The 72,089-nt window shown below is 39.4% G+C and overlaps 2 protein-coding genes, 1 long non-coding RNA gene and 1 other non-coding gene across 12 annotated transcripts; 2 read left to right on the forward strand and 2 right to left on the reverse strand.

The window, feature by feature from the left end:
• Window positions 1-14,102: 14,102 nt before the first annotated feature.
• On the reverse strand, window positions 14,103-14,896 carry LOC110940855. Its single transcript, XR_002593587.2, has 2 exons — window positions 14,496-14,896; window positions 14,103-14,405 (listed from the first exon to the last, which is right to left on the reverse strand). It is a non-coding gene; the product is annotated as an uncharacterized LOC110940855 (long non-coding RNA).
• Window positions 14,897-17,927: 3,031 nt separating this feature from the next.
• LOC110940856 (outer envelope pore protein 21A, chloroplastic) lies at window positions 17,928-24,416 on the reverse strand. The gene is made up of 5 exons (XM_022182426.2): window positions 24,166-24,416; window positions 18,990-19,064; window positions 18,739-18,891; window positions 18,528-18,626; window positions 17,928-18,279 (listed from the first exon to the last, which is right to left on the reverse strand). Exons 1-5 carry the CDS (start codon window positions 24,340-24,342, stop codon window positions 18,196-18,198), a joined length of 588 nt encoding a protein of 195 aa, XP_022038118.1. The 5' UTR covers window positions 24,343-24,416; the 3' UTR covers window positions 17,928-18,195.
• Window positions 24,417-24,606: 190 nt separating this feature from the next.
• LOC110940857 lies at window positions 24,607-29,126 on the forward strand. Of its 9 annotated transcripts, XR_002593588.2 has the most exons (9): window positions 24,612-24,999; window positions 25,203-25,372; window positions 25,662-25,757; window positions 26,224-26,417; window positions 26,725-26,989; window positions 27,184-27,824; window positions 27,971-28,019; window positions 28,208-28,796; window positions 28,868-29,126. It is a non-coding gene; the product is annotated as an uncharacterized LOC110940857 (transcript). The 9 variants fall into 9 exon arrangements; XR_004892638.1 differs by having other exon boundaries at window positions 24,611-24,999; window positions 27,184-28,249; window positions 28,599-28,796; XR_004892637.1 differs by having other exon boundaries at window positions 24,611-24,999; window positions 27,184-28,019.
• A 20,103-nt stretch (window positions 29,127-49,229) lies between these two features.
• LOC110943354 (pollen-specific leucine-rich repeat extensin-like protein 3) lies at window positions 49,230-50,663 on the forward strand. Its single transcript, XM_022185106.1, has one exon. The coding sequence runs from the start codon at window positions 49,230-49,232 to the stop codon at window positions 50,661-50,663; it is 1,434 nt and encodes a 477-aa protein (XP_022040798.1).
• The last annotated feature ends 21,426 nt before the right edge of the window (window positions 50,664-72,089 follow it).

Raw genomic sequence — 72,089 nt, forward strand, 5'->3', positions numbered from 1 at the left:
TTTTCAAAGCTCTATGAGTTTGTACAAAAGGTTTTCCCAAGACTAAGGGAGCGTCATCTAGGATGACGAAGTCGGTTGGGATTACCATTTGATTTGTTTGAACCAACACATCTTCAACTACACCGATTGATTTTATTACTTTCCGATTGGATAGAAAAATGGGTATTTGAAGTGGAGTAAAATCACTAACACTTAATTTTTCAAAAATATAGTTAGGCATTATGTTAACGCAAAGATCCTTATCGATGGTGATATTACTAATAAATGAATTTTGAAAGAAACATGGAACCGGTGTAATGTTAATTTCAAAAGGGTCTTCTTTTATTAGCGAGGTTTGATCATTAGTTAACTTAACACTTACTAAGTCTTTGATTTTAGCACTAGTGTTTAACTCTTTTAAAAACTTAGCATGAGGGGTTATTAAACAATGGTTTTCGAAAGTAGGTGACAAGAGGTTAATTTCTTCAAAATTAGACTCTTCTTGAATTTTAACATTATCGGACTCACCATTTTCGTTGTTTAACTCATGTGTCGGTTTTTCACTTTCTTGTTCTTCCATTTTTACACTTTCAACTATCTCTACGTTATTATCATTTTTTAGCTCTTCTCTTGCGCGAGATTCTTTTATGCAACGTTCGATAGTTTTAATGTGTTCTAATATCCTATTGGTCACTTCGGTGAGATTGAAAGAATTTGGCTCCTCAAAGCTTGAATCCGGTTGTTCGATCCTTGGCTCCTCATAGTACTCATATGAAGTAGATGGTTCACACCATTGTTCTTCATTGTAAGTATATGATGGATAAGGGTCGAAACTTTGTTCTTCATAGTACTCATATGAGGTGGGTTGTTCACGCCATGATTCCTCATAATAAGAGTATGAAGGTGGTGGCTCATATGTTGAATCTTCAAAGTATGAGTATGAAGGCTCATACCTTGGTTCATCAAAATATGAGTATGAGGGAGGAGGTTCATACCTTTGGTCTTCATAGGATGTGTATGAAGTTGATGGCTCGTACCTGGGCTCCTCATAGTAGTTGTATGAATTGGATGGTTGATATGAAGTATTATATTGAACCGAGCGTGTGTTACGACAACTAGTACAATAATTACCCCTATAATCATCCTCATCATAGGTGTAGTTGTAACCTCTTGAGTATTGATCCATAAGAATCACTCAACAGACCACAACTGAGTCTCGGGACCAGAAAACAAAAATAAGACGGAAACAGAAGCTGGACACGGCCCCGTGTTGGGTGAACACGGCCCCGTGTTCAGGGACTGTATCTGGGCGTTTTAATTAAAGTTACTGGTCACGTTGAGCACGGGGGCGTGTTCAGCGAGCACGGCCCCGTGTTCAGACTCTGTATCTGGGTATCTAACTAAAAATATGCAGCACGGGGGCGTGTTCAGTGAGCACGGCCCCATGTTCAGGCTACTGTAAATGCAAAACTAAACTAAAATGCAGAAAAATGCGCGCGTTTTGAAAAGGTTTTGAAAAACTGATTAGGCCGTCGATTTTAAGCTTTCTTAAAATCCTTGTGTCCCCGGCAACGGCGCCAAAAACTTGATGCGTGTTAGTGTGTATATATTTTTGATGTATATTTAAGCCCTTTTTACACTTTTAGCCAAGTTTTAAATTTATAAAACACGATATTCACTAACACTAAACACACATATGGGCAAGTGCACCCATCGTAGACGTAGTATAGTGTTGGTAAGATACCGAGGTCGTCCAAGGACACAAGATCTTTTAGTACCGGTTTATCCTCAACGTCTAATCAAATCAAAAAGTTAGAAAAATGTTTTAAACTAAGAAAAATAAAAACTAACTAAATGCTGAAAATAAAAATAAAATAAAAACAGATAGACAAGATGAATCACTTGGATCCGACACGTGTATTAGTATAACCTTTGATTATTTTCGCACTTTTGCACTTGTTTAAGAGATTATCTTAGTTATTGTAGTAGGCCCCTCTTTTGAAGGCGACGTTACCCTCAACCCAGTAGTTTGAGTCAGCAAGGATACAATCCTAAAGGGTCGGATTATTGAAAGATAATGAATTAAGTTATTAATGCAAATTGTGGTAGGCCCCGCTTCTGGCGGTGACGTTACCCTCGGCTAAGTAGTCTGAGTCAGCAGGGATACAGTCCTAAATAGCCGGGTTATAGTATTAATAGTAGTTAACTTATGAGGGGGTCAAAGAGTTTGGATCCCCGCCATCCAATACCTATGGGCATTGAAGGAGATCCTACTAAATTTGACCCAGGTCCCAAGCAGGACCTCTAAACGCTGAACAAGGGCAAGACCCTTACCAAACCGTTCCCTTAACCCCCGACCAGGTAGCCAACATACCTCCATATAGACCGTGGAGATATGAATGGTGAAAATCTTTTATTTTATATAGACAGTAAAATAACGCCAAGACACCACGGACAAACGATAAGGAAAGATCACCTTCAACATAAGTAACTAGTTATTAAAGTCATTAATACAAAACCAAATAAAAAGTGCAAAAGATTAAAAATAAAAAGTATTATACTAAACACTTGTCTTCACCAAGTGATGTAAGAGACTTAGGCAAACATGGCCTTAATTGTCAAGAACTCTTACGATCAATCTTGGATCCCGAGACGACTCACACACTCTACGATGGACAATGGATGATGGTGGTGGATGATGGTGTTATGGTGGTGGTGGGTGGTGGATGAGGTGTGAGAGAGGTGGTGTGCCAAGGGATGAGAGAGAATGAAGCCAAGCTCCTCTATTTATAGGCTGAACAGAAGGCTGGACACGGCCCCGTGTCCGCTGGACACGGCCCCGTGCCCGCCTGACACCCTCTCTCTTCATTAATTGTAATTGCGAATTACAATTAATGCGCCTGCTGTACTTTCACCACGCCCCCGTGCTCGCTGGACACGGCCCCGTGGTGGGCAATGGAAGCTTCTACTGGTTTGTCTTTTCTGCTGCTTCCTGGGCACGCCCCCGTGTTCGCTGGACACGGGGCGTGTTCAGACTCTGTTTCTTCCTTTTTGCTTTGGGAGGTACCGTTGAGGGTCCGGGCAGTCTACTTTTGTTCCTTTTCTTGTATTTATGGTAGAATTAGTGGTCTTTTTGCTTCTTTTGTGATTTTGAGCTCATTTCATCCTGTAAATACAAAAGGAAGACAAAAACACTCTTTTTCCAACATTAGTACTAAAAAAGGGTTAGTTTTATGCCTTAATTGATGTGTTTTATATGTTGCATTTTACACACATCAACTCTAACATGAAAATAATACGTCACATGTGTATTTTTCAACATAATTTGATTTTTGAAGATTCTCTTGAGTGCTATAAGGCTTTTGTGTTGGCAAGTCCCAATAGGTTGGAGTGGACCGTGGTGAATTTGTTAGCTCGATGGTTAAACTGATAATCCAGTGAACTGTTGTATCTCTTAATCATGGTTAAAACACTAAGTAGATACAAAGAATGCATTTCTACACATACTATCCATAAGATGATGTACATGCACCAACCAATGGGCTTCTATAACTCCTCACTTCTGAATCATGTTTGCCTACTAAAGTGTGTCGATATAGTATAAAACATGCATCGTGGGTTTGATATCAAAGATTTGTCGATTGTGTTACTCACCTAGTCTGTGTTCACAACCAATGTAACCATTCTCTATTCATTTATAAACACAAGAGAGAAACAACATACCTTCTTCTTTATGTTGAAAACACTCATACTCACCACCTCTACAAATAGTCTTCAAAAACATCTCATATCGCATCTCAACCGTGAGTTTGTTATGAAGGATCTCGGAACATTGAGTTATATATTGAGAACTTCAGTCACTTGCAATGCCACTACCATATTTTTATCTCAAAATAAATGAGCAAGTCATATTCTTGAGCGAGCTGACATGCTTTCATGCAACCGTGTTGCCATACCCGTAGATACAAACACAAAGCTAAGTGCTACCCCTAATACATTAGTTAAAGATTCTACTTTATACTAAAGCTTAATCGGGGAACTACAATACTTAACCTTTACTCAACCAGATTTTACTTATGGGTCCAACAAATATGCACGTACATGCATGAACCCCGGTCAAATAATTAGAACACCTTGGAGTGAATTCTGTGCTACATCAAAGGCACTCTCTCTCTCATGGCCTTTATTTATCTCCCACATCTGCCACCACTCTCATCACTTACGTTCATGTCAATCAGGCTTGATGCCCAGATACCCGATGATCAACTTTCGGCTATTGTGTTTACTTGGGTGACAACCTTATTTGTTGGTCATCCGCAAACACCAAATGACCATTTCGAGATCATGCGCTGAAGCTGGATACCAAGGTGTTGCAAATGTGGTGGCAGAAATTTGTTGGCTTTGCAATCTACTCTTGGAGTTATCTCAACCGCCATCAATGCACCAAACACATCGAACTGGTGTTCTTCACATTCCTTCACGTTATGAAAGCAAATTGTTTAAGTTTGCATGTTATGAGTCTGACAATTCGCATGTGATGTTAATTCTAAATGCTGATTTTGCATGTTATGATATCATAAACCGCATGTATAAAACATATTATCAAAATGGTCATTTTTGCATGTTATGAGTCCAACAATTTGCATGTTTCGTTGTTTTTATGATGAAATTTTGGAGTTTTAATATATCGTATGTTATGAGTCCGATAAATCACATGTGCTGTCTCTTCTTTATTTGATTATGTAGATGAAAGGCTTTATATTCCGGAGGTTGAAGCATCAGCTACACCAATGGTTGGAATGCAATTTACTTCTCTTGAACAAGCATACATGTTTTACAAAACATATGCTAAGTTAGCTGGTTTTTCTACTCGGAAAGGTGGTGAAGTACACAGTGGTGGTATAACCAAAACTAAGTATTTTGTTTGTTCTAAAGAGGGACATAAGCCATTGTTTATTGACGATGCTTATTCGAAGTCAAACAAAGCCATTCAAATCAAGGAACAAAGGGACCATTAGAACTGGGTGCAATGCTCAACTTATAATTTTTTCGGTGGATGGTAGATCATATACAGTCAAGAAATTCGTTGATGGCCATAATCATAAGTTTGTATGTCCACACGATATTCATATGCTGTCAGCTTACAGGCAATTGTCAGATGTCTAGGAGGAAATGATATGGGAACTAGGCACTCTAAACCTTGGCCCTGTCAAAGTTTTTCATATAATGAGGAAACGATATGGTGGTTTCGAGAATGTTGGCGCCACGGTCGATGATTGCAAAAACTTTAAAACTCGAATTAACAGCTATATAGGAGAATATGACGCTGACATGGTGATCAATAGGTTGACCGAAAAAAACAATATTTAGTTGATCTTTCATTTGAATATTCTGTTGATGAGGACAAACGGTTAACTGGTTTGTTCTAAGCCGATGGGTTATGCAAGCGTAACTTTATGGAGTTCAGGGATGTGATATCGTTTGATGCTACTTTCAAAACAAACAAGTAAGTGTTACATAAATGTTTTTTAATATTTTCGCATGTTATATGATTGGCAATATCGCATGTTAATATACATTGAAATTTAGGTGTTGAATATATCGCATGTTTTAATGACTAATTCGCATGTTTATAATGTTTATTTTCTCATGTTACAATGTGTACTTCGCACGTATTAAATCTTTGAATTATTTTTTATTTTCAGGTATAAGATGGTGTTTTTGTTCCGTTCACTGAAATTGACAACCACTGTCGAAATGTAACCCTTGGAGTTGGGTTGTCGGCATCAAAGAGCATTGACTCTTATAAATGGCTTCTCAAATCATTTGTAAATTCATTTGGACGTCAGCAAAAGGTTGTAGTGACGGACCAAGACCCTGCGATGAAACAGGTTTTCGAGGGTTTTTTTACTACCAGCAGACACAGATTGTGCATGTGGCACGTAATGAAAAAAGTTGCAGATAAGGTATACTATGCTATATTGTCTTTCATTAGCATTTTATTAAACTATGTATCAATTACATGCTGATATGAAAACCATTTATCGGTGTAGATTAGACACGAGTTGCGCAACAATGATGACTTTAAAAGGAAGATGTGTGATATCATATGTACTGATTCCATTGAGCTCGAAGTTTTTGAGAGACAGTGGAAGTTGGTAATGATTGAGTACGGTCTTACATAAAATAAATGGATTGATGATATGTTTGTGATGAGATCCATGTGGAGTCCGACTTTTTGCCGGAACGAGCCAATGTCTAGACTTATGAGAACAACTTCGAGATCAGAGAGTGAGAACCATTTTTTTGCCAGGTGGCTAATTCACAACTCACTCTCGTAGAGTTTATGAATCATTTTGACGGTTCAATGGATGTCCAAAGGTTCAATCACAGAAAGAATGATCATATTTTAAGATATACTAAACCTGATGATTGGAGCAAAACTACTTTGGAAAAAGATGTTGCTAAGATATACACCAGGTCTATATTCTTCGATCAGCAGACAGAGATATATGGAACTATTACAGAATGTCTGCCAATGGACACCAAAATTGAGGGTGCCCAGATATCGTTGAAAGACTTTAAAGCTCATGAAGATGGGTTTTTAGAGGTAATATATTTTAAAATATGCGATTTTTGAAACCCCCCATGTGAATTTAACACAAAACATGATTTACAATATGCGATTTTGAGGAACATATGCGATTTTAAATTATTTTCAAAAAAATGACTTTTTTTAGACATGCGATTTTGTTCACATACACATGCGATTTTAATTTTTTTATTTTTTTTGTTTATGTAGGTGTGTTTCAAGAATCTTGAAGAAGATGTAACTGCACAATGTAGCTGTCTACGTTTTGAACAGTATGGACTGCTATGTAAACACATTTATTTTCTTTTCAAGATGTTTGGTGTTAAAGAAATACCAAACAAATATATTATGAAGAGATGGACAAAAGATTTGGTTTCGAATGAATTAAATGCCACGTTTGATGTAAAGGTGGATGCTAAGGATGAGCAATACAAGGCTAAACAGATTGCTCGTGAAATTATGTACACAGGGGAGTATTTGGTTAGCAATTTGATTACCGATCTTGATCAACTTGTTTTAGTCAGGGATCAAATGAAGTAGATTAAAGAAAAATTTGATTAGAGTCGTATAACCAAGCAGCTTGATCCAAAGTTTGAACGGTTTTCAAAGTTGATTGGTTATCAACAACCAGTAACTAATGCACCTCCTACTGTCCGTGTGCCAGCTGGTATAAGAAACAAAGGTCGTGGCTCACATAAAAGGATTAAATCGAAGAAGGAACAAATGATCAGCCGCAAAGGAAAGAGGACAAGGACATGTAGTGCATGTAATGAAAAAAGTCATGATATTCGGACTTGCGAGATACTCAAAGGCAAACAACAAAAGAAGATGAAGGGAGTCTAGATTGAAAAAGATCCCAGCCACAAAGTCAATGAGGTCGAAGACGAAGACGAAGACGATGAAGAGGAAGATGAGTTCGAAGATTAGAGTGGAGGGAGTGATGATGGCAGTGAAGAAGATATTTGGGAAGAGGTTTCAGAGGATGAAGATTAAATTTTTTAATTGTACATGCGATTTTACACGATAAACATGCGATTTAATATACATGAGGTTTTATTATACAAACATGCGATTTCATATACATCAGTTTATAAGTGGTTTAACATGAGATTTTATTGTGTTTTCATTTTATGACATGCGATTTGTGTTATCTTGTATTTGTTACAAACATGCGATATATATGTAATTCATTCATGCGATATATAATAACTAACCATCATATGTTTTCAAAACATGTATACAAAAACATAAACATAAAGTTATTGTTATTGTTTAACACAACTAAAGACTATAAAATGATAAAGAGAAATCTAGTTACATGAAGCAAAGATTTTGCACGTTCTGCCGAGCTGAACTCCATCTTCTCTTTCACTGTAGTCAGAGCATCATTCAAGAAAGAGAAGACTAAGTCATCAGCTCGAGACTGTTCCTTGATGTGCTCCAATGCGGCGTCTTTGAAGCTCGATGGTGGTTCTTCAAGGAGTCTCTCCCATATGCCTTGATTTTTCTTGATTTATGCAAGAATCTTCCCCTGCACATCAAGAATCAAGTGAGAAGAGTTGACATCGGTGCTTATTTCTGTCAACGTGCGAGTTGACAATAGTTCCTTTATTGCAATGTTCTTTAATTATTCTGAATCTTCAGAAGACATTTTTGTGTGTGTTTTGTGTGTGTTTGTGTTTGGTGTCTTAATATGGAAGGTTGTTATCCCTGGGTATTATATATTAAAATAGTAAATTTATTATGTAGGTAGGGTGGTAAGTTCAAGAGTATTTATGTTAAAAGTGATCGTTACAAGTCACATTACAGTCACATTGGTATTAAATTCATTTTTTTATATAAAATAGTAAATTTATATTTATTTTAATATCAATTCATAATTTCTTATTGTGCATTTTAATCAACGTGGAAATAGTTACATGAAATCATCAGCATCATTTTTTTAAAATCGCATGTGGCTAGAATAAGAATTCGCAAACTATAACAAACCACAAACAATATCCCTTTTTTTTAAAATCGCATGTGTCTTGAAACAGAATTCGCACACTATAACAAACCACAAACAATATCACCTTTTTAAAATCGCATGTGGCTGGATATAGATATCGCACATTATAACAAACCACAAACAATTCTTTTCGCATATTTTTAAAAATCAACAACCTTTCTTTTGCTTTTCAAATGTTTTTCGCATGTTCAAAATGCATTTCGCATATTATAATGATCCTGGATTCGCATATTATAATGATCATCCTGGATCATCTTCTTCAATAGATGGTCAATCGATGTTATTGTAGTTCAGAACTTCCATATCAGCAGCTATGAAATCGCAGCTATGAATCTTACGTTGTTGTATTTGATTCAGGGTTCGATTTTTTATTCAGGGTTCAATTATGAATATAAGATTTGAATCTTCGTCAGTTACAAAGATTAAGATCTCGTAATGACGATTTTAACCTTTTTTATAAGATTTGAATATATTAGTATGATTAATTTAATGAGAGTTTGATGGATTGAAGATCCTACGGTGTGTGTATATATATATATATATATATATATAGGGAGCCGCTAAAATGAAAACCACCCCCAGTTGTAAGAACCATGAGAACCACTCTCCACCAATCAGATTATGCCAACTTAAAGGGTAATTTGGTCATTTACCCCAAATGTCAAATCTGATCTCTCTCTCTTCATTTAAATCAACTGACTTTTTAAATACATCTCTCCTCTCTCATCTTTCCTCTTTCATCTGTCATCTACATTCATCTATTCCTTTTCTCTATTCAAATAACATTCTTCAAAGATCCATTCAAAATCCATTCTTCATATCCATTCAAATCCTTTTGTCTCTTATCATATGTCTCCACTCGAGCCCTCACCCTCCCCCTCTTTGTTGAAGACGAACAGCCGGACTCCGGCCAGTCACGGCGGAGCCGGCGACGGCGGTGGGTCCCAGCTGCGGCTCCCTCTCCGGTGAAACCGTTTCGGCACCGGTAACCAGCCGACAACCCCCTCCCTGAACCTCCCTTCTTATCCCCATGTAACACCCTCATCGCACAAGTTAGAACCGATCTCGAAGAGATAGAGAGAGAGATGAGGAGCGAGAGAGAGAGAGGAGTCAGAGAAGACGGTGGTCGACGGTAGCGCCGCGGGTCACGGTGGTCGAGGAACCAACAAGCATAAACTTCTCGAAACATCTGTTCTTCTTTATCACTTCTTCCGTCACGATTTGATTTCGAAGAAACCTGATTGTTCATTCGGAGCAAGATTATGGAAGTTTATTGTTATTTTACGAAAGGAGTTCAATGGAGTTGTTTGATTTTTGAAGAAAGGAACTGAAATTGTTATTTCACGGTACTGAGATTTTGCTTTAGTTTTTGTATGCTTTGTTTTTATTTTCTTAGATTGTCTTTTGTTTTATGTAGATATTCTTTTGTTTGTAGGCTTTGCCAAATAATTACTTTAGCTTTAAGCATGTGCTAATGTTGACGTTTTTGAATTCTTTATGGGTCTTGAATCTGGGTTTGAATGTTGAATCTGGGTCTTGAATCTGGGTTTGAATGTTGAATCTGGGTTTTTAATTTTGTTGAATCTGGGTTTAAATCGGCTGTGATGATGCAAAAAAAAAAAGCTGACGATGGCGCGGCAAGGATGGCGGAGGGTAGGGTTTTGAACCTGCAACCCCACTTTGAAGCCTCTGATTATCGAAAAATCTGAGCCAAAACTTCGTTTTTTTTTTTCAAGAATCCTCTCATTCTTTTGATTTTTTTGAGGCGTCGATGATGATAACAAAGTATCTGAGACACATCCCGATTGTGCGATTTTCTGAGTGCGTTCGTTTTTGTGTAAAAACGTTTTTATAAAAAAAAGTTAAAACATAAACTTTTTAACGTAAACCGTAAACTTTTTATCATAAAACGTAAAATCGTAAAAGTTTTACGTAAAGCGTAAAAAGTGTTATGTAAAACGTTTTACGTAAAACGTAACTCGTAAAAAGTTTTACGTAAAACGTAAAAATTTTAACGTAAAACGTAAAAACTTTTACGTAAAACGTAAAACGTAAAAAGTTTAAAATTTTTAACGTAAAACGTAAAAAGTGTACAAAAAGGGGCGCGTTAAAAAAAGTGAAAAAACGGCGCGTTAAAACGGCGTGTAAAAAATTTGGCGCGTTAAAAAACCGTAAACCACCACTATAAACTTGAAAAAAAGGGTGCGTAAAAAAGTTTTTGTAAAAACAAAGTTAAACCGTAAACCGTAAACTTTTTAACGTAAAAACGTAAAACGTAAAAAGTTTTACGTAAAACGTAAAAACTTTTACGTAAAACTTAAAACGTAAAAAGAGCGCGTAAAAACGGGACATGAAAACGGGACGTAAAAAAATCCGGTCGCAAAAACGGCGTGAAAAAAACGGGGCGTAAAAAAACGGCGCGTAAAACGGGCCGTAAAAAAACGGCGCGTAAAACGGGCCATATGAACGGCGCGTAAAAACGGGACATGAAAACGGGACGCTAAAACGGCGTGGTAAAAAAACGGCGTTAAAAAACGGCGCGTAAAAACGACGGTTGAAAAAACCCGGTGTGCAAAAACTGGCCCGCAAAAAAAATTATCTTTGTTAAAAAAATTTGAATTTAAAAATGTTTTTACTAAAAGAAACTTTTAAAATAATAAAAAGTAATATAATAAAACTAAAAAGTAATATAATAAAACAAAAAAGTAATAAAAAATAATAAAGGCAAAAAGACAAAAAAGAGTTATTTTACTTAAATACCCTTTTGGATTAAAATAATAAAGATATAATAAGACAAAATCTATTTAATATTAATTTTTGTTACTTTTAATCTCATCCATTTATCTTGTTGATCCAAAGACTAGAAAGTGGTTCCCATGGTTTTTACAACTAGAGGTGGTTTTCATTTTAGCGATCCCCTATATATATATATATATATATATATATATATATATATATATATATATATATATATATATATAGGGAGAAGATCATGCGAGAACCACCTCTTATTGTGAGAACCGCGAGAACCAATGTGAACACACCAAAAATGCCTAAAAATAGCTAAAAATCACACAAAAAATTTTTTTTTGAATTTTTAAATATTTTTTATAAAAAAATCGCTACTTTTCGAAACAAAAAAAAATTAATTTTTTTTAAAAAAAAAATTTTTTTTTGCTTCTAAAAGTAGCGATTTTAACATAAAAAATTCAAAAAAAATTTATTAGATTTTTTTTAGATTTTGTTAGGTTTTTTGGGGGTTTAGTTTTTAGCATTTTAGCTTAGGGTGGGGGGGGGGGTTTAGGTTTTTGGGGAGTGGGGGAGGGGGGTTTAGGTTTTTTTTTGGGGGGGGGGGGGGTGAGGTTAGGTTTTTTTTTAGGTTTTTTTTAGCATTTAGCTTGAGAGGGGGGGGGTTTGGGGGGGGGGTGGGGGGGTTTAGGTTTTTTTTTTGGGGGGATGGGGGTTAGGTTTTTTTTTAGCTATTTTAGGTTGTGTTCACATTGGTTCTCAATGTTCTCACAATAAGGGTGGTTCTCGCATGAGCCCCTCCCTATATATATATATATATATATATATATATATATATATATATATATATATATATATATATATATATATATATATATATAAGGGATCGCTAAAATGAAAACCATCTCTAGTTGTAAAAACCATGAGAACCACTTTATGACCCTTAGATCAACTAGATGGATGGATGTGATTAAAAGTAGTTAATATTAATATTAAAAGCTTTTTGTCTTATTATGTTTTTAATATTATAATACAAAAGGGTATTTAAGTAAAATAACTCTATTTTGTCTTTTTATATATATTAATTTTAAATTACCTTTTTTGTCCTATTCATTAATTACTTTTTATTACTTTTATTTTTTAAACATAATTTCTTTACTAAAAACATTTTTAAATTCAGATTTTTTTTTAAAAGATTTTTATACTTTTTACAATTTAAGTTTTACGTTAAACTTTTTACGTTTTTTTGACGCGCCGTTTTTAACGCCGTTTTTTAACGCGCCGTTTTAACGCTGTTTTTTAACGCCGTTTTTTAACGCGCCGTTTTTAACGCCGTTTTTTACGCGCCGTTTTTACGCGCCGTTTTTTTTAAGGCGTCGTTTTTCTCAATCGGCGTTTTTCTCAATCGCCGTTTTTTACGCGCCAATTTTTTAACGCCGTTTTTTACGCGCCGTTTTTAACGCCGTTTTTAAAACGCCCCGTTTTTTCGCGCCAATTTTTTAACGCCGTTTTTTACGCGCCAATTTTTTAACGCCGTTTTTTACGCGACAATTTTTTAACGCCGGTTTTTTTACGTTTTACACGCCGGTTTTCTTATGTTTTACGCGCCGATTTTTTTACGTTTTACGCACCGGTTTTTTTACGTTTTACGCACCGGTTTTTTACGTCAACGTTTTTTTTACTTTTTATGTTTTTAAATTTTACGTTTTATGTAAAACTTTTTTACGTTTTAAGTTTTACGTTAAACTTTTTACGTCAACGTTTTTTTACGTTTTACGCGCCTGTTTTTTTACGTTTTACGCACCGGTTCTTTTACGTTTTACACGCCGGTTTTCTTACGTTTTACGAACCGGTTTTTTTACGTTTTACGCACCGGTTTTTTTACGTTTTACGCACCGGGTTTTTACGTCAACTTTTTTTTACTTTTTATGTTTTTAAATTTTACGTTTTATGTAAAACTTTTTACGTTTTAAGTTTTACGTTAAACTTTTTACGTTTTACTTTTTTAAGTTTTACGGTAAACTTTTTACGTTTTACGTAAAAGTTTACGGTTGAACTTTTTTTCCACAAAAACTTTTTTACACGAAAATTAGGTTTTACGTTAAACATAATTTTTTTATTAAAAGCATTTTTGAATTCATATTTTTTAAACTGTTTACGTTTTACGTTTTACGTTAAACTTTTTATGTTTTACGTAAAACTTTTTTACGTTTTACGTTAAAATTTTTACGTTTTACGTTTTACATTTTACGTTAAACTTTTTACGTTTTACATTTTTACGGAAAACGTTAAACTTTTTACGTTTTACGCTTTACGTTAAACTTTTTACGTTAAAAACTTTACTTTTTACGTTTTACGTTAAAAAGTTTACGGAACCTTTTCTTCCAACTAACGACAATTCACAGAAAACAACGGAAGACATGATCAATTCTCAAACCCGCAATATAAAAAACACAAATGGTTGGGCATCCAAGATCAATTCTATAGCATATATAAACCCTTTTTGAAACGATAGGATCAATTCTCAAACTCGCAATATCAAAAACACAGTTATTAATTGAAATATGTGTTCTGTGATATACCTTGCTAATTGCTAATTTACATGATTACTTGTGGATTCTATTGTTATACAAGGCATTAGTTTTAAATAGGGGTAGCACAAACATGAAAAGGAAGTCACAGAGGATTAGAGGATCGTTGTCCATTTTTTATTTATATTTCTTCAAATCCACTAGATAGTCATAGAGCATCATCAAAACATGTAGCACATCAAAATATGAAGCAACCAAATTTTCTTCACATTAATATTTATACTAACTGGCATATGGAAAGTGTCTGATGAAAAAATAATTAAAAAAAAACAAGACTACATTTGGATGACTTTAATTAACTGTAGTACAAAGCTTCAGTGGCAATTCCAAAAATACGACAGTAGACAATAGGGATGGATGAAAATTAAATGACCTGGATGCCCACCAACGGAAACCACCACCACTTTCGTGCCATTACTGTCTTCATCATCTCATCGGTTATCATCTATTAAACATCATCATTATTGGAAACCACACCCCCCTCCGCCTGAAATGATCAGTACCGGCCAAAAAAAATGAAAGAAAGAAACATGGATCTGGAATATCTTAAAGAAACAAGGAAGTTGAAAAGATTTACCCGGTTACACAGCTGCCGGAGCTTCGACCCACCTCCGCCGCTGCTCCGATCGGCGAACCAACGCCGCCGTCCGTCGATCTATCCCCGCCCCCCTCCGACGCGTCTCTCTCTTTCTCGAATCGCGTGGGTGTGCTTGTCTCCGTCATCACTATCGCCGGCCCACCACGACAGGGTGGCCGGCTGTCTCATCTCTTGGGTTGTCGCCAGCAATTGTCAGGTGTCGAAAGAGGAACCTGGTCGCCGGAGATCGCCGTCGTCCACCTACCTTCGCCGGAGATCGCCGTAGGCTGCCCTGTTCATCGGAGGGTGAGGGAGGAACTTGAGGAAGAGAGAGAGGTGTTTGGATTAGGGTTTTGCAGGAGTGAGAGAAGCGGGGAGTTATATTATTGAAGAGAGAGAAAGGGTTGAGAGATTTAAAATAATATCTGGTGCATTAAATGGAGAGAGAAAGAGGGATTTGACATTTGGGGTAAATGACCAAAATAGCCTTTATGTTGGCATAATCTGGTTGGTTAAGAGTGGTTCTCGCGGTTCTTACAACTGGAGATGGTTTTCATTTTAGCGCTCCCCTATATATATATATATATATATATATATATATATATATATATATATATATATATATATATATATATATATATATATATATATATATATATATATATATGGAGAAGATCATGCGAGAACCACCTCTTATTGTGAGAACCGTGAGAACCAATGTGAACACACCAAAAATGCCTAAAAATAGCTAAAAATCACCCAAAAAATTTTTTTTTGAATTTTTTAATATTTTTTATAAAAATATCGCTACTTTTCGAAGCAAAAAAAAAAAATTTTAGGGTTTAGGGTTATTTTTTTTGGCTTCTAAAAGTAGCGATTTTAACATGAAAAATATTAAAAAATTCAAAAAAAAATTTTATATTTTTTTTAGGTTTTTTAGTGGTTTAGTTTTTAGCATTTTAGCTTTGGGGGGGGGGGGTGGGTTTAGGTTTTTGGGGGGTGGGGGAGGGGGGAGGGGGGTTTAGGTTTTTGGGGGGTGGGGGAGGGTGGGGTTAGTTTTTTTTTTTTTTTTTTTTTTTTTTTTTTTTTTTGGGGGGGGGGGGGTGGGGTTAGGTTTTTTTTAGCTATTTTAGGTTGTGTTCACATTGGTTCTCAAGGTTCTCACAATAAGGGTGGTTCTCGCATGAGCCCCTCCCTATATATATATATATATATATATATATATATATAGGGATGAGTTAAAATGAGAACCACGACTTGTGAGAACTTTTTGATCCCGCGCGAGTTAGGCCAAAAAAATTTTACACAAACGTAGATGCAAACATTATAAACACATCTGTAAAAAAAGTTAAAAATATTGTCGAGTCGTTAGTTTTGACTAATTCAAGTTTTTTTACGCCATGATAAAAAAAATTAGTTATCAACTGTAAAATTTTACACTAGCGCGTAAAAAAAACTTGCATTAGTCAAAACTAACGTCTCGACAATTTTTTTATACTTTTTTTTACAGATGTGTTTATAATGTTTTCATCTACGTTTGTGCAGAAAAAAAAAACTTTAGCCCAACTCGCGCGGGATCAAAAAATTCTCACGGTTCTCACAACTCGTGGTGATTTTCATTTGAACCGAATCCTATATATATATATATATATATATATATATATATATATAGACAAAGTATATCGTACATTACGGCTTAACATACTTCACGTACGATAATGTGTGTGATTTGTTCTATATCATGCGTGTTTAATGTTTTCAATATGCGTTATTATTGTGTTTCAACATGCGTGATTTTGGATTTTTAAGTTATAATGTGCGTGATTTTAAAATGAACGTGTGTAATTACCTGTCGTACGTGATGTACGTTAAGCCATAATGTACGTTAACTTTCCTCTATATATATATATTAGTTTTGATTATAAGAAAAATACAAGAGTTATGCCATTTTGGTCCCTGAAGTTTGGTCACTTTTTGTCACTTTAGTCCAAAACTCAAATCTTTTAAATCTGGGTCCCTGTGGTTTCACTTTTATTGCCATTTTTGTCCAAAAATGAAATCACCTGATATTTGGCTAATAAAATCCTATTACTTTGTCATTTTACTCAGGGGCAAAATGATCAATATAAATTTATTATAACACATTATTAATTAAATTAATTAATTTCTTGATCTTTATTATCTTCGTCTTGTTGCACATTAACAATTTCTTGATCATGATCCAAGATCATGACTTTCTTCTGCCCCACTTGAAGATTTTCTTCCAAATCTTCTTTGATTTTATCTTCATTGTCAAAAGGTTCATCTTCTTCATCAGTTTTCTCAACATTTGGTTCATAAGATCTATTAATACCTTCAATTTTCATGGGATCAGATCTACATCTCATCAACAACAAAGCATTCTTTGGTGGCACACAAACACTCACTCTTGCTTCATCTTTATACCCTTCAATTCTATCACCAACAATCTGCAGATGATCAAACACATGTCTCTTTTTCCCAACACTTTCTCCATCATCATCATCTTGTTCTTCATCTCCAACAACCAATTCAATAACTTTTCCACCATCCTGCACCGCCACCAGCCACCGTGCCACCGTTGTTTTCTCTTCTCTCCGGCAAGGAAACAAGCAACTGAACTCTGGTCCAAACGCTCTCAAAGCATCACAAACAGTCACCGGAATATGCACTCATTTCCTCTGCACCTGTGAACATTCCTGATCTTGATGGTCATTTTGAGCACCCTTTGATCCAAGATTCAAACCCTCTTTATGTTTATGACGTTTTGAAGGAAACCCATCAAGGGTATGATCAAATTTTCTAAAACTAACATCATCAGCTGATTCAGCATTATGTTTTCTTGATAAAGTTTTGAGCTTTTTGGCATTTTTCTTCTTGCTTCTAACTCTAACTTGACCAATGCAGGTGACTTTAGGGGAAGAAGGTTTTGGGAAGTTCCTCTCTTTTTGACGGTGGTGGTGAACACGCGCTTAAATTAATTAAATTAAATGGACAAGGGGGATATTTAATTTAATGAATTTAATTAATAATGTGTTATAATAAATTTATATCGACTATTTTGCCCCTGAGGAAAAGGATAAAATAACAAGATTTTATTAGCCAAATATCAAGTGATTTCATTTTTAGACCAAAATGGCAATAAAAGTGAAACCACAGGACCCAGATTTAAAAAGGTTTGAATTTTGAACTAAAGTGGTGACCAAACCTCATGAAACAAAAGAGCAGTTTACTCAAAATACAATTTTAAAGGATTCATGAAGGTTGATTCTGTTATTTTGACGATTTACACACATATTACCTATGTTCGGTTTGTCCCTAACATCTTACATTCATTCATATACTTAATAATTTAAGAATTGGTTTAAAAACAAGTTTCACCATAAAACAACAAAGCTACCAAATCCAAACTTGGTTTTGAAATCGGGTTTGTAGAAGTTAAAATCAGTTCGGTTTACATGAAACAATCTCAACCCGCAAACCGATCAAATAAAACCCTGGGACAAGGTACTGTTTGAACGGATAAACGCGACGATGAGTAAGAAAATGTAACAGCATTATATCTTTAAAAACCTAAATTCCGTCATTTTTTTCAGTAGCGGCATCTACAAACCTACACAAATTAACTGATGCTCTTGATTTCTTAATACAAGGTAAAAATACAGATAACAAGATTTTTGAATCATAGATTATATTTCACATTCCATTTGCCATTAGCATCAGCAGTGAATGTCCAGTTGTTTTCCCTCACTTGTACATACGGAATCTGCAATAAAAAATTTACAAAAATCCAAAATTAACAAACCAACAAATCCCATAAAAAAACTGCATGAAGATAAAACGTAAGACACACACGCGCGCACATCAAGTACTTACACTTGGTGTTTTAAAGATATAATTTGAGACACCCTTATACAGTTACATAACCGTCCTATGTGTCACAGTTAAAGCAACTGCAAGCTGCATTAAGAAATTACTTGGTATCCAAGCCGTTCATTTTTCAATGAAAAATACCTTGTCAAAGATTTCGTAGCCCACTTTAAGCCTTAACTCTTGATCTTTCTGAAAATCAACAATGTTCCAAACCAGTTCAGCTGCTCCACTTGGTGTTGGCTGTTAGAAATACATAATACCATAAGAGAAACATAATACGTATGAAAAAAAATCCCTTAATAGAAAGTAAAATACTTAAAATTAAAGTTTATTTATTGGGCAAAACGGTAACCTGTTTAAATTCTTTGTCGAGATCGCAACGACCCTTAATAACAAAATTGACAAATTGATCAGGAATCAGTGGAAATGATTTTTTCCCATGCATGGTATAATGAAGTTTCTCACGCTTAGTATATTGTAATCCGGCTCCAATCTTTGCCGAAAGCTGTTAAAGTTACAAAAATTTAGAATTAAAAGGTTAAAGATGTTACAAGTAGTTGTAAAAGTTTATTAATTTTAGCAGGGAGAAAAATGATATCATACTTCCGGAGGAAAGTATCTCAGAAGTGCACTGAAAAAAGTTGGAGCTCCAATCCTTGTATCGAGTTCTCCATTAAGCTGTTAAGTTTCAAAAAATACACCATCAATCAATCAATCAATCAATCATACCCAGTAAAATCCCACAAATAGCAGAGAGCTATTGGTAGGGTCTGGGGAGGGTGGGATGTAGGCACACCTTACCCCTATCCCTAGGGATAGAGAGGCTGCTTCCAGTGAGACCCTCGGCTCCAAAACACCCAGGGAAAAAAAAAAAATAGAACATGAGGTGTATGTGTGTGTGTATGAAGCTACCAATATAACATGAGTGGTGAAAGAGTGCATGGTAAACAAGAAAAATATAACAACACAAACAGCCTATACAAAATTACAAATAGATACATATCTACGACTATACACTACCCCTAAAAACACAATTGAACCCTCTCCTAGAAATCTTTAACCTTAATCCTACGTCTCCACGAGCTCCTATCATGGACCATGTTCTCAGAGAGGTGCAATTTTTGCAAATCCTGCCTAATCCGCTCATCCCAAGTGATTTTGGGTCTGCCTCTACTCCTCCTCCCCTCCCCTCCACCTCGTGAATTTGGGCCTGCCTCTCCACCTCCTCCCCTCCACCTCGAGAGTTTCAACTACTCTACCATGTTCTCAAAAAATACACCAAAATAAAAAAATAAATTATGAAAGGTGTTTAAATATGTATCAAGAAAAAATCTGAATTACTAATTAGTTGATAATGAAAAAACAAACATGATGTTAAGAAAAGTATCATTTAATTACACAATGTCTGCCATCTACCCAAGTCTAAAAATAAACTTAATTTGTTAATGATAAACCAGATTTTTTAATGATTAATGTCTTATAAGTATGATCATAAATTAATATTGTTACAAAAATAATATTATAAATCTTTGTCTATGTTCTCTTAGCTATTTTTTGAGCAAGTGTTTTGAGTAACTTTTACGTGTTCTACCTCTTTGTCTACGTTTTCTTTTCTGTTTGAGTTCGTGTGTGCGCGTGTGTTGCATCAGTTCCAGTCTTAACATGAACAACTCCAAATCATAGTTCATGAAAATCGGGCATCTCCTACAATACAAGTGTTGCAATTTGATTATTGGGTTATAAACGTATCAATTGTTGCCCTGCTTGCGGTGTGCGCATATAATGTATATATGTGTGGGCGCTCGGGGGGGAAAGAGTGGGATGGTACTAAATTTAACGTTATTTTAGTAGTTTCGAGAAAATAAAGTTAAAAGCGGCGAACGGTTAATCATGCATCATGTGGTGGCGTTGATAGCTGAAAGACACGGAGGTACATGCACCAATCGTTCTTTGTCCCGATTGTTTGAGTGTTATGTGCCTTAGGTCCAAGGCTTGATACAAAACTACTATCGAGCCGGGGATCTCACTGGAAGCAGCCTCTCTAATCCTACAGGGTAGAGGTAAGGTTGTCTACATCTACCCTCCTCAGACCCTACCTTAGCTTTGCAATTGGTGGGATTTACTGAGTATGATCATCCTTTTTTAAAAAGCGCGCCTGAGGCGCGCTGAGGCGCGAGGCGCACTAAGGCGCAACTTCTGGGGCTTTTTCGCTCAACGCCTTGTGTAATTATAAGAAGCGCCCAAAAGGCGCAGAATTTTGGGGTTTTTTGGGGGATTTTATGCCTGAGGCACGCGGCTCATGTATCTGAGGTGTTTTTCTGTAGAAAAAAGTTGTACCTTGGGTTTTTGACTTGTACATGTAAGCATAGTTATTAAAGGCGCGAAGCGCACTCTAGGCGCATAGGCTCCGATTAGGGCCTAGGCGATAGGCGCAAAAAAAGCGTGGGCCCGAGAAAAAAAAAGCGCACTTAAATAAAAAAATTAAAAAGTTCATTAAGGGAATAAAGTACTCAAAACTAAAACAATAATGTTCATAGTAGCACTTAAAAAGTCTCACATAACAAAATACTTAAAACCAAAATGTTCATTATCATCTAATTAGTACCAAAAATTCTAAAGAGTAGTGTGTTAGTGAAGAAAAGTAGTACTAAATAGACATTTTTTATTTTATAAAACTACAAAAGATTTCTACATATTAATTTAAATTTTAATGGCATATAATAAATTTTTTTTCAGATGTAATTAGATAAATATAAATTACAGGATCTGGTTTTTAATATTTTTTGGAGATTAAAAAGTTTAATAGTTTGCTAGAATCGTTTGTTTTGAGGTCTTATAAAGAGGAGAATATGAAAAATTTGTCATTAATCGTTTGTTTTGAGGTCTTATAAAGAGGAGAATATGAAAATTTTGTCATTAAAAAAACACCTTAATTAGTATTAACTGCAAGAATTTGTCATTAAAAAAGACCTTAATTAGTATTAATTGCGCATTAAAAAGTATCATTAAATTTGTTTATGTTGAGGCCTAGAGAAAAAATCGAAGCATTTATCATTAAATAACAAAATTCCCTAATTAATAACAACTGCCATAATTAATCGCTTTAATTACCTTGGTAACAGAAGCGCATTAAATGCGCTTCGCCCTAAAAAATCGCCTAGGCGCAAAAAGCGCTCGCTTTTAATAACTATGCATGTAAGTAAAAGGGTATAAAAGCCTTATTTATAGCTATATTTTGGTTAAAAGAAGCTAAAAACCTATGGGATATGTATGGGATATATAAAAAAATTATATAAACACCTTGCGCCTCGGGTAAGAAAAGCCCACCGCTTTTGCGCTTTGTGCTTCGCATCTCAATTTTAGACCTCGTCGCCTTGGTTTTAAAATGCGCGCATAATGCGCGCATCACATGATGCAATGATGAGATCGCATCGCGTGTTGCGGTTCCATGATGCGCGCATCACATGATTTGGTCTAATGTGGCGCCTTATGCGGTTGACCGGTATTTGAACAAATTAGATCTTTATTTGGACAAATTTGACTATAGATGATGACAATATATTATATTTTAGTGTTTAAAGGTTCACAAGTTAAAAAATTAGTTATAAATGTTTTTTAAGTATTTTTGAAAAGAGAACATCTCGCATACGTGATGCGTGCGCTTCACGCATTGCGCATCACACATCGGATTTTGAGATCAAAACGCATCAGATCGCTACACGCATTTTAAAGCCAAGCTCGTCGCTTTTGTGCACCTATCGCTTTTTAAAACCAAGATGATGATGATGATAAAACATATGAATTGTCTCATAGATTTAGAAAGATTTTGTATATGAATTGTCTCATAGATTTAGAAAGATTTTGTTATCAACCTCCCAGCTTATTAGGTAACAAAACAAACCTTGATAGTAAAAGAATACCAATAACCAGCGATGATAATCAACTTAGGATGATTTGCTTAATGTACACTTCGTTAAACACTTATCCAAGTATGGATGTTCATACTTCTTTTTAGCAATACCTTTATTTGCTTTGTTAGATATTATGCTACTTCCCTACCTATTAAAAGTCATTATGACAGCGCCGCGTTATCCACTTCCTTTTTGTTTGAGCTAAAATTTTGTGAAATAAATTGTTTATAATTTTGGAATCTTTATAAAATTGCTTGTCATCATATGACATCCTTTGACTAAGAATCTTTAGGCATGGTGAAATACTTTTGAGTGTAGGGTTGGTATATATATACATTTATACTAAATCCTTAGACTTGAAGACATCACATAAGAATACCAAGTCAACTACTTGTGGTATATGTCATTGTGGCGCCAATGAAATGATTATTTTGTGGCCATGTGCATAGTTGTTAATTGCGCTCATAGCGAGCGCTATAGTGAATAGTGTAGCGAAGCGCTCATTCATCACTATCTGATTTTGGCGCCTCCATAGCGAGCAAATAGCGGGATTTCAGGTTTTGTTGTTTTTTTTGTTTTAATATAAATAGTAATAAATATACATATACAATGGATGGATTGTAGGTTTTTTGTTAAATATACGTACAGAAACACCGTATTTGGATCAAGGTTTAAAAGAACGGAAACGAGTTTCGAGGCGTTTTCCCTTCGCCTCACGAGGCGTAAGCCTCTAGGCGAATCGAGGCATATAAAAATTATATATATTACAAAAATAATAATACTAACTAATTTCATCACCGGATTCATCAAAATCATCAAAAACACACTTAAAAAAGACATGACATGCTTGAAATTGACACAAAAAGTCAAAAACATCAAAAACAACTATCAAAATCCCCTGAGGCGCAGCTTTCTTAGCACCTCAGCCCCTCTGAGGCGCATATACATTAAAAACACCATGAGGCACGCCTCAGACTCGTTTTTTGGCCGTTTCGCCTAGAGGCGCGCCTTGAGGCGCACGCCTCAAACGTTTTTTAAAACCATGATTTGGATATAATTTACATATAAAATATTTCTAAAATTTTCTTCTAGTGTATCACTAAACATAAAATAGTGCCCGCTATTTCATCGCTATTGCTACGTAGCGCATAGGTTGCTTGTTGCTATCGTCCGCTATTCACAATTAACAACTATGGTCATGTGGCCCAGTTCCATACATACCTTCTGATTTTCAGATATACTTAAAGAGTAGTGAATCTAGTGTATTATTTTGATATAGATACAGCTTTGGAACCATGTGTGAGCATTCGGATATTTTGTTTGTAGGGTACCTAGTATTAATAAATAATTACCCTAACTCTTATTGCTTCAGCCCTATATCTTTGTTTGACTGCTGCTACTCTGGTGTCAGTGGCGGTGTTTGATGAAGAGATTTTTGAAATTAAAAGTTGCTTTCATTTTTATATATGTGGCTTTAATTCATTAGGCTATATGGTGTGGGATAAAGCCCCTCGCGCCACAAGGGCTTTATTGTTAACTTGCATTGTGCGATAACGCCGCCTTTAGACTTTTTAGACGCCGCCTTTAGACTTTTTAGGCCGTAAGTTTGGTTATTTAGGTATTTCTATTGGAGTTAAGTATAATTATGTAACCTTGTTATTATAAGGCCAATGTGAAATGAGAGATGATAGGAAGGCTAAATATGTCAATTGGATGCATCTAAACCTAGATAATTCATAGGCTTATTATGACAGACAGCAATTCCTTCATAATCCATATAATTCAGCTGAAGGTCGCATATAACAAGTCTTTGAGGATTTCATCGAAACGACTCACACAGGATAAGGAAGAGGTAAAAAGGAAGGTACCTGAAGACGAGTGTTGGAATCGATATGGAACTTCTGCTTAGCATAGATTTTGAGGGCGGAGCCGGAAGCATCGCTGGCGTACCTCACCGTCTGAGGACCCTTCTTGTTGTTGCTCGTCGGCGTCTTGTTGATTTTCAGGGCGCTCGAATCTCCGCCGTATCTCAGCGAAGTCTCCATTTCTTCTCTTCTTTCTTCTACCCAACGGAGTTCAGTAGATAATAAAACCCTAACACAAGAAATACCAACAATTTTGTCTCTTTCACTTTTCTTTCTGTAAGGGGGTGTTTGGCCTAGCTTTTTTAACCAAGCTTATAGCTTTTTTAGCTTTTTTTTTTATAAAATAAGCTTAACTAGGTGTTTGGTTTAGTTTTTTAAGCTTATGCTTATCTATACAACCTAATAAAAGCCTTAATTAGGGGACACATGTCCTCCTCTCTAAAACTCATTTTCCCGCCATTTCTCTAAACTCTTCATTCCCCTTGATGTGAACCGAACGCGGGATCCGAATAACACATTCGGGTCATTATAACCCGACTTCTTACGTTTCATTCGCATAGACCTAGGGTTTCTCCTGTCTCCTTCCACATACGCCTCTCTCTCTCTTCCCATCGCTTCCTCAAACCCTAGATTCTCTACTCCTCTCTCCCTCCGCTCTTTAGAACTCTGCATAGATCTTTCTTTAGAATCATCGCCACTCTCCTTCGCTCCAATCTCCAACGCTCTCCTTCCAGATCTCCATCGGCTGCAAATCCTCGATGACGTTGAAGATCATTCATCCTTTTCTTTTTGATTATGTCACATCTTGAAAGATCCACCACACTCTCTTCAACCCAGGTATATCACTGATTATTACATATATCTTTAATGTCTTCGATCGTCTACAAAAAGGTATGTATATATGAGATGTGTATGTTTATGTTATTGTGTTTTTGATTTCAACAACGCTGATGGTTGGCTATGCTTTCAAGGTCATTTTTTGATTTCAAATATTCTTCACATTCATTTTTCTCTTACTGATATTTTGATTTTGATTACAGAATCTGTTGGTATATATTTCGCCAATGGTTCAGTTCATGTTGTTTGAGAACACCAACGGGAAATTGTCATACCAGGAGGCGAAATCGTGCCGGAAAAGAGATTCCGTTGTTCCTCAATGAGACTGGCGAGTAAAAATTTGTAGTCATCTTCTTCTCCAATGGCTAATCAGGTTGATTTTTTACCTAATTTAGATTGGGGGTTTTATGTAATATTGATAGACGAACGTGTACTGTGAGTTTTTTTCTCAATAATGAATGATATGGAAATTCTAGAGAGGAAAACTAAAATGTTTTGAATACTTTCCTACAGTAACAATTTTTCATTATGAAACCAACACAAGTTATAACCCAATATTTTGAAGTGCACGCAACATCTGATCAAGTGGCAAGATATCGGGATAATCATCACGTTAGTACGTTTGTGTATAAATATTCTGTAACCAAAACATGTCATTGTAGTTATATTGGAAGATTCTGACTTTAAAGAAACGGATAATCGGGTGCAAGTTTACAACCAGAGCCACAGTTCTGGACAACAGACGGAACACGGGTTTGGTATATGATCGATACAAACAAAAATTTATGGTTTCTTTTGTAATTGATTTGATTTTTTTTTTGTAATACAATGTTCGTAGATGCCTCAGTATGTTTTTTTTAGTTATCTTTTGATATATCCCTTAACAATTGCTAGAGGTTAGTGAATGCATGATTTAGTTTTATGTTCATTAATTAATGGAAAGAATCTTTTTGATTTAAACTTTGGTATTCTTTTACTGGAATTGCAGTCCACGTCTTCTAGGCAATGTATGTTTGTAAATTTTTTATGTATTAATTTAATGACCACGTTGTGGTTGGCAAAAGAACTAAACTCAGATAGTTTGTAAGAGCATAAATAGTGGTCTTTTTTGGAGCCATGTACCCTGTGTGGGAGCCAAAATAAGTTTAGTTCACATTAACCCATGCCTCAATTGCTTCATCTTATCAATATTATTTTATATATATTTTATTTGTGACAATGCAGCTTACATCGGACCAGCCTAATCGAGATGAAATCGGCTTTCAGTTCCTAGGAAATGTTTCCGGCCAGCCTTATATTCTACAAACAAGTGTATATGCTGACGGTTTTGATAACCGAGAAGATAGAATTTACCTATGGTTTGATGCCACAAAGGATTTCCATACATATTCTATCTTATGGAATCTTCATCAATTTGTGTAAGCGTTTTCTTTGTCGAACCAATCTTTTCTAGCGTTTTCTTTGTCGAACCAATCTTTTCTAGCGTTTGAGTTTAGTTTAAAAAGGTTGTTTTTTTCATATGGGGTTTTTGAATTCTAAGTTGAAATGATGAATTTAGTTAAAAAAGATTGTCTCTTTCATCCGTGTTTTTCAAATTTGTAGTTAAAATGATGAATTTAGTTTAAAAAGAGTGTCCTTTTGATCTGGGGTTTTTTAATTTATAGTTAAAATGATGAATTTAGGTAAAAAAGAATGTCATTTTCAACTTTTTTTTTGTATTTGTAGTTAAAATGATTCAAGATACATCATCGGATATTTCCCGAACCACAGTTGTATCTCAAGCTGACACCGTTTGCACGCTGCCAGTATTGGCGACTACATCGGATGGGACCCTTCGGCGGTCAACAAAACGACGAAAACACGTCAGCTTTGTGACCCCAACAAGTCAAGATGTTCGGTCAATAGAGCCGATTCTTGAGCAAAATACAACAACTGATCAAGATTTATATCTGGATACTCTTTACTCAACAAACTAAAACATTGGTGACAGGTTTGGCTTTCTCTTCAAATGACATGTTTTTGTTTGGCCAAATTGACATGCCAATCAAGTTGGTACCGGGTCATTCAACCGGTACAGTCTTGGCATTCTATGTAAGCCAAAATAAGTTCAGTTCACATTAACCCATGCCTCAATTGGTTCATCTTATCAATATTATTTTATAAATTTTATTTGTGACAATGCAGCTTACATCGGATCAGCCTAATAGAGATGAAATCTACTTTCAGTTCCTAGGAAATGTTTCCGGCCAACCTTATATTCTACAAACAAGTGTATATGCTGACGGTTTTGATAACCGAGAAGAGAGAATTTACCTGTGGTTTGATCCCACAAAGGATTTCCATACCTATTCTATCTTATGGAATCTTCATCAAATTGTGTAAGCGTTTCCTTTGTCGAACCAATCTTTTCTAGCGTTTGCCCTTTTGTAACTAAAATGTAAAAAGATGGTTTAAATGGGTCAGGAAATATCCTTATGATTATTGCCAAGATAATAAGAGATTTAATAATAATCTCCCCAAAGAATGTTATATTTCAAGGTATTGATTCTTTGATCTCCATCAAAGAATCTCTTTAGCTTATGATTCCAGTCATATTAATAATAATCAGTCATGAGGTATGGTTTTCATAACATTATAATATACTTGTGGTTTACCAGAACCGTTGTGGAAATTGTAGCTTTTTTTCTTTTCAAGAATTGCACCCATGGCTTGACTTCCTTTATATGCTTCTTTAGAATTTAGATGTTTAATGTATACTTCTGAAAGTTGATCACATGGCATGCCCTATGTTGATGCGATAGTCAGATGAAAGAAGCTACAGAGCGGTATTCCTGTTTAATTTACGTTAATATGTTAATATATATTTATTTTCATAATCACAGTATCTAATTTATCTTTATAAGATTTATATTGTTTCTTTTCTGCTTCAAGTTCGTACTTATAAAAAAATATTTTTTGTTTTTGTTTACAGAAGTATCACATACAATATTCTTAGCTTTCAATCCGTGACTTATGTGTTGGTAGGATTTTTCCATCTATTTAACTTAATATTAAAGGTTTGGTGTTTGATATATAAACAATGGTATTATATCAGTTTTCAATTAAATAAGATACTTGTGATGATAAAACTGGTGCAGTGGCATCAAGCTTTATCACAATAACATGAAAAGAAAAGATGATTGTTTGATTTTAATGATGGATGATGCAGGGTTTAAATCATGTACGCACATTGAAGGGTCATGAGCATAAGGTGATGGCTTTAGTTTTTGTAGAGAGGGAAGTACCATTATGTATAAGCGGTGATAATGTGGGGGGGGGGGGGTCATGGTCATTTTGGGCATTGAGGACGAGAAGCCAGTGGCGGCTTTGATGGTGTGCGGCGAGGACCTCCGCACAAGGCCCGTGATTTCGAAGGGCACGCGATTTTAAAAAAATCCGATATATATATGTTATTCTTTTTAGATAGTAAATACATAACAATTCCAATATAGGACCATTTACAAATAAGTTTTTATTGTTTAGAATTTACCCGACTTGGCATTAGGTTTATTGAGCCCAATACTAATTTGATCTTTTTTAATAATAATAAACCATTACAGAATGGCAGATTTTTTTCAAGCTCAAACAGGGTACGGAATTCTCAGAGACACCTCTGCGAGAAGCCAATCAGAAGAATGAATGAGGAAAAGATTGGCGTTACAGTGGTATTCATGCCCTTGCAGCAGCTGTTTCTGGATCTGATTATTTTTATGCACGCAGTGGGGATAAGTCAGTAAAGGCCTGGTCGATGCATGCAAGTAAGATATTTCTTTCTTCAGGTAATGATTTTATGATATAATAATAATGATAGTTGTTTTGTGTTTGTTAGGATTATTGTCTATCATGTACTATGAATGACAAGTCATAAATCATTGGTGTGTACATACCAACTAGAACATGGAAGCAATGGATATTTGCCCAGCTTTGATCACGTTCATTTAAAATTCTTCGTCATGCTTTTGTAATGATATTTAGTTATTTACATGTTTTATATTTCCTTTGTACAGATAAATAAATGTGATGTATAAAGAATCTTTAAAGACGTGATTTTTTTTTGTATTTTAATCTTTAACTTCAGATTTACATAATAAGTCCATGCGTATAGTTTCTTTATGATTAGTATAAACGTAATTTTTTTCTTTAAAAAAAAGCATATCATTTCTAAACTCCGCGAAATTCGCGGGTATTAGCACTAGTTAGCTTATATAAGCTAATTTGAAGAAGCTTATGGGAAGATGGTTATTTAGCTTATTTTGAAGAAGCTTATTTATGTAAGGGTGTAAGTTACTCATTTGCCCTCAAATGGTGGTGGATTAATATTGAAGAATGGTGAATTTAACAACTTATTAAGACGCATCATTTACCGTCGTTACTCATTACCCATGGGTTTATACAAATGAAAACGCATCATTTACTGTCGTTATGAAAAACCATTTAATCCGTTTCAATATTGTTAAAAAAATCTTATTTTGGCTATAAGTCCTAATTGCAAATTGCTTATGTCAGATTATTGTTAAAAAATCTTATTTTGACTATATGAATTTAAAGCTCTGTTATACATGCAAACAATGAAAACAAGTAACGCATCATATACTAATTGCTGATGTCAGAATAGCATCATATACTAATTGCTGATGTCAGAATATATGAATTTAAAGCTTAGTTATACATGCAAACACGTAATGCACAATTCTGCAGATTTAGGTGAGATAAATTGTGTTTATGATGCTTCTTATGTGCCTAAAGATACATGCAAACAAGCTAGCATACATGGCAATTCATAATTATATTAGTAAAAAAGATACATGTGATGAAGGATTTACCAGGGCGCAACAAGAATCTTACACTCTAAATAATGGTCCAGGATCTAATGACATTAATGAAGTAAATGAAGACACAAGTACATAACGTAGAATAGATGATTTATACATGAGTACAGTTAGAGATATGATTGCAGGAGAACTAACCAAACCAAGATGAATGTTTATTGAATATTAATGTGTTTTTGTAGAAGTTTTACGTCATCCTCGACGTAAATTTATCCAAAAATGATGGTATAACTCATAAAAACAAAGTTGATACATATAAAATATAAGTTATGTGATAATATGTAACCATGCCCCTTTTGGTCATTTTACTAACATAAGCTAAATAAAAAAAGCTAACACAAACACTTAACAAGAGCTTATCAACTTGTAGAATATAAGCTAATCCAAACACTTAAAAAGAGCTTATTAAATGAAAGAAAATAAGCATAAGCTAGTTTAAAATATAAGCATAAGCCAAAAAAATAAAAGCTAGGCCAAACACCCCCTAAATAAAGAGTACACACTTCTCCTTTTTTTTAATGTATTCCTTAGCTTTTCAATACTACAATACGTCAATACATACTTTTTAACATATTTTAGTCTCTAACTTAGATCTCTTTAAACTTTTAGATTTATTGGTTGCGTATTAAATGTGTTACGAGGTGCAAACCACAGGAACCATCTGTGTAGTTTTAGAAAGTTAGGGACCAAATCCAAAATTTTTGTAAACCACATAGACTATCTGTGTACTTAACCCATAAATAATTTACAAAATACAAATCCATATCATCAATGTATTAACATAAATACACCATTTATGGCCTAGCGATAACAGGCTTAGATTCTCTAATAGAGACTCAAGTTCAATCCTCACTTATATTCAATGCTGTAGAAGACGTTAGACGCTAGTTGGGCGGTGGGGTATCGCCTAGGGATTAATCGGATTGAGTTTTTTATGTATAATTTTATAAATTCATACATAAAAAAACATTCATTTTATACTTTTTTATCTACAAAACTGAAAGTTTAGGGACCAAGTGTAAACTAGTGAAAATAGAGAGGGGTTAAATGTTAAAATACCAAAACATTATTAAACCTAATCCCACCATCGTTCTTCATACACCGTCTCCCCTGTCCTTCGTTCATCAGACCCCCTAAATTCTCCTTCATTAATCACAGCGACATCAGGAATCTATTGACTAATGTTGATTTCGCATAATATAGACTCGTTTTGACTCGAAATTGGTTCGATTTTGGTTCAAATTATGGTAAGAGCACCTTTCCCTTGAGCGATTTGGTCTAATCTTGACCCATTCTGATCCAATTGCTACCGGTTTTGACCTAATTTTGACCGACTAGGTCCGATTTTCAGCGGATTTCCACCGATTTTTCCCGACTTTGACCGGTGTTGACTTTTGCCACCTAATTATGTGACAACCCTCACAATTACAGGTATCCGTACAATTAATTTATATTAAATTTGTGCTTAATGACGGTGCTTGATTTCAACTAACGGATTAAACTGATTTATGATTTTTGCATCATACCTACATATGCATCACATTCATACTGTCACTCCATTTATTACATACAACCTTTAGTGACAAACTTGATGCAGAAAGCACAGTTAGCACAGTGAGCGGATAACTCAGAAAACATGCTGACAATGCCAGCATATAGACAGACAATATATTGGGGCTCAGTATGAGCCAGAGTCAAGGTACTACACTAGTAAGGAGTGTAGGAAAGTGAGGACCATAATACTGCGTCACTAGGTGATAGTTTAGGTGCCGAAAAGTGCCTAAAACCCACTCTAAGTGCAGAATTCTGCACTTATTAGCAAAAATTCAGCATTTAAACATGATAGTCACTTGCAAAAATATGGCAAAATGGTCCTGTATGCTTTCCTAAGTGTCGGGAATTAAAAGTGTCACTAAAAGTTACATAAAGGACACTATACGACATAACTTAGCACTTTAACGGGACGGTATCAAACCGAACAACCGGACATTACCCGGAACACCAAAATAATGCTAGAAGCATTGTTTTAACATTACAAGGCTAGTTATGGTCCCCGCATATCATAACACACTATATTATTACATAACATCTAAACACTTAACTAAATCACTTACATTACAACCATAAACTAACCATCATAGTTGAAACTCAACTAAACAACCCCCCCCCCACCATACGGTTACAAGGGTGGTACCCCACCCTTGATTTTCTTGAATTGTTTATTTGATTTGTCAAGTACTTTACAAACATAAGAACTAATGGTTAAAGATTTGTTGGAGGATTATAAGACTAACCTCTAGTTCATCATTCCTCATTTCTCATTCACATCAACAACACCTCACTCTCTCTTCTCCCTCTCTTGGCTTCGGCCGAACCCAAACACCATCACCATCATCATCATTCAATCATCTTCCTCCATTCTACAAGCATACAAAGGTGCTACAAGGTGTTCAACGAAGCTTGGTGTTCTCGGAAGTTGAAGGACCTTCTCCATTTGCTATTAACCATCATTTTTCTTCTCTTGAACATCCCTAGCCTTGAGCTAGTGGTAAGAACTTGAATCCCTTCATTTTACATCTTATAAAAGTGGTTAAAGTAAGATACATGATGTTAATCTTGAAGAACACTAAGAATCAAAGGAATGAAACCTTAACATAAGCTTAAATCATGAAGAAACTATGTTATTTTAGTGTTGATTTGTTGTTGATCATTGTTTGCTTGTGAAGATGATGTAGATCATCATATGATCTTGCTAGATCATGATTAAAAACATGATCTAGCAAGATGAGAGGATGAACATGTTAAAGATTATAGATCACCCTCACTAAAGTCATGAACTTGAAGGAATATAAAGTTTCTTATAAAATGATGAACAAAGAAGGTTTAAAGTCTTATAAATCTAAATGTTTCAAGTATGATTTACCAAGAAACCAAGTTAAAATACAAGTTTTACTAAATTTTGGTTCTTACATAAATATACATCATTTCTAGTGGATAACAAAGCTAAGAAGCACATGTGTAACAAGAAAAATACATGAAGAAGCATTTTTAGAAAATATGAACATAAGTTGTAAAGATCCATATTCCTTAAAAATGGAGTTTTTAAAGAAGCAATCACACTTTAGAGGGGTACAAGACTTACTAAATACACTAGTAAGTTACTACACATTTTTATAAACTTTCAAGTTCGTGAGGTAGAAATTTATGCTTGTTTTTAACAAGATTGATAAGTAAAGATTGTATATTGTTGGTTGATGATTATTGAATGAAATTTTGAAAAGAAAATGATATGCTTATAAGCATGGACACCTCCGTTTACAAAGTAAACTCTGGCGAAATTTTCTAAAATTCCAACACTTAGAAAATATTTTTCTAACAAGTGCTTACAAATATATTTTTAACTTTGTTTTTCAAAATAAACTTCGCCATAGGATTTGTTACAAAAATACAAAGTGTCGGAGGTTGATTTTATAAATAAAAATGGATAAATATATATTTATAATATATATTTTCTACCAAGACACTTGTGTGAATATTTGTATATTTTGTGAACTAGTTATATTATTTTAGGGTAAAATAATATAACTTAACAAATACCATGGAAATTACAACTCCAAAATAATACAAAAATATCGAGGAATAGAATATTTAGGTTACACACTCTGTATCGAGAAACCGAACGTTAAAACATAACTTATGAAATATTCCGGAAAATACTTCTACAAATATATTTTTGGTAAAATATTATTTTGGGAATTTAATAAGCAAAGTATATTATTTTTGGGAAAAACGTATATATTTTGGAATAAGTTGTTTTTGGACAAATAAGTTAAATATACCCTTAAGTGAGACTTAAAATATATTTTTCGAAACTACGAATATACAAGTATAAATACCCCATCCTTGGGAAGGAAATACGAAGTTAAAATACTTGAGAAGCATGAATGCGAAATATTGTTTAACAATTATTCCAAACATTAACTATAATTTAAAGTTTAAAATAATCATTTTAACTAATAATTATAACTTGGAATAATATTCGGAGACACAAGAAATGCAACTCAAAAACATTAAACTCTAAGCCAAGGCACAACCCGTTCGTCTAATCGACATTAGTACGTTGTAGGTTGTCGTGTGGCTGATCAGGTTTGAGTACGAGCACAGGAGACGCACTACAGTGAGTTCATGTCCCCCTTTTTCTCTTGACTGTTTTCAGTGTCACACCCCCAAAATCCCACCTGCGGAGTACTACCGCTAGGAGGCGTGACTGACCAGGATCCAGCCACCAATCATACTGAACAAGCATATGAATAGTTATAAAAGTCTAACCAATACGTTTGGTGTTCAAACAAAACAAAGTTTAAGTTGTAAGCGGAAGCATAAGTCTTAAAGTTAAAACATAAGTTCAAATGGTTTCAAGTTTAACATAGTACGCAGCAATCCGTGTCCCACAACGACTCTCCTCCATGCAAGCTCCAGCTGAGTACCTACGGTCCTGCAAAGCATGTAGTAACGAGTCAACAACTAGTTGAGTGAGTTCATAGTTGGGTGTTCGTTTTAGTTGTTTCGAAAACAGTTTCCTTTAGCTGGCATCCTGCCGTGGGGGTCACCCCATAGTTTAAAAACGTGACTTGTTCATTCCCAGTTACTCTGGCATTCCAGCCGTGGGGGCTACCCCATGTTAGTTATCAGGCATTTCGGCCGTGGGGGCTACCCCATGCGTACACTAGACTCGTTACCATATCGACTGCTGACTGTAGTCATGTTTATGTGCCCTGAAACTGTCAATGTCTATCATCATTGACGTGCCCCAGATCCATTAGTTCACGCCCGTCCTCTGCGGCACGGTGTGAGGTTTGTCAGACCTAAATAGCGCTATCTAACTAATGACCCGCTCGCCATTGGCCCGGCGATTAAGTCGATATAAAAAGGAGGGACTTCGTGATAGAGTTTTGGTCTAGTACGAGTTATCGGTCCGTCCGGACGAGGAATCACATTCCTGAACCACTGCTGTCCTACCCAAGGAGGACGAGGAACCCACGTTCCTTAACCCCATTCCCAACCCAGGGAATCCCATGCTTTGTAAAGGGTGTGAACTCACCTTGGTTTGCTCGGCAGTTAATCACAGAAAGGTCAATCAAGTTGCAAGTGGCCAACTATGTCCTAACATAGATACCATTTATATCAGATTCAAACCAAGCAGTGCACGTACAAGTAACGATCCTAGCATACAAGTTCTATCATGGCAATTTCGACAACAGTGCACAACATATTCAGTTAACAGTAGCACGTATAGCCCATATGTTCAGCCCAATTACTTAAGCCCAAAACACGCATTAAACAGTAGCACAAGGAGTCCATAAGGCCGGCCCATTAACTTAGGCCCATAACTAAGCAAGCCCAATAAGTGTGGTCTCGAGTCGCAACCGGACTCGCAAGCATGGTTGCGGGTCATGCTGTTTATGTTGATCATAGATGGTTGCGAGTCGCAACCTGTGTCGCAACTATGGTTTCGGCTCGTCATGCTATGGTTCCGAGTCGCAATCTATGTCGTAACTATGGTCTCGGCTCATCATGCTGTGGTTTCGAGTCGCAACAGGACTCGCAACCTGTGGTCTCGGCTTGTAAGGCTGTGGTCTCGAGTCGCAACCAGAGGTTTCGACTCCCCAGCAGCTGCTGATCCTTCGCAGATTGTACTATCCAATGGAATTCATGCAGAATTATGTACTATCCACTAAACATGTTTTGTTGTCTAACATTTACCAAAAATGGATCAAACAATTCAGATTTCAAATATTCAAAGCACCTTCAAAGCACATTCAAGTTGTTCTTCATGTATTCATCATGTTCTTCAAATATTCAAATCACAAACAACCCTTATTCAAACACATTTTGCATCAATCACCAACATAATCATGAATAACAAATCAACACATTTAACATAACACTACAAACTCGGTTCTATACTAAGCCGATTACATGACACATGTAAACCGGTTTCATGATCATCAACAACTAGTGGTTTAAGCTTCATTTAGACACAAAATATCATCAACTCATCATGCAATATAACCGAAACCAAGACATGTTAACCGATTTATTATCATCATACATATGATATCAAGTAACTATTTTCTATCAAGCAAACATCCTTATCATTCATACTATCATTTAACACCACAAACATAATAAACATTCTAACATACTAGCATCAACAATAAACATCATAAACACTAACCGGTTGATGGGTTTCGAGGATGTGTGTGAGCTTCCAACCGATTGTGTGTGTGAGCCGATCCAAGAGTCCAAATCCGAGAATGAGGGAGTGTTTGTGAGGGAAAGTAGAAGAGTGTGTGTAGAGGAGTATGGGTGTTGTCAAAAGAAATGGTGAGTGTGGCCATGAGTGTAGTATATATACTAGTTCTTCATGATTCACCCTAAAGGGCTTATAAGTCGGCTAAAGGGGTTTACGGCCCAAATGGCCCAACCGGTTACTGTTCACTCGAGACCACATGGTCTCGAGTCGGGTCCTTGTTGTCTCGGTTCATATACATACACGCATACACATAATATAACATGTAGTTCACATAAGATGTTCACATATATCATTGCACCAAACATGTCAACTAATCACATAACGTACAAGCATGTTACATCAAGACACAACGAAAGGTTCTAAATTTCGAGTTGTCACATCATCCCCAAGTTGAAAGAAATTTCGTCCCGAAATTTGATGGCACTCACTGAGGAAGCTAGTTAAGTTGCATGGTTTTCCCGGTTTTCCTGGGGTGTCACATCCTCCCCCCGTTGATCTGGAATTTCGTCCCGAAATTCCGTAGCTTCAGCCTCAGTAGTGGTCGTACCATTTGCAAACAGTTGGGGATACTTTTGTTTCATCTGATCTTCGCGCTCCCAGGTGAACTCTGGGCCGCGACGTGAGTTCCAACGAACTCGAACGAGAGGTATTCTAGTGCTCTTGAGGACCTTAACATCCTGGTCCGTGATTTCGACTGGTTCCTCGACGAATTTCAACTGTTCGTCGATCGTGAGTTCCTTCAGAGGAACTACGTGGGTCTCATCTGACAGACACTTCTTCAGATTCGACACATGGAAAACGTTGTGAACTGCACCGAGTTCCGCTGGTAAGTTCAGTCTGTAGGCCACCTTGCCTATTTTCTCAATGATTTCGAAAGGTCCAACGTATCGTGGGTTGAGTTTGCCTCGTTTACCAAAACGAACCACACCCTTCCAGGGTGAAACTTTGAATAATACCCGCTCCCCAACCTGGAGCTCAAGTGGTTTCCTGCCCTTATCGGCGTAGGCCTTCTGACGGTCACGAGAGGCCGCCATGCGTTGTCGTATTTGAGCAATCCGCTCAGTAGTGTCTACCACATGTTCTGGACCAGTGATCTGACTATCCCCCACCTCTGCCCAACAAAGAGGTGACCGGCATTTACGTCCGTACAATGCCTCAAACGGAGCCGCTTTAATGCTGGTGTGGTAGCTGTTATTGTACGAGAATTCCACGAGTGGCAGATGCTTTTCCCAGCTGTTGCCAAAGTCGATTACACATGCTCGAAGCATGTCTTCTAAGGTCTGAATAGTGCGCTCGGACTGTCCGTCCGTCTGTGGGTGATACGCTGTGCTCATATCTAGACGTGAGCCAAAAGACTTGTGCATTGCTTGCCACAGTTCTGAGGTAAAACGTGCATCTCGATCAGAGATGATAGAGGTGGGCACCCCGTGCCTCGAAACAACTTCCTTGAGGTATATCTCCGCTAGAGTGGAGAATTTATCCGTCTCCTTAATTGCCAAAAAGTGTGCGGATTTTGTGAGTCGATCCACGATCACCCAATCATTATCGTTTCCGCGCTGAGATCTAGGTAAGCCAGTAACGAAATCCATGGAAATTTGCTCCCATTTCCATTGTGGTATCTCTGGTTGCTGGAGTAGGCCTGAGGGTTTCTGGTATTCTGTCTTGACTCGCGCACAAGTCAAACACTTGCTGACGTAAGTTGCTATGTGGGCCTTCATGCTAGGCCACCAATACGTAGTTTTGATATCATGGTACATCTTGTCCGAACCGGGGTGTACCGAGTAGCGAGATTTGTGCGCTTCATCCATCACAAGCTCTCGTAGGTTGCCATGGAGTGGGACCCAAATGCGTCCTGTTACGTAGTAAGCACCGTCTTCCTTCTGCTCTAAGCGTTGTCTTGACCCGCGTAGGGCTTCGTCCCTTACGTTTTCTGGTTTCAGTGCTTCTATCTGAGTAGCTCGTATTTGCGAAGGTAGACTAGAATGTATAGTGAGTTGTAAAGCTCTTACGCGCTTAGGCGCAGTGTCCTTTCGACTTAGGGCGTCGGCCACAACATTCGCCTTGCCCGGGTGATACCTGATGGAGCACTCATAGTCATTCAGCAGCTCGACCCATCGTCGTTGCCGCATATTCAGTTCCTTCTGCTTGAATATGTGCTCTAGGCTCCTGTGGTCGGTGTAGATGGCGCACTTGGTTCCGTACAGGTAATGTCGCCATAGTTTAAGTGCGAAAACAACAGCTCCCAGCTCCAAATCGTGTGTAGTGTAGTTCTTCTCATGAACTTTGAGTTGTCGTGAGGCGTAGGCTATGACTTTATCTCGTTGCATCAACACACAACCAAGACCTTGAATTGATGCATCACAGTATACCACAAAATCGTCTGTGCCCTCTGGCAGTGAAAGGATAGGTGCACTACAAAGTCTATCCTTTAGATGCTGAAAAGCTAACTCTTGTGCATTTCCCCAATGATAAACAACGCCTTTCTGCGTTAGCGAGGTGAGAGGCTGCGCGATCTTAGAAAAATCCTTAATGAACCTCCTGTAATAACCTGCCAATCCCAAGAATTGGCGAATTTCCTTTGGTGTACGAGGCGCAGGCCAGTTCTTAATAGCGTCTACCTTGGATGGATCAACGTGAATCCCATCCTTGTTTACCACATGTCCTAGGAAATGGACTTCACGAAGCCAGAAGTCGCATTTCGAGAATTTTGCATAAAGCTGTTCTGTCCGAAGGAGTTCCAGAATAAGTCGTAGATGCTGTTCGTGTTCCTCCTGACTCTTAGAATAGATCAGGATGTCGTCGATGAAGACTATAACGAATTTGTCCAGATAGGGCTTGCACACTCGATTCATCAAGTCCATAAAAACTGCGGGTGCGTTCGTCAGCCCAAACGGCATGACCAAAAACTCATAGTGCCCATATCGAGTCCTAAAGGCTGTATTAGAGACATCCTCTTCTCGAACTCTCAGCTGGTGATATCCCGATCTCAGATCAATCTTTGAGTAGTAGCTTGACTCCTGTAACTGGTCGAACAAGTCGTCAATGCGCGGTAGAGGATAACGGTTCTTCACAGTCACCTTGTTGAGTTCACGATAGTCGATACACATCCTGAAGGTACCGTCCTTCTTTTTCACAAATAGTACTGGAGCTCCCCAGGGCGATGAGCTAGGACGAATGAAACCCTTATCCAAGAGTTCTTGTAGTTGCGTGGAGAGTTCTTCCAACTCTGATGGGGCTAAACGATAAGGTGCACGGGCTATAGGCGCAGCTCCAGGAGCTAGTTCAATCTGAAACTCGACTTGGCGATGGGGTGGGAGGCCAGGTAATTCCTCAGGGAATACCTCAGGATAGTCTCGTACAACTGGAAAATCTTCTAGCTTCTTCTCCTTCTCCGAGGTATCAGTAACTAGAGCCAATATCGCTGTGTGGCCCTTTCGTAAGCACTTCTGGGCCTTAAGGAGAGAGATGATGTTCTCAACAGCACTTCTCTTGTCGCCACGAATCATAAGTGGTTCACTACCGGAACCCGGAATACGAACGATCTTCTCGTTGCAAAGAATCTCTGCTCGGTGTTGGGATAACCAATCCATCCCAATGACAACGTCGAAACTACCCAAGACGATAGGAATAAGGTCAATAGAGAAGGTCTGGTTAGCGAGAATAAGTTGGCAACCTTTGACTACGTGTGAGGCCTCCAAACTCTTACCATTAGCTAGCTCTACAGTGTGCTTGTTGCTCAGGGGTGTTGGAATACGCTTAAACATTTTACTAACTTCTAGTGACGCATAGCTAGTATCAGCACCCGAATCAAATAAGACTGTAACATAAAAGTCGTCGAGAAGGAACTTACCCGTCACCACGTTGGGATCATTCCTTGCTTCACCTTGACCAATCACGAACACTCGTCCCCTGGCACCATTGTTGTTGTTGTGGTTCCCATTGTTGCCATTCCCCTGATTGTTGTTGTTGTTGTTGTTGTTGTTCTGGTTCAGTTGGGGACAATCTTTCTTGAAGTGGCCTTCAGCTCCACACTGAAAGCACCCTTTGTTGTTACCCTGTTGCTGCCGCTGGTTCTGTTGAGGTTGCTGACGATTCTGATTGGCGGGGTATGCGCTCCTGCAATCCTTTGCAACATGACCAGGCTTGTTGCACCGATGACAGTTGCCCCTGGTGCATGGCCCACTGTGGTGTAGGTTGCAACGATTGCATTTGGGGTGATTCCCCTTGTACCCACCATGACTTTGACCACCAGACGATTGCTGTCTGGGGCTCTTGTGGTCGTCAGTCTTTCTCTGCTGAGACTGAGATTGCACAGAAGTTGAATCCTTGCTTGAAGTTCCATCCCATTTCCGTTTGTTCTCACTAGAGGTACCAGAAGTAGTTGCAGCACCTATGCGCTTTGGTAACTTGTTCTGCTCCACCGCTTGGTCAGTAAGACGGTGAGCCAACTGAACAACCTGCTGGATAGTGGCCAAGTTTGCTGAAGTCACATGACTTTGGATCTCTGGCACCAAGCCCTTGAGATAGAGTTCAATTCGCTTATACGGAGGGTCCACCATAGTAGGACACAACAAGGCAAGCTCATGCGATCTCTTAGTATACGCCTCAATCTCTGACCCCGTCATCTTGAGGTTGTAGAACTCGTCTTCCAACTTATGAATGTCATCGCGACTGCAGTATTCCTCCCTGATCATTTCCTTGAAAGTTTCCCAAGGGGTGGCGTTGGCAGCAACCAACCCCAGCATTTGCACTTGAGCATTCCACCACGTGAGGGCCAAACCCTCGAGAGTACCAGTAGCATACTTCACCTTGCGCGCTTCAGGGCATTCACACATTTCGAACACAGACTCCAGTTTCTCAAACCAGTGGAGGAGACCTACTGCTCCTTCAGTTCCGCTAAAAGTAGTGGGTCGGCAGTCCATAAAGGTCTTAAAAGTGCACACCGGTGCCTGAGCATGTTGACCTAAGGTAGGTGAAAGAAAGACAGAGTTTAACACAAAGGTTGGTTCACGAGAGTAGGATCCTAAAGATCCTAGGATAAGTTCGGACTGCAGGATATACCTCCTGCGTATGCAGCTGCGAGTGCTGCGGCAACTCGTTCGTTGATCAAAGCCGTCAACTGGGCTTGTGTCATGTTAACGCGTCCAGACATGATTCTTCACATCAAGAGTAACACGAGTGAGAGAGGTTCGCGAAAGTACGATAGTAGGATAGAGTAAGCACGCACACGTTCAAGCAACAGTAATTATACTAATCAAGCATACCATGGGCAATGTACTATGTAACTAACAAGTAGGCAATATACACATATCATATCACCTAGTATGTCGAGCCTTGCATGTGGAGTGAAGCGTCGTTGTGGACCGTTGAGCACTATACCGGTTATAGTCTGGTTTTAACAAAAACGTTTCTCCTTTATTAAAACCAAGTTCACTATAACCAATGGCTCTGATACCAATCTGTCACACCCCCAAAATCCCACCTGCGGAGTACTACCGCAAGGAGGCGTGACTGACCAGGATCCAGCCACCAATCATACTGAACAAGCATATGAATAGTTATAAAAGTCTAACCAATACGATTGGTGTTCAAACAAAACAAAGTTTAAGTTGTAAGCGGAAGCATAAGTCTTAAAGTTAAAACATAAGTTCAAATGGTTTCAAGTTTAACATAGTACGCAGCAATCCGTGTCCCACAACGACTCTCCTCCATGCAAGCTCCAGCTGAGTACCTATGGTCCTGCAAAGCATGTAGTAACGAGTCAACAACTAGTTGAGTGAGTTCACAGTTGGGTGTTCGTTTTAGTTGTTTCGAAAACAGTTTCCTTTAGCTGGCATCCTGCCGTGGGGGTCACCCCATAGTTTAAAAACGTGACTTGTTCATTCCCAGTTACTCTGGCATTCCAGCCGTGGGGGCTACCCCATGTTAGTTATCAGGCATTTCGGCCGTGGGGGCTACCCCATGCGTACACTAGACTCGTTACCATATCGACTGCTGACTGTAGTCATGTTTATGTGCCCTGAAACTGTCAATGTCTATCATCATTGACGTGCCCCAGATCCATTAGTTCACGCCCGTCCTCTGCGGCACGGTGTGAGGTTTGTCAGACCTAAATAGCGCTATCTAACTAATGACCCGCTCGCCATTGGCCCGGCGATTAAGTCGATATAAAAAGGAGGGACTTCGTGATAGAGTTTTGGTCTAGTACGAGTTATCGGTCCGTCCGGACGAGGAATCACATTCCTGAACCACTGCTGTCCTACCCAAGGAGGACGAGGAACCCACGTTCCTTAACCCCATTCCCAACCCAGGGAATCCCATGCTTTGTAAAGGGTGTGAACTCACCTTGGTTTGCTCGGCAGTTAATCACAGAAAGGTCAATCAAGTTGCAAGTGGCCAACTATGTCCTAACATAGATACCATTTATATCAGATTCAAACCAAGCAGTGCACGTACAAGTAACGATCCTAGCATACAAGTTCTATCATGGCAATTTCGACAACAGTGCACAACATATTCAGTTAACAGTAGCACGTATAGCCCATATGTTCAGCCCAATTACTTAAGCCCAAAACACGCATTAAACAGTAGCACAAGGAGTCCATAAGGCCGGCCCATTAACTTAGGCCCATAACTAAGCAAGCCCAATAAGTGTGGTCTCGAGTCGCAACCGGACTCGCAAGCATGGTTGCGGGTCATGCTGTTTATGTTGATCATAGATGGTTGCGAGTCGCAACCTGTGTCGCAACTATGGTTTCGGCTCGTCATGCTATGGTTCCGAGTCGCAATCTATGTCGTAACTATGGTCTCGGCTCATCATGCTGTGGTTTCGAGTCGCAACAGGACTCGCAACCTGTGGTCTCGGCTTGTAAGGCTGTGGTCTCGAGTCGCAACCAGAGGTTTCGACTCCCCAGCAGCTGCTGATCCTTCGCAGATTGTACTATCCAATGGAATTCATGCAGAATTATGTACTATCCACTAAACATGTTTTGTTGTCTAACATTTACCAAAAATGGATCAAACAATTCAGATTTCAAATATTCAAAGCACCTTCAAAGCATATTCAAGTTGTTCTTCATGTATTCATCATGTTCCTCAAATATTCAAATCACAAACAACCCTTATTCAAACACATTTTGCATCAATCACCAACATAATCATGAATAACAAATCAACACATTTAACATAACACTACAAACTCGGTTCTATACTAAGCCGATTACATGACACATGTAAACCGGTTTCATGATCATCAACAACTAGTGGTTTAAGCTTCATTTAGACACAAAATATCATCAACTCATCATGCAATATAACCGAAACCAAGACATGTTAACCGATTTATTATCATCATACATATGATATCAAGTAACTATTTTCTATCAAGCAAACATCCTTATCATTCATACTATCATTTAACACCACAAACATAATAAACATTCTAACATACTAGCATCAACAATAAACATCATAAACACTAACCGGTTGATGGGTTTCGAGGATGTGTGTGAGCTTCCAACCGATTGTGTGTGTGAGCCGATCCAAGAGTCCAAATCCGAGAATGAGGGAGTGTTTGTGAGGGAAAGTAGAAGAGTGTGTGTAGAGGAGTATGGGTGTTGTCAAAAGAAATGGTGAGTGTGGCCATGAGTGTAGTATATATACTAGTTCTTCATGATTCACCCTAAAGGGCTTATAAGTCGGCTAAAGGGGTTTACGGCCCAAATGGCCCAACCGGTTACTGTTCACTCGAGACCACATGGTCTCGAGTCGGGTCCTTGTTGTCTCGGTTCATATACATACACGCATACACATAATATAACATGTAGTTCACATAAGATGTTCACATATATCATTGCACCAAACATGTCAACTAATCACATAACGTACAAGCATGTTACATCAAGACACAACGAAAGGTTCTAAATTTCGAGTTGTCACATCATCCCCAAGTTGAAAGAAATTTCGTCCCGAAATTTGATGGCACTCACTGAGGAAGCTAGTTAAGTTGCATGGTTTTCCCGGTTTTCCTGGGGTGTCACATCCTCCCCCCGTTGATCTGGAATTTCGTCCCGAAATTCCGTAGCTTCAGCCTCAGTAGTGGTCGTACCGTTTGCAAACAGTTGGGGATACTTTTGTTTCATCTGATCTTCGCGCTCCCAGGTGAACTCTGGGCCGCGACGTGAGTTCCAACGAACTCGAACGAGAGGTATTCTAGTGCTCTTGAGGACCTTAACATCCTGGTCCGTGATTTCGACTGGTTCCTCGACGAATTTCAACTGTTCGTCGATCGTGAGTTCCTTCAGAGGAACTACGTGGGTCTCATCTGACAGACACTTCTTCAGATTCGACACATGGAAAACGTTGTGAACTGCACCGAGTTCCGCTGGTAAGTTCAGTCTGTAGGCCACCTTGCCTATTTTCTCAATGATTTCGAAAGGTCCAACGTATCGTGGGTTGAGTTTGCCTCGTTTACCAAAACGAACCACACCCTTCCAGGGTGAAACTTTGAGTAATACCCGCTCCCCAACCTGGAGCTCAAGTGGTTTCCTGCCCTTATCGGCGTAGGCCTTCTGACGGTCACGAGCGGCCGCCATGCGTTGTCGTATTTGAGCAATCCGCTCAGTAGTGTCTACCACATGTTCTGGACCAGTGATCTGACTATCCCCCACCTCTGCCCAACAAAGAGGTGACCGGCATTTACGTCCGTACAATGCCTCAAACGGAGCCGCTTTAATGCTGGTGTGGTAGCTGTTATTGTACGAGAATTCCACGAGTGGCAGATGCTTTTCCCAGCTGTTGCCAAAGTCGATTACACATGCTCGAAGCATGTCTTCTAAGGTCTGAATAGTGCGCTCGGACTGTCCGTCCGTCTGTGGGTGATACGCTGTGCTCATATCTAGACGTGAGCCAAAAGACTTGTGCATTGCTTGCCACAGTTCTGAGGTAAAACGTGCATCTCGATCAGAGATGATAGAGGTGGGCACCCCGTGCCTCGAAACAACTTCCTTGAGGTATATCTCCGCTAGAGTGGAGAATTTATCCGTCTCCTTAATTGCCAAAAAGTGTGCGGATTTTGTGAGTCGATCCACGATCACCCAATCATTATCGTTTCCGCGCTGAGATCTAGGTAAGCCAGTAACGAAATCCATGGAAATTTGCTCCCATTTCCATTGTGGTATCTCTGGTTGCTGGAGTAGGCCTGAGGGTTTCTGGTATTCTGTCTTGACTCGCGCACAAGTCAAACACTTGCTGACGTAAGTTGCTATGTGGGCCTTCATGCTAGGCCACCAATACGTAGTTTTGATATCATGGTACATCTTGTCCGAACCAGGGTGTACCGAGTAGCGAGATTTGTGCGCTTCATCCATCACAAGCTCTCGTAGGTTGCCATGGAGTGGGACCCAAATGCGTCCTGTTACGTAGTAAGCACCGTCTTCCTTCTGCTCTAAGCGTTGTCTTGACCCGCGTAGGGCTTCGTCCCTTACGTTTTCTGGTTTCAGTGCTTCTATCTGAGCAGCTCGTATTTGCGAAGGTAGACTAGAATGTATAGTGAGTTGTAAAGCTCTTACGCGCTTAGGCGCAGTGTCCTTTCGACTTAGGGCGTCGGCCACAACATTCGCCTTGCCCGGGTGATACCTGATGGAGCACTCATAGTCATTCAGCAGCTCGACCCATCGTCGTTGCCGCATATTCAGTTCCTTCTGCTTGAATATGTGCTCTAGGCTCCTGTGGTCGGTGTAGATGGCGCACTTGGTTCCGTACAGGTAATGTCGCCATAGTTTAAGTGCGAAAACAACAGCTCCCAGCTCCAAATCGTGTGTAGTGTAGTTCTTCTCATGAACTTTGAGTTGTCGTGAGGCGTAGGCTATGACTTTATCTCGTTGCATCAACACACAACCAAGACCTTGAATTGATGCATCACAGTATACCACAAAATCGTCTGTGCCCTCTGGCAGTGAAAGGATAGGTGCACTACAAAGTCTATCCTTTAGATGCTGAAAAGCTAACTCTTGTGCATTTCCCCAATGATAAACAACGCCTTTCTGCGTTAGCGAGGTGAGAGGCTGCGCGATCTTAGAAAAATCCTTAATGAACCTCCTGTAATAACCTGCCAATCCCAAGAATTGGCGAATTTCCTTTGGTGTACGAGGCGCAGGCCAGTTCTTAATAGCGTCTACCTTGGATGGATCAACGTGAATCCCATCCTTGTTTACCACATGTCCTAGGAAATGGACTTCACGAAGCCAGAAGTCGCATTTCGAGAATTTTGCATAAAGCTGTTCTGTCCGAAGGAGTTCCAGAATAAGTCGTAGATGCTGTTCGTGTTCCTCCTGACTCTTAGAATAGATCAGGATGTCGTCGATGAAGACTATAACGAATTTGTCCAGATAGGGCTTGCACACTCGATTCATCAAGTCCATAAAAACTGCGGGTGCGTTCGTCAGCCCAAACGGCATGACCAAAAACTCATAGTGCCCATATCGAGTCCTAAAGGCTGTCTTAGAGACATCCTCTTCTCGAACTCTCAGCTGGTGATATCCCGATCTCAGATCAATCTTTGAGTAGTAGCTTGACCCCTGTAACTGGTCGAACAAGTCGTCAATGCGCGGTAGAGGATAACGGTTCTTCACAGTCACCTTGTTGAGTTCACGATAGTCGATACACATCCTGAAGGTACCGTCCTTCTTTTTCACAAATAGTACTGGAGCTCCCCAGGGCGATGAGCTAGGACGAATGAAACCCTTATCCAAGAGTTCTTGTAGTTGCGTGGAGAGTTCTTCCAACTCTGATGGGGCTAAACGATAAGGTGCACGGGCTATAGGCGCAGCTCCAGGAGCTAGTTCAATCTGAAACTCGACTTGGCGATGGGGTGGGAGGCCAGGTAATTCCTCAGGGAATACCTCAGGATAGTCTCGTACAACTGGAAAATCTTCTAGCTTCTTCTCCTTCTCCGAGGTATCAGTAACTAGAGCCAATATCGCTGTGTGGCCCTTTCGTAAGCACTTCTGGGCCTTAAGGAGAGAGATGATGTTCTCAACAGCACTTCTCTTGTCGCCACGAATCATAAGTGGTTCACTACCGGAACCCGGAATACGAACGATCTTCTCGTTGCAAAGAATCTCTGCTCGGTGTTGGGATAACCAATCCATCCCAATGACAACGTCGAAACTACCCAAGACGATAGGAATAAGGTCAATAGAGAAGGCCTGGTTAGCGAGAATAAGTTGGCAACCTTTGACTACGTGTGAGGCCTCCAAACTCTTACCATTAGCTAGCTCTACAGTGTGCTTGTTGCTCAGGGGTGTTGGAATACGCTTAAGCATTTTACTAACTTCTAGTGACGCATAGCTAGTATCAGCACCCGAATCAAATAAGACTGTAACATAAAAGTCGTCGAGAAGGAACTTACCCGTCACCACGTTGGGATCATTCCTTGCTTCACCTTGACCAATCACGAACACTCGTCCCCTGGCACCATTGTTGTTGTTGTGGTTCCCATTGTTGCCATTCCCCTGATTGTTGTTGTTGTTGTTGTTGTTCTGGTTCAGTTGGGGACAATCTTTCTTGAAGTGGCCTTCAGCTCCACACTGAAAGCACCCTTTGTTGTTACCCTGTTGCTGCCGCTGGTTCTGTTGAGGTTGCTGACGATTCTGATTGGCGGGGTATACGCTCCTGCAATCCTTTGCAACATGACCAGGCTTGTTGCACCGATGACAGTTGCCCCTGGTGCATGGCCCACTGTGGTGTAGGTTGCAACGATTGCATTTGGGGTGATTCCCCTTGTACCCACCATGACTTTGACCACCAGACGATTGCTGACTGGGGCTCTTGTGGTCGTCAGTCTTTCTCTGCTGAGACTGAGATTGCACAGAAGTTGAACCCTTGCTTGAAGTTCCATCCCATTTCCGTTTGTTCTCACTAGAGGTACCAGAAGTAGTTGCAGCACCTATGCGCTTTGGTAACTTGTTCTGCTCCACCACTTGGTCAGTAAGACGGTGAGCCAACTGAACAACCTGCTGGATAGTGGCCAAGTTTGCTGAAGTCACATGACTTTGGATCTCTGGCACCAAGCCCTTGAGATAGAGTTCAATTCGCTTATACGGAGGGTCCACCATAGTAGGACACAACAAGGCAAGCTCATGCGATCTCTTAGTATACGCCTCAATCTCTGACCCCGTCATCTTGAGGTTGTAGAACTCGTCTTCCAACTTATGAATGTCATCGCGACTGCAGTATTCCTCCCTGATCATTTCCTTGAAAGTTTCCCAAGGGGTGGCGTTGGCAGCAACCAACCCCAGCATTTGCACTTGAGCATTCCACCACGTGAGGGCCAAACCCTCGAGAGTACCAGTAGCATACTTCACCCTGCGCGCTTCAGGGCATTCACACATTTCGAACACAGACTCCAGTTTCTCAAACCAGTGGAGGAGACCTACTGCTCCTTCAGTTCCGCTAAAAGTAGTGGGTCGGCAGTCCATAAAGGTCTTAAAAGTGCACACCGGTGCCTGAGCATGTTGACCTAAGGTAGGTGAAAGAAAGACAGAGTTTAACACAAAGGTTGGTTCACGAGAGTAGGATCCTAAAGATCCTAGGATAAGTTCGGACTGCAGGATATACCTCCTGCGTATGCAGCTGCGAGTGCTGCGGCAACTCGTTCGTTGATCAAAGCCGTCAACTGGGCTTGTGTCATGTTAACGCGTCCAGACTGAGGGAGTTCAGCCTTAGAAGCTGGGGAAGTTCAGTCTTAGAGACCGAGGGAGGTTCAGTCTTAGAGACTGAGGGGATTCAATCTTAGAGATTAGGGAGGTTTAGTATTAGAGACTGGGAGGTTTTGGTCTTAGAGACCAGGGAGTTGGTCTTAGAGACCAGGAAATTAGTCTTAGAGACTGGGAGTAGGTCTTAGAGACCAGAGAATTAGTCTTAGAGACTGGGTGGGATAGTCTGGGGAAGACTAGGATGATTACTTGCTTACATTGTTGTGACTTACATGCTTATTTGGTTTCATGTTGATATATGTGCATATGTGTGGTTGTGTTACAGACACCATGCCGTCATCTTCAGATACCGGAGTGTCAGACACCCTGGATCCCATGGCGATAGTCTCGGACGACGAGATCCTACCTGAGAGTGAGGTTCATACATCGGATACTACGAGCACTGATGAGGACGACTTCCAGCCATTTGCCCTACCGGACGATGCGCCTTTAGCTGATGGTCCTTTCGACGGGGATCTACCTCTCATTCCGATCCCTGCTCCTATCCCCCTTACTGCTTTTCCCTTAGAGGATTTACCTCTCGACGCGTTACCAGATGACGATATCGACCTTTTCATTGAGGGTCCCCCGGAGGGTGACCAGGATGGAGGGGCCCCTATGGAGGACGATATTCCGGTTGACGACCCTGTAGTTCCTATTGTTGAGGTTCCTGCCGCTGACGCGGTTGTCTTGCCACCTGCTGAGGCTCTTATGGGGGAGGCTCCTTCTGATTCGTCTGGTCCAGACTCGTTTGAGTCTGTGGCATCCGCATCTATTCACGACCAGGGCGTGCAGCACTACTCTCCTGACGCAGACTCGGACATGGCGATGTCTGTTGCGCCCATCGTTCCCCATGACGTCGACCCAGATCCTGAGGTCGAGTTTGTACCTTCTGACCCAGCTCCAGCTGATCCAGAACTCGAGTTAGCTCCAGAGCCTGATCACGTCGATGCACCAGCCGTTGTACCACCGGTTCCTGATGTTCCTATTGTTGATGCGCCCGTTATTGCACCACCTGTTGTCGACCATGCACCTTTTGCCACACATATTGATCCCAGATATGTTGACACCCTTAATGGGTGGATAGAGGATGTTGATGACTATCCTCCATTTGTTGTACCAGTCACACCCACTGCTGCACCTGTCTTTGCACCTCTTGATGTTCCCCAGTTTCATCCACACATATCTGATGTCCACCGCACAGACTTACCCATCACTTTCCTCCAGGACATACCCCCTCCCCATCCAGGGGAAGGACCTTCCACACAGCAGCCCGATCACATGCCACCCATGACAGCAACCCTTCCACCTATGCCCTCTTTTACACCGGCTGCACACACCATATCTCCCTTTGCACCCTTAGGCGAGCCGTTCCTGTGGACTTCGCCCCATGTCATGCCTCTTTCAGACCCATATCATCCTTACCATGTTGGATATACCACAGATGACATACTCATATCCCTGCAGTTACAGCAGGATGCGTTGAGCCGACGAGTCCAGGAGCTGGAGAGGACTCCGTGTCCTCCCCCTTGTTATTGTCAGTCTCCTTTTGCTACACCACCAGCTCCTCTTTCACTACCCCCTGATTCTGATGTTCGCTTCCTTACTCCTGAGCAGCAGATTGCTTACCTGTTGCGCGTTATCCATGCACTTGAGGAGGATTGGGTGCGTTTGCGCCGTTTAATTTTCTTCCCTCCTCCTCCTCCTCCCCCACCATCAGCTTGAGGACTTTTGGTCTGTTGCAGGTAGCACTACTTTTGATGAGAAGACCGCGATTGAGCCAGACTGTACATCATTTTTGAAGACCATAGGATGACATTATGATCTTTTGATATTTGATCTTGGTTGTTGTATATGGCTAGACAGTTCAGACAAGGGCAATGTGACCCTTAGTCTCTTTTGGGATGTATGATACATTTGTAAAACTTGTAAACACTGTATTTGTGGTCTTGATTTTATGATAGCTCAATCGCAGTATTCTCATTACATGCATTGTTGATTTATTTGGTTATGATTATGACATGGAATGTTATGTGTTATTGTGTTGATGGATGTTATTACATACGCATATTACTTAATTACCGTACTTACTATGACCTGACCAATATGATCTCCTTTTAGAAGATGCCTCCACGACGAGACACACGCTTGCCTACTACCGAGGCAGAACTACAGGAACGTATTTCAAAAGTGATAGCTGACTATGAGGCCTCCCGAGCAGAAACTAGCGGGAATACTTCAAGAAACAACAACCCACCCAATGGTAATGTCCAAGTCGCTTGAGACACATTACGTTACATTTAGATACTTCTTACACATCCACTAATGCTTATTGTTAATGATATTGCCTGTACAGGCTGTACCTACAAACAATTTCTGGATTGTAAGCCCTTAAGTTACGACGGCACTGGGGGTGCTGTTGCTTTCGTCAGATGGGCGGAAAGACGGATTCTGTTCTAAGGATGAGCAAGTGTGCCCCTGAACATCAAGTTACATACATCTCAGGGCTTTTTCTTGATGGTGCTTTATCCTGGTGGAATCTCCAGGTCAAGACCCTGGGGGAAGCGGCGGCGTATGCACTAACATGGGCTGAGCTAAAGGAGCTCATGTGGAAAAAATACTGTTCTCGGGCTGAAATACAGAAGCTAGAAACTGAGTTCTGGCACCTAAAAATGGATGGTCCTAAAATTGCTGAATATGTGCAAAGGTTCCACGACTTGTCACGCGTTGTGCCGTATATGGTTGAGCCTGAATTTAAACGCATTGAGCGTTTCATCTGGGGATTGGCACCCCAGATCTTGAGTATGGTAACAACGTCCAAGCCCCCAACAATCACCGAAGCCATTGATCTCAGCGTGGCACTTACTGAGGAAGCCATCAGATTGAACAAGTTTTCAATTTCTGAACCGAAAAAGAAGGAGACACACGTCGAATCATCAAGTGAGAACAAGAGGAAGTTCTCAAACTTCAAAAAGGGGACCAGCAGTGTCGGTAAGAGAGAAGAGGCAAACGCACCAACCAGGGCCGAAACTGGTGCTGAAAATAGAGGGAAAGGTTACATGGGCACTCTGCCCAAGTGTGATACATGCCAGTACCATCATCCCGGCACGTGCAAATTCAGGAAATGTGAGTCTTGCGGGAAGACTGGCCATTCCAAAGAAACATGCTGGGTTGGTACCGGAGTTGGTCGTGGTAATCAAAGAGGATATGGAGGAGGGAACAGGAACCGCCAACAGGGAGGAAATGGCGGGAATGGAAATCGTGGAAATGTTGGGAATCAAGCTGGTAACCGGGGAGCAAACGTAAATCGAGGCGGAAATGGAAGTGGGAATGGTCGAGGACCAGGGTGTTTCAACTGTGGAGACCTGGGAACTGAATCAAGCGCAAGGCAGAGTCTTTAACATCGGTGCGAGGGAAGCACGCTAGGATCCCAATGTAGTAACTGGTATGTTCCCTATTAACCAACGCTTTGCATCTGTACTATTTGACACTGGTGCCGATTATAGCTTTGTATCGCTAGAATTTAAGAAAATGCTTGGGTTAACTGCTAGTAAGTTAGACATTCCGTACTCAATTGAACTGGCTAATGGAAAGCTAGTTGAAACAAATGAAATCATCAGAGGATGCGTAATAGAGCTGGGAGAACACGAGTTCACTTTGGATCTACTGCCCGCAGAGTTGGGAAGCTTCGACGTGGTAGTGGGGATGGATTGGTTGTCAAGCAACAAAGCCGAGATTGTATGTCATGAGAAGACCATTCGCATCCCAATGGCGGATGGAGAAACGATTGTGGTACATGGAGAGAAGTGCGATACGCCTTTGAGAATCATCAGCTGCTTGAAAGCTCGAAAATGTTTAAAGAGAGGATGTGTTGCCTTCCTGGCACACATCGTGGACAAAGAAGCCACTGAGCCAAAATTAGAAGACATTCCAATCGCGAAGGAGTATCCTGAGGTCTTTCCAGAAGACTTGCCAGGATTGCCGCCTCCGAGGCAAGTCGAGTTTCATATCGACTTAGTTCCAGGCGTCGCGCCTGTAGCTAAGGCATCTTATCGACTTACACCTACAGAAATGCAACAGTTGTCAACACAACTCCAAGAACTGTTAGATAAAGGATTTATCAGACCAAGCTTCTCGCCCCGGGGAGCTCCAGTTTTGTTTGTTAAGAAGAAAGATAGTAGTTTTCGCATGTGTATCGACTACCGGGAGCTAAACAAATTAACAATCAAGAACAGATATCCGTTGCCGAGGATCGATGATCTATTCGATCAGTTGCAAGGTTCAAGTTTTTACTCAAAGATCGATCTACGATCAGGTTATCACCAGTTAAGGATACAGGAGGAGAGTATTCCCAAGACTGCTTTTAGGACTCGCTATGGACACTACGAGTTCCTGGTTATGCCGTTTGGTTTGACAAACGCGCCAACAGTATTCATGGATTTGATGAACAGAGTTTGTAAGCCGTACCTCGACAAGTTTGTGATTGTGTTTATTGATGACATTTTGATCTACTCAAAGTCGAAAGCAGAACATGAGCAACACTTAAGAGCCATTCTAGAGCTGCTTAAAAAGGAGAAGTTATACGCGAAGTTCTCGAAGTGCGAGTTCTGGTTACGCGAAGTCCAGTTTCTTGGTCATGTGGTTAATGGAAATGGAATCCATGTGGATCCCACAAAGATCGAGGCGATCAAGAACTGGGAGACTCCAAAGACGCCAACCGAGATTCGATAGTTTCTAGGTTTGGCTGGTTATTATCGCAGATTCATTGAGGATTTCTCGAAAATCGCTCAACCATTAACCTCTCTCACACAAAAAGACAAGAAGTTTGATTGGGGTGACAAGCAGGAAGAAGCCTTCCAGTTGTTGAAAAACAAGCTCTGTGACGCACCAATTTTATCTCTACCCGAAGGCACTGACGACTTCGTGGTATATTGCGACGCCTCACGTCAAGGTTTAGGTTGTGTGCTAATGCAACGTCAGAAGGTTATAGCATATGCTTCTCGCCAGTTAAAGGTCCACGAGAAAAATTATACCACGCATGATTTGGAATTAGGCGCGGTGGTATTCGCATTGAAGATCTGGCGACATTACTTATATGGCACGCGATGCACAATCTTTACTGATCACAAGAGCCTGCAGCACATTTTTTATCAAAAAGAGCTTAACATGAGGCAAAGACGCTGGATTGAACTATTGAATGATTACGATTATGAAATTAAGTATCACCCAGGGAAGGCGAATGTGGTCGCCGATGCCCTAAGTCGGAAGGAAAGGATCAAGCCCATAAGGGTTAGGGCTTTGGAAATGATCGTTCAAATAGACCTCTCGTTGCGCATTCGTGCCGCGCAGAGAGAAGCTCTTAAGGAAAGGAATATTGAGAATGAGTATCCCCATGGAATGGAGAAGCAGTTGGTACCAAACGGGGAAGGAACTTTGTGCTTCATGAAACGAATTTGGGTTCCTTTGTTTGGTGGATTGAGAAAGGTTATTTTCGACGAGGCTCACAAGTCACGGTACTCGATTCATCCAGGAGCGGATAAGATGTACCAAGATCTTAAGGATTTCTATTGGTGGCCAAGGATGAAAGGCGATGTTGCGATATATGTTGGTAAATGTTTAACTTGCGCCAAGGTAAAGGTTGAATACCAGAAGCCTTCAGGTCTCTTGCAGCAACCTGAAATACCCCAATGGAAATGGGAACATATTTCTATGGACTTCATAACGAAATTGCCAAGGACGCCCAAGGGCCATGATACAATTTGGGTGATAGTAGACCGCCTAACGAAATCTGCGCACTTTTTGCCAATCAAGGAAAAAGACAACACGAGTAAACTTGCGGAGATATACATGAGAGAGATTGTTGCACGACATGGAGTGCCGCTCTCTGTTGGATCTGGGTTTGATTCTGATTGTATTTTGTGTTTGTAATTAAGGTGAAAATGGATGAGTGTGCAGCGGAATTAAGATGAATACAAACTTTGCAAAAATCAAAAGAGAGTAGTACTTTGATCAAACATCTTTACACAATGAATCGGAAGATTGAATTTATTTCAATAACGATTACAATGATTGATGAATGAATGCAAACTCCCCCCAGCCAGAGCTCAGTTGTTTGTTCGTGCAAAGAAGACGATTGTGCAAAAGAGCTAATAGAACGGTACAAAGTACTGATCTATTTATAGGCACTTGCAAACTACTGAGCATCTTAGCTGACGTCACCATGAAAGTGACATCTAACCTCCTAACAAACTCTAACCTCTGATCTATACAAACACTGTTGTGTTAACTACTGCTGTTACATTATAAAACAAAACAGACTATTGATCAGCTGCTGCAACCTTCTACTGCTGTGAACCCAGCAGCACTTGTCCGGATCAGCAGAGCTTGACTCAAAGCAGTAGATTGAATCAGCAGGGCTTTAGTCTTTCATCAGGTCTTTACATGAGCAGCAGTTGTAGGTCAGCATTTAGCAAGATCAGCAGATAGGAGGTCATCAGCTGTTGAAATCACTTTCAAGGGGAGAGATTTGTATGTAAACATCTGCTTATTTAGGATCCACTGCTCTGATCCAGTTTTGGCTTTAATTATCTGTTCCTCTGATAGGGTTCAATCCCAACAATCTCCCCCTGGAACAGATAATGCCAAAACTCTTTATTATTGTGGACATTTATTGCCTCATCAACAGTTCCCTTATCTGACCTTTAAATTGTAGTTCAAAGTTAAGGGCATCTGTGTCTTCATTATCCCTGCTAAGTGGAAGATCAAGGAGATCCTGCAAATCTTCAAGACTCAGGCCAAGAGCTTGTTCCCTTGATATTTTCTCCACTTCTCCACCAGACCTGAGCAAAGTCAATACGCAGGTCTGTTTGTCAGTTTCCCACTTTTGTATTTTTGAGCCTGGTGGGTTTCTTGGGAGATGTTTATTTGCAGAGGTATTTGGTGAGGCTGGCCTGTTCATAACTGGCTGAGCAGTTTATGCAGATTGACCCAAACCAAGAGTTTCTATGATCATTTTCTTTATGCCTTCTTTTACAAGGTCATCTCCTTTTATCAACTCTTGGATGGTTTCAGCTCCCAACTGTTTGTGTGACCTTCTTTTATAGATGGCAGCACCAGTTGGAGCAGTGGTTCTCCTGATTTGCAGCTTTGATGGTCTTTTTGAAACCTCTGCTTCAGGATAGTCAGGCTTTTGAGGAACTTTTGGATCTTTCTTTCTTAATTCCTCCAACCTTTTGTAGGTGATCCTGACCACATCTTCTTTCCATCTTGCAACTTGTCTTTTGTTACCATATTCTGCAGCAACCAATTCTTCTCTCATTCTTTTCAGTTCTACTTGTTTGTCAGGTACATTTGCCCAGTCAGGAGGAGTGTGAGTGACTTTCCTTTTTATCATGTCTTGAATTCTTGCTACTTCATCTTCAAGCTCAGGAACAGTCCACCCTTTGTACATGTATCTCTCTCCCTTGTACTTTTTGTGTGCCATGATGCTTTCAATATAGTCTTTCTTCAAAGTTTCAGCTGCTCTTTCTGAAATTTGTTGACTGACATTTTTTGCAAATCGTTCAAGGGAGCTGACTTGTGTGAGCAGATATTGATAGTTTCTAGAAATTTCTTTGTCAGATTTCCCTTGGGTGTTTTTCTTTGAGATATCCTCTGCTTGCTTGGCCTTGATCTTCAAATACTCATCAACATTTTTAGGCCAGGGATATCCTTTTATTGATGGCAACCTCCTTTTGGCAGGGTCATCCTCATAGTAAAAGGATTTTATTTCTTCTCTAACAGCTTCAAGTTCAAGAGGAAATTGAACACCTGCAGGAGGTAAGGGCTTGTGCATTTGAACTGGAGAGATAGAAACTGGTTTTGTTTTTGTGACAAGAGCCAAAGATTTTGAAGATGTTTGGGATGGTGAAGTGTCATCATCTTTGAGAATTAGCCTTCTCCTCTTTGGTTGAGGAGGGACTGATGATGTTTTGGATGGAACAGTGGTAGTGAATGTAGTGGCAGTGGTTTGTGATAGACTAACAGTTGTTGAACCAACTGGTGTTCCAACCACTATTGTCTTTACAGCAGATGTTGTAACAACTGCTGTCTTCTGCCTTTTGGCAGGAGGTGATTTTGTTTTTGGTGGTGATGGTGGTAAGGCAGTGGATGTTGTGTGTGTTGAAGTGGTGTGTATTGAAATAAGAGCAGATGTTGAAACCACTGAAGTACCAACAGTAGTGGGTACAACAGGAGTTACAACAGCTGTTTTAGGTGGTGGTTTTGAAACAGACTTTGAACGTCTGGTTGGAATGGATTTGGGCAGCCTTACTCTTCTTGTAGGCTTCTTCTTTTCATCAACAAGATTTTCATCATCTTTTGACCCTGAAGTACCCTGATCCGGATAATCCACCCTGGCTTTCCTTTGGCCTCTCTATCCCTTTTTACACTTGCAACTGCTTCTGCCAGTGCATTTGTGGTCATATCAATTATCTTGCTTCCATCTGGTAAAGGGATCTGTTTGGTCATGTTTGCATTTTCTGGTGCAAGGTAGAGACCATCCTCTATTCCCTTCTTTTTCCACTCCTGAATTTTCTCACCCTTTTTGACATTATCTGGGGGAAAGTTATCAATGAAAAGAACTGTTGGAGGAGCAGTGCCAGTAGTGTGCAGGATCTGAGTTTTGAGAGCCTTTAGATCAGCCTGAGTGTTCTTGAACCTTGACTCCATTGCATTTCGCAGCTGTTGAACATGTTTTTCATGTTGCTGATCTGCTAGTTGTGCTTGATGATGGAGAAAAGGTTGAAATAAATTTCAGAGCTCATTTGTAGCAGATGCCTGTGGTGGAGCAGGTGCTTGAGGTGGAACAGCAGTGGATTATACCTTTTGTACTTGTGACAACTATTGTAGCATATCTTTGAGTTCTGCAACAGAGTTATCAAGTTTTTCAACACGACCCGTCAATTTCTGGTACTTTAAACCATCACCCAAATGAATGGGATCATCTGATTTCCCACTAGCAGTGGTTTTATCAGTGGTAGAGGTAGGGAATTTACTCCAAACTTTAACCACTGATGCCCCTTTTTCTTGGTACTGGGGTCTTCTCCCTTCAACACTTGACAACCTTTTGATGTTGCCAGTAGGATAAATAAATCCACTGGTGGTTGGCAGAGGTGCTATAAAAGGAATTGCCTCCAAGGAAGTCTTATTGATGTAACCACTGTCCAACTGTAAACCAGTGGGTTCAACAGATGTAGTGGCTGCTTCACTTGGATTACCACCAAGAGTTACTTGTAACTCAAGGGGTGTAACCTCCTCAGGTTGTGTTGGTGGGTTAGCAAGGAATGATACATCAGGCTCAGTCATTTATTGAGGCATATTCTCATTAACAGGTGATTGAGAAGGACTAGGTAATGCCTGGTTCAAATCGATTGCATCCAATAGAAGTTGTGTTTTTGGTGGAATTGTGGATGTGATGGTGGGTGTAGAAAGAGGATTTGCCCCGGGCATTGAGCTGTGGATGATGGAAACGAGTGTATCCAGAGCATCATAATGTGGTGGCCCTTTGTGTACAACCTGTTCTTTTTGTGAAGAAGCAGGAGGAGTTATGGTTATGGGTTGAGATATTTGTACCAACTGCTGTGAGGAAGTAGCAGCAGTGGTTTCTTGTGACATTTGTGTTGTCACAGGCAGTAGCTCTGGTATCTCATCCTCCAGAGTTGCCGTTTTGATTGGTTTGGGGGGTTTTTGATTTTTCTTTTTGTTTGGCTTTTTGGGATTTGTAGGTGTGGGTTTCAAAACAGTTGGGCTGCTGCTTTGATCACCTAGAGCAGTAGGCTCAGCAGCAGGTACCTGAGGAGCAGTGGTAGCTACTAAATTCTGCTCAGGCACTTCTGCTTGTGTTTTGCAAGGTGCTAACATTCTTGAAAAAGTTTCAGTTGTTAGGCAGTTTATTTGAGTAATTTCACCTTGATTTATTGCAACTAAATCATCCTTACTGAATTTCTTTTCAAAATAGTAACTTAGAAACCTTGGAAACAGTAAGAATGATTTTGTCTCAACATTATTAACCAAATCTTTGAAGATTTCCTGAGAATAGTTAAAATTTTCTTCTTGTAAAATTGCATATCCCAGATTTTGAATCTTTAAAGGGATTTCATTGAAAGAAGTGGTTTTATTTGAAACACATAGTAGGAGGGTATGAAATAAAAATCTGGTTGCAGAAGGAAAATAACCTTTTTGTAAGGTAAGTTTCTTCATCATTGTGGCTTCATACCCTCTTTCAATGAAGTCAGTTTGTAACTCGTTTTTAGTGAAAGAAGTTTTACCTTTCTGATCATCGAGTTGAAAGACCTCTGAAATGGATTGTGGCGTGATTTGGATAGCTTTTCCCTTTATAGAAGAGTGTATGGTAGTTGCAGTGTCTCCTTGTTTTTCAAGGGTTGCACTCTTCCAGAACTCCCTTTGGGTCTCCAAATAGATTGATGCATTGGCGGTGAACAAAGTTTTGTACTTTGATTTTGCCATGATGTTAATGATGGAATCGAAAACATCGGTGGTTCCTGGTTTTGTGAGAAGACCCAGGAGATTGTGAGATGATTTATATGGGATTTCAGTGGAGATTGCCTTTTGTGAGGCTGTTTTCGATGAGGATTTGGATGAGGGTTTTGCAGAAGGCTTCGATTTTGTCATTTTTGAAGAGAATGATCGAAGAAATTTGTGAAAGATGAGATGAAAAACTGCTTTGAGAAGAGAATTTTTGAGGAATTCAATTCGACAGTAAAACCCTGTTTTGGTGGTGAGTGGGGGATTTTATAGGGAAGAAAGTGAATGCTAATGTGGCAGCCGTTACAAAAAGTCTGAGCACTATGTACTGCCCACGTGACAACCCCTGGTGACAGTGAAGGACAGTACTTCGATGAAAGTGAGAGATGAAGGCAGTGGTAAGGAAGCAGTGGATGATTTTCACTATCAGTGGATAGCATATCAGTGGATAAGACACTACTTTTGAACAACAGAGGTTATCAAAGGAATGAGAGAGCAGGGGTTGACTTTTAGCAGTGGACAGACTTTTGAAGTAAAGCAGACTTTTGAACAATCAGTGGTTATGGCAGACTTTTAAGGATTTTAATGAAAATTTCATTTTTAGCTATTTTTAAGGATGGATTTTTGATTTTCTGAAAACATTTTGTTGCTTTTATTCACAGAAAAACAAGATGTTGCTTGTTATTCCATGTTCAGCATCCCAATCCTAGAGACCAAGCTTTCAAAAGTGGCTGTATCAAGTGCTTTTGTGAGCACATCTGCCAGCTGGTCGTTAGTTGGGACATGATGCAGAGAAATCAAACCTTTTTCATAGCAATCCCTCACAAAGTGATGTCTGATGTCGATGTGTTTAGTGGTAGAATGGGAAACTGGATTTTTGATGATATTTTCTGCAGCCTGGCTGTCCAACATGAGTGGTGTTTTTAAGGCAGTGATACCAAAATCCAGTAACTGATTTTGAAGCCACAGGAGTTGGGCTGTACAGCTTGCAGCAGCAATGTATTCAGCTTCAGCAGTGGATGTTGAAACTGCTGCTTGCTTTTTGCTTTGCCAAGAAACTAAGCAATCACCTAGAAACTGGCACCCTCCTGAAGTGGACTTCCTTGTGGTGTGACATCCAGCAAAGTCACTGTCTGAAAAACCTGAAAGCTTAATATTCCCATTAGCTGGATACCAGATACCAAGTGTGGGAGCACCCTTTATGTATCTGAAGATCCTTTTTACAGCAATGAGATTTGATTTTCTGGGAGCTGATTGACTTCTTGCACAGACACATGTTGCAAACATGATGTCTGATCTAGATGCAATTAGGTACAATAAAGACCCAATCATGCTTCTATAAAGTGTTTGGTCAATCAGCTCATCCTTTTCATCAGACATGACCAGCTTATTTGTTGCCATGGGTGTGCTGCATGGTTTACAATCATTCATATCAAATTTGGTTAAAAGTTCTTTAGCATATTTGCTTTGATGAATGAAAGTTCCATTTTGCATTTGCTGTACTTGGAGACCAAGAAAGCATTGCAGCTCACCCATTGCACTCATTTCAAACTCAGCTGTCATAAGTTCTCTAAACTCTTCACACATTTTGTTACATGTGCTTCCAAAAATAATGTCATCCACATAAATTTGGACAATCATTAAATCCTTCCCTCTCCATTTAAGAAACAATGTTTTATCAATGGTACCTCTTTTGAAACCATTTGAGAGTAGGAAGTTGGAAAGAGTTTCATACCAGGCCCTTGGTGCTTGTTTCAGGCCATACAAGGCTTTGTTTAGCCTGTAGACATGATCAGGATAAAATGGATCCTCAAAATCTGGAGGTTGACATACATACACCTCTTCTTGAATTGTGCCATATAGGAAAGCACTTTTGATATCCATTTGAAACACCTTCATGTTGTGGTTGACAGCAAAGGCCAGGAACAGTCTAATGGCTTCCAATCTTGCAACAGGGGCAAATGTTTCATCATAATCAATCCCCTCTTCCTGTCTGTAACCTTGAACCACAAGCCTGGCTTTATTCTTGACAACAATGCCCCTTTCATCAGTTTTGTTCTTGAAGAATCACTTTGTGCCAATGGGACTAACCTCTGCTGGCGGTGGTACAAGCTCCCATACTTGTTGTCTTTTAAACTGTTGGAGCTCCTCTTGCATGGCTTCTACCCAGCTGTTGTCTTTCAGTGCCTCTTGGTAGTTGACTGGCTGATGGAGTGATAGAAAACCAGCAAAAAGACAAATGTTTTGGGTTTGTCTTCTTGTGAGCACCCCTTCATTGATGTTGCCAATGATTTGATCAGGTGGATGAGATCTCAAGAAGATTAAATCTCCTTGGTATGGTATGATGGCATTTGTTGGTGAAGGCTGCAAATGTGTATCATCTGAGCTAACCACTGCTAGTGACTTTGATGTCCCAGCAGTGGCTTCAAAAGGTGGTGGAATAGGAGGTAATGAAGTGGACAACTGCTGACTTTTATCCACTGTTTGAGGACTTTTGTCAGCAGTATTTGAGGATGTGGAAGCAGTGGTGGATGGGCTACTTTGGTCAACAACTGTTGAGGTAGCAGTGGTTGAGCTTTGACAGCTGTTTTGAACAGCTGGTGCTTTTCCCTTTGTGGCGGACCTTTGAGGAATGATGATTTCATACCCATAGTCTGGTGTTGTATCCTCTGATGGACCTGCACTGTTAGTCTTAACAGCAGTATTTTCAAAAGCAAATTTTTCAAGATCAAACAGATCTGCAGGATTTGCTGGGATTTTCATTGAGGAAAGTTCATTAAATTTTACATTCAAAGTCTCCTCCACTGCCTTGGTCCGTGTATTGAACACTTTGTATGCCTTGGCAGTGGCTGAGTATCCCAGATGATAACCACAATCAATTTTGGCTGCAAATTTTGAAATGGAATCTTTTAAGTTCAAAATAAAGCATGGGCAGCCAAACACCTTGAAATATGAGATCAGTGGTTTGATTTTATACAGAATTTCATAAGCAGACTTTTTGTGCCTGGGGTTTATTAAAACTCTGTTCTGGACATAGCAAGCAGTGTTTACTGCCTCTGCCCAGAAAGTTAATGGCAAACCTGAATCTGCAAGCATAGTTCTGGCAGCCTCAATCAAAGTTCTGTTCTTTCTTTCAACAACCCCATTTTGCTCTGGTGTTCTAGGGATGCTGTACTGCCTTACAATCCCTTTCTTCACACAGAAGGCATCCAACTCCTTATTTTTAAATTCTGTGCCATTGTCACTCCTGAAGCTTTTCACTGGAAGGTCAAATTGCTTTTCAACCTGTGTCACAAAGTCTTGCAAAATGCCTGCAGTCTCATCTTTTGAGTGTAAAAAGAAAGTCCATGTAAACCTAGAAAAGTCATCAACAATAACCAAACAATATCTTTTCTTTTTGAGGCTCATGACTTGAACTGGGCCAAACAAATCCATGTGTAGCATTTGCAAACACTGGGTTGTTTTGGACTCTTCAATGGACTTGAAAGAACTTTTATGTTGTTTTCCTTTTAAACAGGAGATGCAATGTTCATGACATGAAAACAATTTTTGTGGTAGGCCTCTCACCAAACCATTTTTTGAAATTTCAGTGATTGTCTTAAGATTTGTGTACCCCAGCCTTCTGTGCCAAAGTTCTGTCTCTTTGTTAGAGGCAGCTGAGAACAGACAGGCATCAGCTCTGGGACACTCTTTTGACATATCAACAACATAAACATTGCCACTTCTTTGAGCAACAAGTTTAGTTTGACCAGTTTTGATTATTGCCTCAATCTTTTTGACCATTTCTGGTCCAACAATCTTACAACAATCTTTTGTGACGAATGACCCAAACCCTTTGTCACTCATTTGTGATACACTCAGAAGGTTGAATTTTAGATTGTCTATTAGATTGACATTTTCAAATTTTACATTTCCAGATTGCACTGTACCAGACCCTAGAACTTTCCCTTTACTATTATTCCCAAAGGATATATCACCCCCTCCATGGATTTTAAAGTCTTTGAGGAGGGCTTTACATCCTGTCATGTGCCTGGAGCCTCCACTATCTACATACCAAAGACTATCAAAGCATGCAGTAGCTCCCTGCACATGAAGTAAAAGGATTAGTTCATTAAGGGCTCCAAAGCCAACAAGGCTTTTGGATGGGGATTCAGCAGTGTCTGGTATGGATGCAAAGTGATGGACAGTGGTCAGATCAGAGGTTTGGACTGTTTTAGTACTGTTTCTTGCTAACCACTGTTGAGGGTCTTGACCAATCACCTGCTGATAACCAAAAGGATGCCTATTCACTTTAGGTTTAGAGGGCCTTTTGTAGGCCTCATAAACATGTGGAATCCTTTGGTAAGACTGTTTTTCTTTGCCTTTTCTGAACTGATTGGCAGGGGGTGCATCAGTAACCTGAACATCTCTTTTGACAGATGTTTGGTTCAGCTGTTTTGTGACAGCTGTTTGAACTGGTACAAACAGTGGTTGTTTCTTGGTGAATTTGACAGATGATGATGATGATGATGGACTCAAGGATGTTCTAGCAACGTACTCATTCTTTTTCACATCAAAGTTTTTGAGATACACACATGCTTGAGTTTTGTGGTTTGTTTTACCACAAACAATGCAACTTTCAGCTAAAACAATGACACTTGTTCTGTTTATATCATAGGCTTTTAAGTGGAAACAGTCTTTTGTTAGATGATTCCTTTTCTCACAAAATTCACAAAACAAGTTATCAATTTTTTCTTTCTTCTTTCTCTTTTCAGACTCCTTTGCAGCAGAGGTTTTAACCACTGCTGGGATGTCCTTGAGAGGTATAACTTTAGCTTTTGGAGCTTTAACACCATCAGTTGATGTAAAGTCCATTGGCTTGAAATTTTCAAGAATATCACACTCATCAGACCATTTTGGTTTAAACTGATGATTTTCAAGTTCCTCAAAAGTAGAGGATTCAACTGGTCTGTCAAGTGTGATTTTGATACCAATTTGTCAGTGATTTTCACTTCTTGGCCATTCTTGTTTGTGGGGATGAACTCAGTGATTACATCAGTGGTTTGAACAGATTTTCCAAAAGCAGTGTTTTCATCATCATATTTTCTATAACCAACCCCAAATTTCACATTGCTTTTTATCTGTTTTTCAAGCATAACCTCATACCCTTTGCATGATTCCACCCATCTCTCACATGTGATCTGGGTGGACTCTAACTCCTTTTTGCAAACTTGGTATTTTTCTACCAAAGTTTGGAGTTGGGTTTTGGTTATGCTTTGCTCTTCTTTCATGCTGCTAATCTCTTTCTCTTTATCAGCCAATTTGTTTTTAAGTTCTTTTAGAGATCTTTCAAATTTGACTTCATCAGATAAGATTTTATCACGAAGGTTTTCATTCACCTCTTTGATGTTAGCAAAAGCAATAATGCAATTGTCAGAACACAGTTTTTCAAGAACTTGAGGTGATACCTTGGCAGCAGCCATCATTGCACAATCACATTGAGGATTTTCTTCATCTTCAGCTCTTTCTTCTTTCTCACCCGCCTTTTCTTCTTTCTTTTCTTCCTTGTTCTCTTCGGACCATCGGTCTGTCAGTGGTTCAATCAGGGTACCCGAACTTTCTTCCAACAGTAATTCACCAGCCACAGCAGTAACCACTGCTTCAGTCACCTCATCCACTGTTTCAATACTCAGCTGTTCCTCCTCAGTTTCAACCCCCTCCTGTATTGACTCTAATGCCATCAAACAAAATTCATTATTAGAAGAAACATTTGAAGCATAGAGTGCAAAATTTTCATCACTGAGGTCTTCAGGCATACTGCTCCAGTCAACAAACCCTTGAGTGAAAAAACTTTGTTGATCTGGTTGTACTGCTGCTGGAGCAGTGGTTTGAGGTGCAGGCTGCACTTGTGCCTGAGGGACAGGGGTTTGAACATATTGGATCTGTGGAACAGTGGCTTGGACATAGTGCACTGGCACAGGGGCAGCAGCATAGTGAGCAGTGTTCACTTGAGCTGCTGGGGCATATTGGGCATAGTGCACAGTGCCTTGATTTTGAGGTCTGGGATTTGAGCTAGGATGAGTGATTATGGGACCAGTAGTTTGACTCCTACATTCCCTAGCAAAGTGTCCCAACCTATTACACTTGTAGCACTTGATTTTCGATTTATCCAGCCCAACCCTTAGATGCCCATGCAAACCTGGGAATTTTCGCCCTGTTCTTTTATAAAATTTGCTAGTTCTAACACTTAGCAAGGCCAGTTGATGCAGGATGTCCATTTCCTCTAAGTCAGTGGGGTCAAAATGCTGTAGATCATTGAGTTCAAAGCTTAGGTTGTCTGACATCTGGTTTTCGTTTGCAGTGAATGCATAACTTGTAGAGTGAGGATCAGGGTTGTTAAAATTTGCACCAGCAGTTATGTCAATGAAGTGATCATAACCCTGATCCTTTCCACTACTCCCAGATTCTTCTTGACCCAGAAGAGCAGTGTTACCGAATGTATAATCATCAACGGTTTTTCCTGACTCTTGTAACTTCCTTTTCTGGTTCAACTCCCTTTCGTAGGTCAGGAGTCGACCGTGGAGTTGGGTCAAGGTCAGATCCTTGAACTCAGGTGAGTTTCGGGTGACAAAAGCTATGGTGTCCCATTTTTCTGGCAGTGACCTGAGGAACCTGCTATTTTGAGTTGAGTTTGTAAAAGTGGTTTTAACAAGCTTCAGTTCACTGATGAGACAACTGAAACGCTCAAATTGTTGCGTTAGTGATTCACCTTTAACATGACAAAATGTTTCATACTGTTGGTTCAGGATTTCCCTATTGTTTTCTATGACTTCTTCGGTTCCCCCAAACTGTTCCTTAAGCGCGTCCCATAACTCTTTGGCACTGTTACAGTGTAACAGTCCAGCATATATTTCATTGGGCAGCGCTGAAGCTATGATGCTAAATGCTTTAGCATCTAGTTCGATCTTTTGAAAGTCGGTTTCGGTATAGTTTTCAACTGGTTTTGGAACGAACTTTTTAGTATCTTCAGCGCTTGGCACTGTAGGAACATGGGGACCGAAGACGACAGACCTCCAACAACCTGTGCTTTGTTGAGCGAGGATGTGTCCCATCCTCCTCTGCCAGATGTTGTACTCATTTCTTTTTAGCATAGGTGGTTTAAAAAGCGAGCCGATGTTGTTTTTATCATCCTGAGATTGTGACGTCATTCTTGTTGTTTTACAGACACTGAGAAATCAACTTTAATGGTGATTAATTCTTGCTTTGTTTTTCAACAAACGAACAAACGATCAGTATCAACTGTTATGAGCTGAACTATTTACGTCAAAATGATTGTTAAATCAAATTTGACTGTCCAAGCTCTGATACCAATTGTTGGATCTAAGTTTGATTTTGATTGTATTTTGTGTTTGTAATTAAGGTGAAATGGATGAGTGTGCAGCGGAATTAAGTTGAAAACAAACTTTGCATACAATCAAAAGAGAGTAGTACTTTGATCAAACATCTTTACACAATGAATCGGAAGATTGAATTTATTTCAATAACGATTACAATGATTGATGAATGAATGCAAACTCCCCCTCAGCCAGAGCTCAGTTGTTTGTTCGTGCAAAGAAGACGATTGTGCAAAAGAGCTAATAGAACAGTACAAAGTACTGATCTATTTATAGGCACTTGCAAACTACTGAGCATCTTAGCTGACGTCACCATGAAAGTGACATCTAACCTCCTAACAAACTCTAACCTCTGATCTATACAAACACTGCTGTGTTAACTACTGCTATTACATTATAAAACAAAACAGACTATTGATCAGCTGCTGCAACCTTCTACTGCTGTGAACCCAGCAGCACTTGTCCGGATCAGCAGAGCTTGACTCAAAGCAGTAGATTGAATCAGCAGGGCTTTAGTCTTTCATCAGGTCTTTACATGAGCAGCAGTTGTAGGTCAGCATTTAGCAAGATCAGCAGATAGGAGGTCATCAGCTGTTGAAATCACTTTCAAGGGGAGAGATTTGTATGTAAACATCTGCTTATTTAGGATCCACTGCTCTGATCCAGTTTTGGCTTTAATTATCTGTTCCTCTGATAGGGTTCAATCCCAACACTCTCAATTATATCTGATAGAGATGGACGCTTCGTGTCAAGGATTTGGCAATCCTTTCAAGAAGCTATTGGTTCTCAGTTGAATTTGAGTACTGCATTTCATCCACAAACCGATGGACAGAGCGAACGAACAATTCAAACATTAGAAGACATGTTGCGAGCTTGCGTAATGGATTTAGGTGGAAGTTGGGACACTCACCTACCATTGGTTGAATTTTCATACAATAACAGTTACCATACAAGTATTCAAGCCGCACCGTTCGAAGCTCTCTATGGACGCAAATGTCGATCACCGATTTGTTGGGCTGACGTAGGTGATAGACAACTAGTTGGTCCGGAATTGGTCCAGGAAACGACAGACAAGATTGCACAGATCCGAGAGCACATCAAAGCGGCTCGTGATCGACAAAAGAGTTATGCGGACCTAAGAAGGAAACCTCTGGAATTTGAGGTGGGAGATATGGTGTTATTGAAGGTTTCACCCTGGAAGGGTGTGGCACGCTTTGGAAAGCGTGGGAAGTTGAATCCCAGATACATTGGTCCGTTCAAAATCCTGCAAAGGATTGGGCTTGTAGCATACAAATTGGACCTACCTGCAGAGCTTAATGGCGTTCATGATACATTTCATGTATCTAATTTGAAAAAGAGTCCAACTCAAGAAATAGTTGTCATTCCTGCCGACGAAGTTCATATCGATGACACACTCCACTTTACTGAAGAACCTGTTAAGGTTACGGATTGGAAAGTTAACAAGACACGCCGGAGTAGTGTCAAACTCGTCAAGGTTCGATGGAATGCACGACATGGGCCAGAATTCACGTGGGAGCGATCACATGAAGGAAAAGTACCCACATTTATTCCCCAAGACCCCTGCTTCTAGTAGCAGAACTAAAATTTCGGGACGAAATTTTCTTAACGGGGGGAGAATGTGACAACCCTCATGTCACACCCCAACCAATGGCGGAAACATCGGGATGAGACGAAGTGTGAAGATTGCTAGAGACATCATAACGCTATTTGTGACAATATTTAATAAACCGATTTCATTTCATAATTCATTTGTCAACATTACAAGGAAATCAAATAACATCGAGTTCAAGGGAAATACAATACAACATAATCAAAATTTATACAACGATTAAACCTAAACGTCTATATGTGTATCTAGGCATCAACGCTACTTCATTTCATAGCTTCATCATCCTTAACCTGTAACATGTTTAGAATAAAGTTCAATGCAAAAGCAAAGGCGAGTATACAAGTTTGGTACATACGTATCAAAAGATAAGTTTAAACAATTCCATGTGGCAAGCTCTTGATACGAGATAAACAATAAAATTGGCATGTGTCAAACATATCAAACCAATAATGAAACGCAATATGCTCATGACATAACCACAAGTCTACGGGCGGGTCGTTAATCCTATAGCGCTACATAAGTCATGGTTTGGCTCGTACGAAGTTAATGATAAGTCTAACACATAATGTCCTCAACCCAAGTTTAAAGTACCAAGTAATCAAATAAGCATGCGTGTAATAGGAATGTTTATGTATTATGATAAAGTTTGTGTGTAAGTTTATAAATAACATGTTACACCCCAAAAAGTGGTAAACGAAAAAAGGGTTCGAGTATACTCACAATATTGCATATGCTTTCCGATTATCCAATGTGCGAAGTTGATGAGGTTAGAAGGTTGAATGTGTAAGGGTTAAAGTTCAAGTATGTTTAGAGTCGAGATTCGGAATAGAACAGTATGAAAATAACATATGAGAATAACATGTGAAAATAATCATCTAATACATATGATACTTGTTTTTGACACTATTACTCCAAGGAGTTTATATGGTTTCATGAAACAAGGTTCCATTAGAATCGTAACAAGTTATCATACTATAGGATGATATAATCTAGTACTTGGATGTATGAACACTAGTTCACCATCTAAGATTTGATTATTTGGATTAGGTGTTTATATATTACATATATTATATACATATTATTAAGTCCAATAGTTCAAGCATGAGGTAGAAGATTAACACCTTCATTTAGGTACCTCTAATGTCATAGAAATCATGTAGGAGGTAGGAAGAACAAGCTTCCATTTAGGTTCCTCTTAAGTATTCACCACTACACTTGATGTAAAAACAACCAAGGAGGGTCATGAACTAATAACATTACAAGAATAAGAATCAACTATACTATGAGAAATCATCAAGGCATGTGGGGATTCTATGTTGGGCAACCCAAGTTGACCCATAATCTCACCTTCATCAAGCTTGAAGCTTGAACTTGACTTGTGGGTTAAAAACCCTAATTAAAACAGAAAATATGTGAGGTTTACACCTCTGATTTCACATTTCTCAGCCTTGTTTTTAAGCCTAACCAACCATAAGATAGGTTGTAAGCATTAGGACATAGGTGTGAGATGAGTTAGACTCAAGTTTGATAAGTTTAAACAAGTTTTGAAAGAGTTTAAAACATAACAGAAAGTTTGTGGACACTTTTAGGGCAATTCCAGGTCTGATTTCTCCAAGGAGAGATCAAGGAATCAAACCCAATGATTATCCAAGCAAGTAGGAAGAAGAATCAAGTGATTTGGTTGAGTTTTGAGCAAGTTATGCTCACTTTTGTAAAGAGGTATGAATCTGCCCGAATTTCTGATTTGCAAGAGTTTTGAGAGTGATTTAGGGGAAGGAGTAGGTGGGTATTTATATGGGAAGGAGGTTGATTGGAGGTGTTTAATGGAGGTTTAGAGGTTATTGGAGGAAAAGAAATGTTGGGATTTCGTGCAAATTCGCGAGCTGTTTGAAAATCTGCCCGCCAGACACCCCGTAAGGGGAAAGGCATACAGTCCGTAAGCCTTTGGGCTGAAACACAAAATTTTCATTTCATTTATATTTTAATCCTACTTGTCCAAATGTTACCAATTACGGGTTTTATGATCAATTTAAGATATTTTAGGGTATATAGCATGTTCTAAAGGTTACATAAGTACCAAAACAAATAAAATTAAGTATAAGTATTGTACAAATTATGTAGGTCACGAAATGGTAGGTTCATCACACGTTTGTAAGTATCACAAATCACGGTTCACGTGTATGAATGTATGATTGTATAGAGTATGATTTGAAATAACATACAAGTTTCATTACGAGTTAAGTCTTGAATTACAATGGTTATAACGAATCGAAGAGTCCAAGGTTGCAAAGCTTCCAAAAATAGAGTTTCAAGCAATGGTTTCTAAATGTAGAAAGTTTGAAAACGCAGGGCGTTACACCTCACAATTACAGGTATCCGTACAATTAATTAATATTAAATTTGTGCTTAATGACTGTGCTTGATTTCAACTAAGGGATTAAACTGCTTTATGATTTTTGCATCATACCTACATATGCATCACATTCATACTGTCACTCCATTTATTACATACAACCTTTAGTGACAAACTTGATGCACAAAGCACAATTAGCACAGTGAGCGGATAACTCAGAAAACATGCTGACAATGCCAGCATATAGACAGACAATATGTTGGGGCCCAATATGAGCCAGAGTCAAGGTACTACACTAGTAAGGAGTGTAGGAAAGTGAGGACCATAAAACTGCGTCACTAGGTGATAGTTTAGGTGCCGGAAAGTGCCTAAAACCCACTCTAAGTGCAGAATTCTGCACTTATTAGCAAAAATTCAGCATTTAAACATGATAGTCACTTGCAAAAATATGGCAAAATGGTCCTGTATGCTTTCCTAAGTGTCGGGAATTAAAAGTGTCACTAAAAGTTACATAAAGGACACTATACGACATAACTTAGCACTTTAACGGGACGGTATCAAACCGAACAACCGGACATTATCCGGAACACCAAAATAATGCTAGAAGCATTGTTTTAATATTACAAGGCTAGTTATGGTCCCCGCACATCATAACACACTATATTATTACATAACATCTAAACACTTAACTAAATCACTTACATTACAACCATAAACTAACCATCATAGTTGAAACTCAACTAAACAACCCCCCCCCCCACCATACGGTTACAAGGGTGGTACCCCACCCTTGATTTTCTTGAATTGTTTATTTGATTTGTCAAGTACTTTACAAACATAAGAACTAATGGTTAAAGATTTGTTGGAGGATTATAAGACTAACCTCTAGTTCATCATTCCTCATTTCTCATTCACATCAACAACACCTCACTCTCTCTTCTCCCTCTCTTGGCTTCGGCCGAACCCAAACACCATCACCATCATCATCATTCAATCATCTTCCTCCATTCTACAAGCATACAAAGGTGCTACAAGGTGTTCAACGAAGCTTGGTGTTCTCGGAAGTTGAAGGACCTTCTCCATTTGCTATTAACCACCACTTTTTTTCTCTTGAACATCCTTAGCCTTGAGCTAGTGGTAAGAACTTGAATCCCTTCATTTTACATCTTATGAAAGTGGTTAAAGTAAGATACATGATGTTAATCTTGAAGAACACTCAGAATCAAAGGAATGAAACCTTAACATAAGCTTAAATCATGAAGAAACTATGT

This window comes from Helianthus annuus, chromosome 5 (assembly GCF_002127325.2).
Source record: "Helianthus annuus cultivar XRQ/B chromosome 5, HanXRQr2.0-SUNRISE, whole genome shotgun sequence".
NCBI classification, from domain to species: Eukaryota; Viridiplantae; Streptophyta; class Magnoliopsida; order Asterales; family Asteraceae; genus Helianthus; species Helianthus annuus.

What these genes read in the sequence shown, in the direction of transcription:
- LOC110943354 (XM_022185106.1), top strand. Translation starts at nt 49,230, where the DNA reads ATGCCGTCATCTTCAGATACCGGAGTGTCAGACACCCTGGATCCCATG.
- LOC110940856 (XM_022182426.2), bottom strand. Translation starts at nt 24,342, where the DNA reads ATGGAGACTTCGCTGAGATACGGCGGAGATTCGAGCGCCCTGAAAATC. An exon ending in TGAGATACTTTCCTCCGGAA is followed by an intron (nt 18,892 to 18,989) that starts GTATGATATCAT and finishes TAACTTTAACAG; the next exon opens with CTTTCGGCAAAGATTGGAGC. An exon ending in GCTACGAAATCTTTGACAAG is followed by an intron (nt 18,280 to 18,527) that starts GTATTTTTCATT and finishes TTTTTATTGCAG; the next exon opens with ATTCCGTATGTACAAGTGAG.